Here is a 71,172-nt window from a genome sequence, read left to right as displayed (position 1 = left end):
AAATTGCGACCAGATAAAGCCTCACTGATAAAAGCTAACGGTCGACCCTATTGCATAAGCACTGCACCAATACCATGACGAGAAGCATCACATTCAATAGAAAAAGTTTGGAAAAGTTAGGTAATGCAAGAATAACATGGAAGTTTTGAGAGTGTCAAATGCAATTTCAACCTCACTGGTCTACACGAAGGAATCTTTCTTAAGCATATCTATCAAAGGGCCACAAATTTTTCCGTAATTCTGAACAAACTTGCGGTAATAGCTTGTTAGACCTAAAAAACCTCGCAAAGCCTTAATGGTAGTTGGCTTGGGCCATTCAACCATGCAACAAATTTTTTCAAGATCAACATCTACACCTTCTCCTGAAATAACATGCCCCAGATAATCCAATGAAGATCGTGCAAAAGAACATTTAGAAGATTTCACATAAAATTGATGTTGGCGTAAACAAGCTAGAACTATAGAGAGATGAGCAACCTGAGCATCCAAGGAACGACTGTAGATGAGTTTATCATCAAAAAATACAAGAACAAACTTGCGAAGGAAAAGCCGGAAAATCTCATTCATAAGACTTTGAAAAGTTGTTGGAGCATTTGAAAGTCCAAATGGCATAACCAAAAATTCATAATGACCATTATGAGTTCCAAAAGCGGTTTTAGGAACATCAGAACCGTCGACTAATATTTGATAGAAACCATTGTGAAGATCCAATTTAGTGAATATGGCTACACCATGTAGTTCATCTAATAGCTCATTAATTACCAAAATCGGATAGCGATCCTTTATTGTTATATCATTAAGAGTACGATAGTCAACACACATGCGCCAAGATCCATCTTTTTTCTGACAAGAACTGCTGGTGAATAGTAAGGACTAACACTTTTTTGAATAATGCCAGGTTCAAGCATCTCACCAACGATGCATTCAATCTCATTCTTTTGAAAGTAGGGATACTGATAAGGACGCAAGTGAAGGGGGCTACTACCAGAAAGCAATGGAATTTTGTGATCATGAGAAGGATGTGGTGGAAGACCACTGGGTGCATTGAAAACATCAGAATTTTCACTCAAAACTTCGGCAATAATAGGTGGAATTGGAGATGAAGACTCTTCATTTGAGACCGTCATAAGTTGTAAAAAAGCACCATACTTTTCTTGTAATAACAACTTCTTGATTTCACTAGAGTTGGTTAGAACATTAGAAGAGTTGTTACCTACCAATTGTACGTTATTTCCATCCAAAGAAAATTGCATGGTGAGTGCAGCAAAATCCCAAAGAATATCACCTAAAGAACGTAACCACTGAGCACCTAAAACCATGTCACAACCACTTACTGGAAGTAAGTAAAAATCAAAATGGAAATGATAGACTTGCAAAGTGAATGGAACATTTGAACAACGACCATGACTATTAAGGACTCCCGACCACCATCAGCAACTGTAACACGAAAAGGTAGCGTTGTAGTAACAACACAACCACAATGTTTAGCAAGACATGGGCTTAAAAAATTGAGTAGAGCCAGAATCCACGAAAATAGTGATAGGATGCTTTTTAAGAAAACCAGTAAGGCGCATAGTTTCTGGGCAACTGAACCTGTAAGAGCATGAAGGGAGATTTCAACACCAGTGGTAGCATCAAACTCGTTAGGGACAAATTCAACACCCTCGTCAACCAGAGAAATATCATAATCCAAAAGACAGACTTGAGATTTTCCACAATGATGTCTCGGTTTATATTGGTCATCGCAATTGAAGCAAAGACCCTTCAATATATGTTCAGTTTGTTCGGCAAATGATAGACGATGAATAGGAGCAGGACCAAGAATCGATGGAGTGGATCCAATGGCAGATGGAGCGAGAAGGATCATTAGAGGAACGAGTTAACTTGGGATGAAAAGTTTGGCATTTCATAGCAACTGTAACAACTTCAGCTTGATATTTTGCAAGTTCAAAAGCTTGTACAAGAGTAGCAGGTTTCCACATCTGAACACCAACTCGCAACTCATCACGTAATCCCGAAACAAAACAGCTAATCAAAAACTCTTCAGGTAATCCTCGTGTACGATTGGCTAAGCGTTCAAACTATAGTTGATAATATGTGACAGTCCCAATTTGCCGTAATTTAGAAAGAGCTCCCCCTGGATCGGAATCTTCTAAAGTACCAAAATGGATACACAAGGCCTTTGTAAATTGCGGCCATGTTAGCTCGCCTAATGTACGCTCTAGCAATTGATACCATGGAATAACATAACCAGTTAAATGCACGGAAGCTAGAGGCACAATTTGAGCATCTGGAATATGAGACACCTTTTTACACTACTCCACTCGAAAACCCATCCAGGAGGGTCCTCGCCCTTAAACAACGGAAAATCAAATGGAATAGGATGAGAGAAAACCATAGTACCTGGATTGTTCTAAGGAACAGCCACCGGTTGCGTAAGAGGAGGCGTTGATGGTGTTAATTGATCCAATCTTGCATTAAGACAACCTATTAAACCTGGAAGATTATTGATGTCAGTCTTTGTTTCCGATAAAGTTACACTAACTTCATCAATCCTTTGGGTAAGGAGTTGAACTTGTTCTTCAAGGGTTTTAACAGTCATGGTGGGTGCCAGGAAAGCCGCTCTGATACCAAATTATTAGGAACCTTAGCTATTGAGAAAGAATTTGGGGTTGAGACAGAAGATTAGAAGAATTTAGAGGTAAGAAGATGCATAAATTTCCTGTCTATTATTAAAGTTGCCTACGTTTATATAGTAGATGAACAAACCCTTGCCAATTCAGCTACAATTCTAAAACTAATACTTACTAAAATAAACTAACTAGACTTCAATTGAAATAGAAATATCTAACTTAATAATACTTCCTAAATAAGAACTAAGGATCCTAACACAGATAGAGAGCAACATGCTTAAATAGTATTATGCCATTAATGGTTGTACCCATTGTCACCAAATTTGGCGTTTTTTTGAAAAAAAAAACGCATTTAAAACCCGAGATATTGGCAAGGCGTCTTGTTCCAGTTTAAAACCTGGATTTTTTTTTTAAAAAAAATGCGTTTTAAACTTAAAAAACGTTTAAAACTCGAGATTTTGAAAATCTCCTATTTAAAATTTTAATCAAACATTTTTTAAAAAATAATAATCTAAAAGAAAATACGAGAAGAAAATTGGGGTTTGGAGTTTACCTTTTTGAAGAGTGGACGTTAGATTGACTTATTGAGACAGTTTTATTTTGCTTTGGACTATTAATAATTGGGAATTTTAAAATTATTAACTTATTTGTAGCACTTGATTATGTCATTATGGTTGGTAATTAATAGTATCTTATTTAGAGTCGTGTTTTGGTATTGAATCTAAAACTTATAGTATTTGGATGAGTAATGATAATTTGATACTTTCATTTATTTGAATTTTCTTTTATTTGTATTATTATTATTTTTATTTTATGTGTCTATTTTTTTTTTTACTCTTATAAAAAATCAAACTCCTTATCTATTATATTATTTATTATCGGTTTTTACCGTTTCTTTTACGTATTATACGTATTAAACCTATTTTACCGTTTTAAACCCATTTTTTATGCCCCACATTTTTTTACGATTTTTTTTCTGTTTTTTTTCCAAAACGTTCCGTTTAAAACACGCAAAAAACCATTGGAACCATGCAAAGTAGGTGATTGCTTGGTTCATGGAATCATTGATACGATGAAAGAACCACGCAAAGAACGTTTTGACGACAAATTTTGTGTGAATATGGCGTTTGGTGTACAACCGAAGTACCGTGGGCCTTTAATGGGCTTATAAGAAAAGAATATGGACCAACTTGCACCTTAATATAATAATGGACTTAAGAAAAAAAAATTCAAGACACTGGATGAAACTTCTGGTACAAGCTTTTGAAGGAACTGAAACGGTGAAACCAACAATGACTTGTCGTCTTGTCCTAACTCCAAACGAACAAACTCAGTCCTAACTCCTAAACCAATAAGGCAACCAAGTTTGGGTAGGATTCGGAAACAAGCGTCTATATATATATATAAGGTTTCTGTAACCAAACTATCTTTCAAGTGTCAAACCCTAAACCCCTCATATCAATCTCTTTTCGATCCAAACAATGAAAGAGTCGTCTCATTATAATAAGAAGCGTTTTAATACGAAGTTTAGTTCTTTCCGGTCCCAGAAACAAGATCAGCATATCATTGTTATGAGACATGGTGATCGTTTAGACTGTGCAGAACCACTTTGGGGATTAACAGCAGAACGACCATGGGATCCACCTTTGTCCGACGTAGGAAAAGCTAGAGCATTCTCCATAGGAAAACAGTTCAAGGACAATCTTTCAGTACCAATCCACAGAGTAATCGTATCGCCTTTCTTGCGTTGCGTACAAACGGCTTCACAGATTGTATCAGCACTATCTACTGTCGACGATAACCCAAACTCCATGCACATGGATAATGAGGTCAAGGTGACGATCGAGTATGGATTGTGTGAGGTTTATAATAGAAGAAACTTGCCTAGGGCTCCTAAGAAAGGGAAAGGAGTCGGATTTAATGTCTCGGAGCTTGAAGCTATGTTCCCAGATGGGACAGTGGAAAGAATGGAACCTATATACAAGAAGTTGCCACATTGGAAAGAGCGAACTGAGTCTGCAAAGCTTAGATATGCAAGGGTTATTCGGTCGTTAGCAAAGAGGTTTCCATTAGAAAACTTGCTGATCGTTTCGCATAAGATGGGGGTCAAGGAAGCTGTTTCTTCATTCATGAAAGACAAGTATGTTTACGAAGTAGGTTATTGTGGGTATTCACACTTAAAAAGGCGAATCTTTTATTGTCCTAGAAAGTATCTTATTACAGGAGTCTATGAGGTGACTACCAAAAGTGGGGAGTCTGGTATTAAATTTTGCCCGCTCATTGACAAGGCCCTATATGTATGATATATGATGTGTTCTTGTTTTTGTGCAGATAAATTGTATGATATGCTATGACGTCCCAAATTCTTTGGCAATTGGCATCCCATCCGACTGCTCTGGATTACAAAAGAATTGAAACAATTTCCTCGAGCTTGTAAAGTTGTAAATGCTAACAATTTTTCAAAGATTATTATATGGTTCTTACTTCTTAAGAAATTTTAATACAATTCTAATGGTTAGTTTCACATAATACACTGTTTTTTCCATTCAATGTTTATACTTTATACTGTTAAAAGTGCAGAATATATCAGTGAGCCATACCAACATATAGATGCTCTTTTCTGGCGTTGTTGACTTACTTGCGAGTGATGGAGACTCTTGTTCATTGCTGGAAAATTTGAGGTAACAACAAAAGGTGTGAAATCTGGTATGGTGTTTAATACTGCCTGTTGAGTGCCTGCTAAGTAACACGTTTGTGAGGCATAACATGGTGCATTCCATTTCCTCAGTTTGTACCACAGACTAGAAAATACTGCTCTTAACAATGGTGTTCATATAACTATATTGTAGACGGTATGCATTTGTGAATTGGGATGAAACATAGCTGTTGTTACTCAAAATTTAGCATACGTTTATTTTAGCCTGTCTCGTCATTGTGAATTGTATTAGTTTAGTGAATTAGGTTGGATAATCTAAGCCGTGTGAATTGACACTAGGGCGTGTCTTGTCTAGAAAATCACTTTCGCATATTTTGTGTGTAATTCACAATTAAGGTCAGAAAATGTGCCCATAATTTTAGTTTAAATCTCTGTAACCCCCTAAATGTATGCCACAAGTCATTTTGCATCCGCTATTAAGCTTGGGAGCCAGAGTATTCTGATATGTACTAGGTATGCATGCATGGTCTAATGATTACCCTCATATCCAACGTGTATGCAATTGCCATGTAGATCAGGATACAGTCCATCGAGGATGAATTACACACATGAATGATGGTTGTTGTTAGCATCAAACGTACCTCAGTACTTGTCTTAATTGGTACCGGACATTGGAAGCCAGGACTTGAGAAGAAAATGTGCGGAACTATTTTGTGAATTACGGGACGGGGAATTCCCTCTTATGTTCCATGCAAATAGGATAAAGGGTTATGAGTTGTTTGGTCTTATGAAATGTATTATTTTGGGAGCATATCAGTGTTGCTGGATGTTAGATAAGTTCATTTGTGTTGGCATGTGTGAAAATTTTGGTCGGTATTGAATTTGTGTAGACATTGATGGAGCCAAAGAAAATTCTCAAGCAAAGAGCGTCAGGTCGAAATGCAAATCACACTTGTCGCGCTAGTGAGGTTCGTACTCTGTAGGTCTTGTCCAAATCTATGTGACTCTATATGGATTTTTAATTGGGATGTTAATAAGGATGAAATTCAATTCTTGCTATAGCTAGAAAGGCTGGAATCAGATTTCCTCGACGTCGCTGGTGCAGACCTTGGGGTTATGTGACGTAGAAGTTCACCAGTGGAGGACTAACGTCTTTGAAGTTCAAAGTCCTGAGAGTAAAAATCTGTAAGTAAATACTGTTTATTAGTAGGTACTATCTTGTTTTGAAGTTTAGGACAAGGTAGGTGAAGATGTAAGTCCTTGTTTAAAGTTAAGCATCTCTATTGTAACTAATCAGATATAATATTGCAAAGGAGAAGGTCTTATACTCTTATCTGAAACTCTGGATATCTCTTATAGCTTGATGATGTCTGTGGTTTAATCAAGTGAATCTTGTGTCAGAATCTTTTACGAGCTCTTCAAATCATAGTTATGCTTTTAATAAATATGGCCATGCTTTTGATTCACATCAGATAGGGTTATTCTTCACGTAATTACTCTGCTTTTCACAGATCCATCGGTAGAAATTCATTTCACTTGACTTACTTGCTTGTTACTGAAACTAGCTATCACACAAAGAAAATCTGGTAGTAGTAGTCTCTGTTATCGTTATAGGAAAAATGTCTATTTTGCTTTGCACTGAGACATCATAACCATGACAATAAAACATCATAAACATTCGCCATTTGGCACTCTGGCCGGGTATATCATCAGGGCTCAAATGTGATTGTGAAGGTAATTCAGGTTTTGAATAGGTCTGGTAAGGCTCCAGATTTGGATAGGTCTTGTAAAGTCGAGGCTGAAGTGTTTACTTTGGGTTCTGGGAGTTGGAGAAGGGATAGAAAATGTCCCAGATACTACTCCAGATTTGATTTGATGTATCAATGAAGAGGGTTCATGAGATTATTCAGCTAAGTAACGGTGAGCTTTTGATGATTAATAGCAATCAAAATCTTGGTCATTATGACACTTGAAAAAATACTTCTAGGTCTATTACGATGATAACTATGGACAAATCACTCAGTGTTTTCGTCAACCATTTATCGAGTTGGGAGCTTCTTTTCACCCAAGAACATTGGCAACCACTAAAGAGGTAACTATATCTCCTTTTATTAGGTCAATTCTTGCATCTCTCTTATTTGATAATGACCTTTAAACTGTTGTAGTTCAATTGTTGCATCTCCCTTATTTGATAATGACTTTCACACTGTTGTAGTATACATTCATTTATGCGATTTTTTCTGAGAGAATACTTTATAGACTTTGATCCTATTTTGGTTGTTTTTCAGAAACGTCATTGAATTATTACTATCTTAGAAAGTTACATTACATTAAACCTCCATGATTATTGGTTAAATAGGAAGCCTTCAAAATTTATCTGTTTTTCCCCTCTTGTAAGATCCTATTTGGTTATGGTGGTGATGGTAATTTGGAAGACTGGGGAAGTGGTAGTTCCAATTTCATGTGCTTATTTTGTTGTCGTTGTCCATAGGCACACTGGCCGCTACAAATTACCATTTTACTCCTTTAGGCATAGGCCTCCATTCAAGAACCCCTTCAATTAGCAGAGGTACATGATGCACTATGATGATAATTGTTCCCCCAAGAACAGAACAGTTTAGATATATATACAATGAATGGTTGAGATACTATATCATACTTTTCCATCCTGCATATGTATACGAAACCAGTCATACAAAACGTACTGAATGATTTAATTACCCATTTTCTTTATTTTAGAGTCATATTCAGTCCTGCTGTGTGACTTATGCTAAAAGAATATGTACCATAGGTTACTTATTTGTTCTGTGTGACTTAATTGCCTTTCCATGTGACTTAATCCCCTTTCTCGTACTTGTTATTCTCAACCTACGGTGTGGTATTCTAAAATTATCTATGGTGTAGATAATTGCTGATGCAAAAGAGGGAGAGGGAGAAAAGGAGAGAACCAAAGTTACTCCTGTTAGGCTGAGAGTGGAATTAGTTAATTAGTAAATAGGGTAGCTTTAGAAATTTTCTGTGGATAAAAGTTGTTATAGTGTCAAAGGCGGATTCTGGGCCAAGATCTTAAGTTGCAAATTTATTTGTCATCCATATCGGTTAATTGTTTTGATTTTTCTAAATCTAATTAAAATACCCATAGTATCCAACCTTGCATATCGGTGGATTCTATTGTATTCCACAGGCACCACCATAACATGGTCATGTGCTGGCCTCCGTATTCATGGATGTTGATGTTGGTCAATCTCTCAGCCTGGAATATGAGACACCTTTAATCTAGTCCCTTAGATATATATCCTGCCGATGATGTTGCATTTAGAATTACAAACTGTAAGTCTGTACGTTGTTAAGATACAAAGTTCAAGTGACATAATTCAGAGAGTTTGCAAGTTATTTACCCACTAAATCTTGAGAGCCTTTTTGGTTTCTTTACAGTATTGGTCTTGCTACTTATGGTGACAGTTAAGTGCCTTTTGGTAAGATACTATTCTGTTGCACATTCCACAAGGCACAAGTTGCAATAACTTGGATGTTTATACGCTTCATTTGGTTCTTGTTTGGTGCAGGCATCAATGCAATAAAACTTCTGTAATATCGACAGCAAATTTTCAAGAAATTTGTGTTGGATGTGTATCCGTAGGTAACATATTGAAGTTTAAATTCCTCAAATGGTCTACTTCAACCTATTTTCAAGAACTCCATATTGGTTACATGGATACATATCGTTGTGGATGCGCCATATGGACATGTTGAAGGCAATATACCTCATTTTGGTAGTTCGTTCCTACTCCTGTCAGCTACAAATACACGTCCCCATGTCAATGTCACTTTGGAAACATATTTGCCTCCTTTTCCTCTCAAACTCAATGTTAACACTTTATAAGTTAGTTTTTCAGCTGTGGAGGTGCGTATTATTCCTGATCTTATTCTCTAATTTATACACATCGAAAGGTGTAGTTTGCAGACTTTTTTTTATTTGTATCCTAAAACTGTCACTAAAAGAGGCATATACCCGTAGGTTACATTGGCTAACCAATTAGCTTCTTATCTCGTTTATACTTAACAACTGCAGCTGTTTATCTAATTGATGCTTGTTTTATTTTTTTTAGCAGTAAGTGGAGCATTGGAGCTATTCTGATGAATGATGAATATGTTCTAGTTGCAGCATGGAAATAGATTCTGGCGTGGGGCAGTGAAGATGCTTGCTATGTATGTATGTTGATTGAACTGTGGTGTGAAGGTAGTCCGTATGTCTCTATTGGCAACCCACAGCATGAATCAATGAAGGCAGTCCGTTGTTGGAATGCATGATACAACTCTAGGTACTCCACCTTCAAGCAGTGAGTTCAACACCACAAATAAAGTCAATTTTTACAATTTGCAAACTGAGGTTCAAGCTAAAACTAGCTCTAGCAAATGTTCTGTGTGGGGGACCCAATTGGCTAATAAGCTAAAATTTCACGAAATTCTGTTGGAATTATTAAATTGAGAGTTAGTACTTGTTGTTAGATCTCAAATTAAGAGAGGCGGTTGGAATTAGTAATTTTAGATTTAGCTATTTTGGTTAAATTAGAGTTGTATGTTAATTAATTAGAAAGTTGTGTGATTAGCAAATATGAGTTGCTATTAGGAACCAAGTTGATATTTAGTAAGAAAAAAATTCCAGGGAAAGAGTAATAAAGTTATCAGTGTGAAACGCAACGCACAAAAAATTGAAGTAGTTATGCAATATCGGCCAAAATCTAATATGAACAAAATATAGCATCTTGAAATCTAAGAAGTTACCTAGAGCAGTACCTTTTAATAAAATATTCAACCATGGTCTTCCTATACTCCTTTGATATCCATATACGAGGTTTCTTTCCTCCAGAATCACTGGATTTAGCTGAGGCAAATGTTTGCCCCACCCATCGTACCTTTACAGCAAAGGGTCAACACTCAATCCTACCAAAAAAAGACATCTTCTAGCTAATCAACCCAAACAAGCACACATAAAGAACCTAACGTTGTAACTTATTAGCATTTATCAGGATTGGACTTCAATGTTGTTTAATTGGGTGTAAAGATTTTGATGTATATTTGTGTTTTTTTACTACTCCAATTGGGTTTAACAGATTATTATTCGTGTTAAGTTATAATCTAGAGTTTTTTTTTTTTTTTTTTTCAATTGGTTACGGGGTTAGGCAGACCCCAACCTATATTAACTTTGAAACCTTTGGTACATGGTGCCTCTTGCATCATCATCCATCATTTTTTATAGTTTAGCATCAAGAGGGTGATTGATATACATAAAAACTACATAATTGATATTACATAGTTTTGACAAGTAATCTGCTAGCTTGTTACATTATTCCCTGTATGTGTGATGTATACTGAATTTCTCCAGTCGGCTGATGAGGAGGGTAATGGATGCGAGAAGTGTAAAGCCCTGAATTATTATTAAGGGTAAATTAGTAAAAGACACTTGAACCTTAGGGGCGATTACGTACTTGGCTAGTCGGATATACAGTTAGTCTGACGTAACATAAATTTATTTAACACCGACTGGAAAAAACCAAGTTAGTTCAGGAAAACCTCTCGAAAAATTCTAAGGTTTCATATAACTGGCTACTTAGAATATTCAAAAATCGAAAAGAAGATAAATAATACGTGATAAAATAATTCGATACCGGGTAAATTCGTGTGCGCATAATTAAATACTTGCATAGTGAATAAGAGTCTGTCGCATGTAAACCGGAAACTTTAAAAACTGGACAAGTCATTCGACGACAGCGTCGTAATTTCGGTATCGCGTACGCAAACTTAGGCGTTGAATGTGAGAGCGGGGGATTCAAAACCTTGTTGGAGGCTAAATTACAAGGTAAGGGGTAAGACGGTCATTTAGCAAAGAAATTAGAAATCGCACAAAACCAAAAATCGCACAGAACCAAATCGCACCCAAATTTTTCCCCAATTTCGCAACCACTTAAACCCTAAGAGAGAGAGAGTCAATTCGCCCAAATTCAATCGATCCAAACCCAAAATTCAAACACCCAATCCCTAGAAACACTAAACTGAAGTGGGAGAATTCGAATCTCTTTGAAATTCCAACGTAGCGAAATCACAGCAAAAGGTGAGTTTAGTTTCGTTTCAAATAATTATTTAGACTCGATTTAGATAGCTTGGGATTGTATTGATGGAATTAATTGAATTGGGGGTGATGTACTTCGGCAGTAGCTCGTTTGGAGAAGATAGAGTGGATCGAAATTTGTGGGCAGAAGGCTAAGGAGCTATTCTACTGAGTTGGTAAGGATTACTGTATATTCAATCTATTTTAGAGAATTGATGTTAGTTCTAGGCTTTGTTAAGATCATGTTGAATTATGATTAAGGAGAAAGAACATGCACTTGATTTTGATTAATAGATTAAGGTGAAGTGAAGAGTGGAATTTGTTTGTAGTTAGAGTTGGGGGAAAATCGTAATCGTTAGTGGAATTGATAGATATGAGTAGTGTGGGCATAAAGGCCTGTAGAGACTGTCGAATAACGCTAGAAATGGCCTCAGTAGCCACCGCCGATGAGTTAGAAGAAAACATTTACTGAGACCAAATTCGTAGCGTTGAGATTCTTCTCGGCTTAAGTTAGATAAGAGTTCTCGTTAGTATAAATTCTAATGACCAACGTGTATATATGATGTTATAGGAGTAAATACGAGTGGATTCGGTTAAGTGGGCTCGATTCGGTTAAGTGGGCTTGAGGAGAACGGAGCTTGCTAAGGTAGGAATCTACATACCAATATCTACTCCGTTTATTTTCATGCATGATTTTAGTTGTTAAAAATGATAAGAGATAGTTTACGTATCAACCATGCATGTATATATGGTATTCATGTTTTGCATTGTATTTTTCCGCGATATAAACTAAATATACGGATAGCTTTCGTGTGAAATGGTTTTGTGAAATATGGGTAATTGGGATGGTTTTCTTTCGTTAAAAGATAAAATTTGGTTTTGGGAAGGGTTCTCGTCTCTTGTCTTAGTAAGGAGACAGAGAGATGGATTTTGTATGCGGGTAAGAATTACCCGGTTGTTTGTAACTATGTGTGAGGTTCTGGATTGTTCCACGGATGGTTCGTTGTTATTTACGATGATTCGCCGTTTGGGAATCATCGCTTGTCATTTACTATGACTAGCCCGTATGGGAGTCATCGGTTGTATTACTCGATTGTGGGAAATCTAGGAACCCACACATACTAAATCAACCGTTTTAAAAAGAAAACTAACTATGTAATTATAGTATTTTGAAATAACCGGTAATACGAATATATAATACTATTCGTATCACGAGGGGATTTGGAAAAGAACTAGTGAATTCCTATACAAAAGGAACTGTGTCGCATTTTCGGAGACGGCAGTTCGCTCTAGGATCCCAACTATGGTGTACACCTTTTGAGGTGGTGGGCCATCTTTAAAGGGATGCATCACAGGATGGAGTCCAGGAATTCTTTTTCTACATTTCTAGATAACCATATTTGTATGTGTCACGCTGTATGGTGCTTAGCTTGTGTGAGGTTACATGCTATCTCAATAAGGTTTAGACGCGAGGAGTGAGAGTTTAGTCCACTCCTGGATGTGTGTCAGGATCCTGAGCAGTCTGCAGTCGTCGAACGGTTGACCACCGTAAGTTAGGTGACAGCCCATATGGGGATCGTGGTCACAAGGCCCACCTGAGCCCTAAAAGCTTTGGGGATTGTGTGTGTACAAACACAACAACGGCATTTTAGCTCCCTGCCGGTAAAATCAGGAAAACAACGGTGTATGGTTCACACTGGAAAGTACTGAACCGAGATATGCCTGTGACTGGGGCTGAGTACCAATCGTACCCTCACCATTCTAATAGGATGCAGCGGCCACAATAGTTGTATGATGATTGTGAAAAACTATATTTTGAATATTAACGAAGCATGTCTAAATGATTTCTACTAGTTAGTGATGTATTATATAGTCACGATATTTAGATATTATTATGGAAACCCTGAATGTTTTAAATGTTTTCTATAAGTAGACTATTTATTGGTTATGTGTGTTTCTACTGGGCATAGTTGTTTTGCTCATCCTATATTAACATTTCAGCCGATCCAGTTGCAGAGGAGACTTTCCCTACCACCGAGGATGATGGTTATAAGGAGTTTGGTGGTTTCCCTTATGCTTGACGAGGGACAGAGTCGAGTGATTTTGGTTGTATAAAGAGAGACTAGTTTCTTTTGTTGTATATATAGAGAGTTAGGTCATTTTGATGTAATAATTGATGTATTTAGCAACGGTTCTCCTTGTTTTGTAGATATACAGTCATATCCCTGTAGTGTCTAAAGTTAAGAGTAGTATATATGGTTGTTGGATATATATATGGTTGGAAGGATGAATTATGCGATGTCCAGGTGTTATGACAGGTTTTTTGTATACGAAATGTCGATTAAACAAAGGAAATTCTGCCAAAATTTCGTTAGAATTGGGATAGCGATCGCCTCGAGATTCATTTTTGCGTCCTCGGGATGTGTGTTGGGTCTCGGGGCGTGACAGAACGTGGTATCAGAGCGTCTACTATTAGATCCGTCTGGGAGTTGTAGTGGGGGACTCGGTCGCGACGCGTTTCAGAAATTTTAGTTGGAACCCGATAAAACCCTAAGTAGTGTTTACGTTACGTTAAGCGTGAATACTAGCTTAGCAATGTCGAGACGTCGCACGGGTAGTTGTCTTGTCACAGCGGAGAGCGCGGACACGTGTCGGAAAATTTGACGAATCGGACACTATAAGGTCGGAGTGAATTTTCATTTGGAGGTGGAGGGCGCCGACCGCCGCCTCTGCAGAACGCACTCAAGCTCATCTCCCAAATCTTAGCAACCCCAAGCTTTACTACGGCGCGATCTAGCCTTACCACGAGCGACTGCGCCTCTTACATAATTTTGAAAACTCTCTCTCTCATTTATCAAACACTGAGTTGGCTCTTTGTATATGTGCAGAATAGTTACCATGGATCCGGAAAGTACTAATGGTGATGATACTACGGATCGCGGTCGGGAGGACCGAATGGATAGGCTTCTCGCTATGATGAACCAAATGGCTCAAGCACAAAATGAGATGAGAGCTGAGATTGAAAGTTTTAGGGCTAGTCGGAACGAGCCCTAACCTCTCCCAACATCCGTTGTTATTCCACCTGGCGTAACACCAGAGGTAGCATCCCCAACCGTAGTGAGAGTTGAGGAGTTCAGGCCACCAGTGCAAAGTCAATCAGGTTTTCTGCTTGCAAATTTCATCAGGTTTCGCCCACCTGAATTTGTGGGGTCTTCGAGGTTAAAGTAGCCAAGACCGGTTGTTAGACATGTCTAGTATCTTTGGACTCCATGATGTGTACTTGATGTGGAACGAAGTTACTTTGGCTGCCTTCATGCTTAGAGGTGAAGGCAAACACCGGGTGGATCGTGTTAAGGATGTGGAGACGTTCCGATGAGTTGGGCTAAATTTGAGGAACTCTTCCTTTTGAGGTATGTTCTTGGCGAGAGCTAAGAAGCCGAATGGAATTCCTCAAATTGGAACAAGGAAACATGACTCTGGGACAGTACGAAGAGAAATTCACTATTCTTTCACGATACGGGAAGGAGTTGATTTCCACAGAAAAAGCTAAGGCTAGGAAATTCATTGACGGGCTGAAACCGTATATGCAGAGCAAGATGTCGGTCCTTCAGATCGATTCTTATGCTGAGGCTGTGAGAAGGGCTCAAGGCATTGAAAGAGTTGATGATCAGTTATTGCTCCAGAGGCAAGAGGTTGGAAGGGTAAGACAGTCGACATTTCGAGGCGGGATATATGGGAAAGAGGCAGGTTTATCAAGGCAGTGGTTCCGGGTCGCAACAGATGTATAGGCCGGTCATCCAGCAGATATAACAGTGGAGGGCACCAGCTGTACATAGGGGTTTGAATGTGGTTAGGCCATCACAGAGTCTACCAATTGTGAGACCGACGGGTGGATCACAGATGGCACCGAGGGTACCTGCTCCTTCTCAGACCAGATCACCAGTGCAGAATTTGAGGCCTCAGGGTGAGAGAGCTAGATTGCAATCTGTAATACCACAGAGTACACAGTCAGGGAGAGAGAGTGTGGTTTGTTATAGTTGCGGTGAAGTTGGGCATATCAGGTGGTTTTGTCCCAAGTCCAATTCAGGGGTGGAACATAGACCACATGGCAAGGTGTACTATCTAGTGCCAGAGGAAGAAGTTGTGGGTCCTGCATCAGTCCAAGAGGAAGCCACGGTATATAATGTGATGGGGGCAGATATCAGCGCCACCGATCAAGTGGTTGAAGGTATGATATGTCTGTTTACACATAAGGTGCATGTCTTGTTTGATACGGGTGCTACTCATTCCTTCATTTCTAAAAATATGGTGGAGATTCTTGGTTTGGATGTAGTTAATACTGGGAGGAAGCTTATTTTATCTACTCCTCTAGGAAAGAAAACTATGTTCTTTGAAGTTTGTCACCATTGTGTGATAAAGATAGGTGATAGGGAGATGATAGTCGATCTAACGGTGATGGATCTAAAAGATTTCGATATCATAGTATGAATGGATTTGTTAGGAAAGTATCATGTCTATGTAGATTGTTTTGCAAAAACGGTGACTTTTAGAGTACCGGGGCAGCCTGAGGTTGTGTTTAAGGGGATTAGAAATACAGTATCTCGGGTTGTGAAGGCCAAGTCTGACTTCAAGTATGATAGATACGGATTGTTAGCTGGTCTTAGTCTCCAAGGGCCGAAGTTCGAATCTTCCGAGCTTGTTCCCGTGGTTCGTGAGTTTGCGGCAGTGTTCCCAGATGCATTGCCGGGATTGCCTCCCTGGCGTGAGATAGATTTTGTAATAGATCTACTACCGGGAACGTCGCCTATTTCGATGATTCCTTATCGAATGGCTCCTCTCGAAATGAGAGAACTCAAGTCCCAATTAGATGAATTGAAAAGATTGGGGTTTATAAGGGAAAGCCAGTCACCTTGGGGAGCACCGGTGTTATTTGTGAAGAAGAAAGATGGGTCTTTTCGGCTATGTGTGGATTATCGGAAGCTGAATAATGTGACTATCAAGAACAAATATCCGTTGCCTAGGATCAATGACTTATTTGATCAGTGGGTGCCAAGTATTTCTCGAAGATAGATCTCAGAACAGGCTACCATCAGATGAGAATTCGAGAAGAAGATATAAAGAAGACAGCTTTCCGAACACGGCTAGGCCATTTTGAGTTTTTGGTGTTACCATTTGGATTGACCAATGCTCCAGCTGCATTTATGGATCTCATGCACCGAGTGATGTGGAAATACTTAGATCAATTTGTTATCGTATTCATAGATGACATATTGATTTATTCCAAGACTAGGGCTGAACACAAGGAACACTTGAGGATTGTCTTACAAACACTAGTTGATCATCAGCTTTATGCCAAGTTTAATAAATGTGAGTTCTGGTTGAATGAAATGAAGTTCTTAGGGCATGTTGTATTGGAGAATGGAATAAAAGTTGATCATTCAAAGATAGAGGCAGTGAATAATTGGCCGAGACCGACGTCAGCGACGGAAATCAGAAGCTTCTTGGGATTGGCAGGTTATTACCGTCGTTTTGTAGAAGGATTCTCTAGCATAGCGTCGTCCTTAACTAAATTGACGCAAAAGGATGTGAAGTTTGAATGGACGGAGACATGTGAGAAAGCCTTCCTAGAGCTAAAAGCTCGATTGATAACCGCACCAGTTTTGACTATCCCAGATCCGGAGAAGAGTTATGTGATTTATACTGATGCCTCTAACACCGAGTTAGGATGTGTCTTAATGCAAGAAGGCCAAGTGATAGCGTATGCGTCAAAACAATTGAATGCCCATGAGAAGAATTATCCTACTCATGACTTGGAGTTAGCTGCGATTATTCATGCCTTAAAGATCTGGAGACATTATGTGTATGGTGAAAGATTTGAGATATTCTCTAATCACAAGAGTCTCAAGTACTTGTTTTCGCAGAAGGATTTGAATATGAGACAGAGGAGATGGGTTGAGTACATGGAGGACTATACGTTCTCATTGCAATACCATCCGGGTAAAGCAAATGTAGTTGCCGATGCATTGAGTAGGAAGCGAGAACATGTTTGTGCTCAGATGATGATGAAGGAGTGGCAATTCTTTGGAGTCTGCTGCTTCTTATGGTTTTGAAATCACGGGAAATGGAAGTGGAGATCCTCAGAAGTGCTGTTATTTAGCACAGATGACAGTGACGGTAGAAAACACCTTAGTCCAGGAGATTGTGAATGCCCAGAATACATCGAAGGATGGACCTAGGTACCGAGGTTATGTGGAGAATGTTGAGGATGTCGATTGGGAAAAACACAGAGACGAAAGTATCAAATTCAGAGGAATAATTTGGGTACCGTGTGATCACTCTCTGAGGAATGATATCTTGAGGGAAGCACATAGATCGAAGTATACCATTCATCCTGGCGGTACCAAAATGTACAGAGATTTGCATCGTCTGTTTTGGTGGCCGGGTATGAAGCGACACATTGCGGAATATGTTAAGAAGTGTGCCATATGCCAACAGGTGAAAGCTGAACACCATAGACCACCTGGTCTTCTTAAACCTCTGGAGATTCAGGAATGGAAGTGGGAGAATATAACCATGGATTTTGTATCCGAGTTACCGAGGACCAGTGAGGGAATGGATTCTATATGGGTCATTGTTGATAGGCTGACCAAATCTGCCCATTTCATACCTATTAAGACTACTTACTCTGCTGAAAAGCTAAGTAGAATCTACATGTCAGAGATATTGAGGTTGCATGGGGCACCATTATCGATAATTTCAGATAGAGGTACTCAATTTACTGGTTCATTTTGGAGAAGTCTTCAAAGGGAATTGGGAACCAAACTAAAATTCAGCACAGCATTTCATCCGCAAACCGATGGGCAATCGGAAAGAGTCATTCAAATCATAGAAGATATGCTTCGTGCTTGCGTCCTTGATTTTGGGGGTAGTTGGAAGACTCATTTAGCATTGGCTGAGTTTGCTTTCAATAATAGTTACCAATCTAGTATTGGTATGGCTCCATTTGAAGCCTTGTATGGCAGACCTTGCAGAACACCTCTCTGTTGGACTGAAATCGGAGATAGTATTATGTTGGGGCCAGAGATGGTTAGTGACACCACCGAGAAGATTAGAGTGATACGGAATCGGTTGCTCACAGCCCAGAGTCGTCAGAAAAGCTATGCGGATAGGCGTAGACGTCCCTTGGAATTTTATGAAGGTGACAGGGTATTTTTGAAAGTATCTCCGAAGAAGGGAATTCAGAGGTTTGGGATGAAAGGGAAACTTGCACCTAGATATGTGGGACCTTTTCCGATTATTCAGAAGATCTCGGAGTTGGCGTATAGGCTTGAGTTACCGGAAAGGCTATCACGTGTCCATAACGTGTTCCATATTTCGATGCTACGCAAGTATGAGCCTGATCCCCTACATGTTGTCGATTTGGAATCGTTGGAATTAGAAGAAGACATTACCTATCCGGAAGGGCCAGTTCAAATTCTAGATACGAGAGAGAAAAGATTGCGGTCAAAGATCATTCCGTGGGTAAAGGTCTTATGGAGAAATCACAACGTGGAGGAAGCAACATGGGAGAAAGAATCCGATATGAGGCAACAATATCCAGAATTGTTCAAGAACTAAGGTATGATTTAATTTCGAGGACGAAATTTTCTTTTAAGGAGGGTATGATGTAAAGCCCTGAATTATTATTAAGGGTAAATTAGTAAAAGACACTTGAACCTTAGGGGCGATTACGTACTTGGTCAGTCAGATAGACGGTTAGCTTGACGTAACGTAAATTTATTTAACACCGACCGGAAAAAACCAAGTTAGTTCAGGAAAACCTCTCGAAAAATTCTAAGGTTTCATATAACTAGCTACTTGGAATATTCAAAAATCGAAAAGAAGATAAATAATACGTGACAAAAAAATTCGATACCGGGTAAATTCGTGTGCGCATAATTAAATACTTGCATAGTCAATAAGAGTCTGTCGCCTGTAAACCGGAAACTTTAAAAACTGGACAAGTCATTCGACGACAACGTCGTAATTTAGGTATCGCGTACGCAAACTTAGGCGTTGTTCGCGAGAGCGGGGGATTCAAAACCTTGTTGGAGGCTAAATTACAAGGTAAGGGGTAAGACGGTCATTTAGCAAAGAAATTAGAAATCGCACAAAACCAAAAATTGCACAGAACCAAATCGCACCCAAATTTTTCCCCAATTTCGCAACCACTTAAACCCTAAGAGAGAGAGAGTCAATTCGCCCAAATTCAATCGATCCAAACCCAAAATTCAAACCCCCAATCCCTAGAAACACTAAACCGGGGGAGAATTCAATCTCCTTGAAATTCCAAATATGCCAAATAAATCACACAGCTGAAAGGTGAGTTTAGTTTCGTTTCAAATAATTATTTAGACTCGATTTAGATAGCTTGGGATTGTATTGATGGAATTAATTGAATTGGGGGTGATGTACTTTGGCAGTAGCTCGTTTGGAGAAGATAGAGTGGATCGAAATTTGTGGGCAGAAGGCTAAGGAGCTATTCTACTGAGTTGGTAAGGATTACTGTATATTCAATCTATTTTAGAGAATTGATGTTAGTTCTAGGCTTTGTTAAGATCATGCTGAATTATGATTAAGGAGAAAGAACACGCACTTGATTTTGATTAATAGATTAAGGTGAAGTGAAGAGTGGAATTTGTTTGTAGTTAGAGTTGGGGAAAATCGTAATCGTTAGTGGAATTGATAGATATGAGTAGTGTGGGCATAAAGGCCCTAGAGACTGTCGAGTAATTGATGCTAGAAATGGCCTGGCCACCGCTTGACAAGATAGTTAGAAGAAAACATTTACTGAGACCAAATTCGTAGCGTTGAGATTCTTCTCGGCTTAAGTTAGATAAGAGTTCTCGTTAGTATAAATTCTAATAACCAACGTGTATATATGATGCTATAGGAGTAAATACGAGTGGATTCGGTTAAGTGGGCTTGAAGAGAACGAAGCTTACTAAGGTAGGAATCTACATACCAATATCTACTCCGCTTATTTTCATGCATGATTTGAGTTGTTTAAAATGATAAGAGATAGTTTACGTATCAACCATGCATGTATATATGGTATTCATGTTTTGCATTGTATTTTTCCGCGATATAAACTAAATATACGGATAGCTTTCGTGTGAAATGGTTTTGTGAAATATAGGTAATTGGGATGGTTTTCTTTCGTTAAAAGATAAAATTTGGTTTTGGGAAGGGTTCTCGTCTCTTGTCTCAGTAAGGAGACAGAGAGATAGATTTTGTATGCGGGTAAGGATTACCCGGTTGTTTGTAACTATGTGTGAGGTTCTGGATTGTTCCACGGATGGTTCGTTGTTATTTACGATGATTCGCCGTTTGGGAATCATCAGTTGTCATTTACTATGACTGGCCCGTATGGGAGTCATCGGTTGTATTACTCGATTGTGGGAAATCCAGGAACCCACACATACTAAATCAACCATTTTAAAAAGAAAACTAACTATGTAATTATAGTATTTTGAAATAACCGGTAATACGAGTATATAGTATTATTCGTATCACTAGGGGATTTGGAAAAGAACTGGTGAATTCCTATACAGAAGGAACTGTTGTCGCATTTCTGGAGACGTCAGTTCGCTCTAGGATCCTTACTGTGGTGTACACCTTTCGAGGTGGTGGGCCATCTTTAAAGGGATGCATCACAGGATGGAGTCCGGGAATTCCTTTTCTACTTTTCTAGATAACCATGTTTGTATGTGTCACGCTGTATGGTGCTTAGCTTGTGTGAGGTTACATGCTACTGCGATGAGGTTTAGACGCGAGGAGTGAGAGTTTAGTCCACTCCTGGATGTGTGTCAGGATCCTGAGCAGTCTGCAGTCGTCGAACGGTTGACCACCGTTAGTTAGGTGACAGCCCGTATGGGGGTCGTGGTCACAAGGCCCACCTAAGCCCTAAAAGCTTTGGGGATTTTGTGTGTACGAATACAACAACGGCATTTCAGCTCCCTGCCGGTAAAATCAGGAAAACAACGGTGCATGGTTTACACTAGAAAGTACTTAACCGAGATATGCTTGTGACTGGGGCTGAGTACCAGTCGGACCCTCACCATTCTAATAGGATGCAGCGGCCACAATAGTTGTATGATGATTGTGAAAAACTATATTTTGAATATTAACGAAGCATGTCTAAATGATTTCTACTAGTTAGTGATGTATTATATAGTCACGATATTTTGATATTATTATGGAAACCCTGCATGTTTTAAATGTTTTCTATAAGTAGACTATTTATTGGTTATGTGCGTTTCTACTGGGCATAGTTGTTTTGCTCATCCTACATTAACATTTTAGCCGATCCAGTTGCAGAGGAGACTTTCCCTACCACCGAGGATGATGGTTATGGGGAGTTGGGTGGTTTCCCTTATGCTTGACGAGGGACAGAGTCGAGTGATTTTGGTTGTATAAAGAGAGACTAGTTTCTTTTGTTGTATATATAGAGAGTTAGGTCATTTTGATGTAATAATTGATGTATTTGGCAACGGTTCTCCTTGTTTTGTAGATATACAGTCATATCCCTGTAGTATCTAAAGTTAAGAGTAGTATATATGGTTGTTGGATATATATATGGTTGGAAGGATGAATTATGTGATGTCCAGGTTGTTATGACAGGTTTTTGACAGGTTTTTTGTATACGAAATTTCGATTAAACAAAGGAAACTCCACCGAAATTTCGTTAGAATCGGGATAGCGACCTCCTCGAGATTCATCTTCGCGTCCTCGGGATGTGTGTTGGGTCTCGGGGCGTGACAAGAAGGTTCAGGCAATACCACGGGATGGTTTCCTTACCTTGAATGATCTGCATTGTTCTGTACAAGTCAGTAGCTACTCTCACTTTCTTAAGGTTCATAAGAAGTGCACGCTCAAGTCCTTTTTCTACAGCCAATAGCTCCTGAAACATAACTGATCTATTGAGTGAGCTCCCTGTGTAAGCACCAAGAACAACTCTTTCTCTATTTCGTAGGACACTTCCATAACCACAACTGCTAGTAGTGACTAATCCATCTGGGTTCAACATAACTTCATCTTCTCCTCGTTTGATCTATGAGCATTCAATGAACGTTGAGGGGATGTAGTTACTTGCAGACCCATTATGTGCATAAACTCTCTTATACCAATACTATCAGTGGCGTCCTTGACTACAGATTGCAAATACAGCTTCATAGTCTTGACCATTATCCAGTGGAGTAATTGAGGCGTAGTACTCTGATTTCTAAACCTCCTAGTGTAGTACAACATGGAATTGGTCTAAATTCCCCTACTTTTGAAGCATTAGGTTTCTTAGGAATAAGACACAAGATGGTAGAATTGGTGCCTTTATGTATATGCTTTGTAGTGAACATGAATTTCACTGCTTTAATCACATCAGCACCAACAATAGCCCAATACTTCTTATAGAAGAAAGCATTAAAACCATCAACACCTGGAGCTCTGTTGTCTTCTATGGAAAACATAACATTTCTTATTTTAACTCCACTAATTTCCTTTGTGATTTCATCTGCAGTGACATAGTCTATCACATTTCTGACTTCTATCCCTTCTATTAAATCAGTCGTGCAATAAGCAGTTGAGGGAGATCCTAGCAACTCAATATAGAATCTAATAAAGGCCTCAGAAGCTAGTTGTTGTCCTTCAATCCTATTTTCCTGATCATTAGTAATTTGCCAGGTTGAACTTCGACCCTTCTTTTTCTCCTTTATAGAGTTGTAAAAGTATTCATTGCACCTGTCACCCATTAACATCCAATCACAATCAATTTTTTGTGCAAGGTCCATTGCTTCCATCTCAATGAGTAAGCTCAATTGTGCCCTAGCTCTCGTTTCTAAAGCACATAGTGTTGGATCCAGTGATTTATTTTGCAGTTGTAGTTGAACAAGATTGAGCTCAGTTCGTATTGCTTCTTTTTTCCTTTTGAAATCAGAGAAATGTACCTTTGCCCAACCCTTTAGTGAACCTTTTAAGATCTTTAGTTTCTTTGAAAGAATGAAGCTAGGATTACCTTGCAGAGGTGTGCTCCAACAGCTTAGAAGGATTGGTTCAAACTCTGGGTGTAAATACCATGAATTACAGTATCTAATAGGTGGTTTGCTTCTCTCAGCATCAAGGATGGATAGAAGAATGAGCGAGTGATTTGATGGGCCTTGGGTAAGAAACTCAGCTTGTGAGTTGAGAAACGAGGAAGTCTATTCACAGTTTATTAGGCATCTATCTATTTTGGACCATCTCCTAGAAGAAGCATCACTATAGTTTGTCCAAGTGTAGAAATAACCTATAACTTTAATATCATATAGACCAGTAGAGGCGAGGCACGCAACAAAGGGTTCAGTTCCTTTGGGGTGCACTGGTTCACAGCCTATTCTTTCAAAAGAGTATAAGGCATTATTGAAATCCCCTAACGCACACCATGGGGATTTAATGTTTCTGCTCAAAGAACAAAGATCATGCCACAAAAGGTCTCTGTCATCAGGTTCGTTGCTTGCATAAATCAAAGTCAATATGAGACTGCTAAGATTATAAAGGACAGAAACTTTACAGTGCATCAACTGTGAAGTTTCATGAAACTTTTCAATATTAACAACACTGCCATCCCAACCAACCCAAATTCTACCAGAGATGTTGCTTCTATAGTTATGTATAGATTTCCATGAAGACCAGCATAACTTGCTCAAAAAATCATATTTATCCTGCTTAACTTTAGTTTCAAGTAAGCACATGAGACTAATCTTATTAGCTTCTCTAAATAACCTAACTTCCTTTGCTTTTGTAGGGTTATTTAGACCTCTGATGTTCCACACACAAAAGTTCGTCATAACTAAATGAAGACATGTTAATGTTTACCCTTGCCCCGTCCATTGGGCTTCCCTCTGACAATCCACTCAATGCTAGGTGGAGTGTCCTTCCCCTTTTGGCTCTATGAGACCTACTTCTTCTTGTAATGAGCTATTGGAGGTGAATTCTTCTTGTTGTTTTTGCTTTTCGGGGGTTGTGTTGGTTTCAAAGTAGCATCCGTTGTGTTACTAATGCTAGTTTTTTGGATTTGATCCCCAAAAATCTCTGCTTCTCCTTCTGAGATGTCATCCTCCACATCATTGCCTTCTTCAACTAAAAGTTGGTACATACCATATTCTCTACAGAAAGGTATCTGGTTTAGAGAAACTATGCAAAGTAAAAGAGTTGTACATGGGAAGCTGGGAGTGAGACTGAGTGGAATACTTGAACAGTGTTGAGTAATTCACTTGGAGTTGTAGGAGGCAACAAGGGCTGGGAACGAAAAATCACTCTCATAAAACTAGAATTACTACATAGGAGTGGGGAAGTGAGCGTAGCAAGGGCAGGAGATGAGATGAGGAGGGAGATGAAGAGAAGGATGGAGAACAAAGAGAGTGAAAGGATGAAGATGAAAAGAGAAGCATAAGAAGAGAGAAACTATAGAGGTGCAGACATATAACAACCAAGAGTCATTTTACACCTTCTCCAAAAAACAATACCCAAAAGCATGTCTGAAAATTGCTTTATAACCAATTTGAACAAAATAAAAGGACCACATTACTCTCCAAAATAAAAGACGCAAGAATCAAATATTTCAAATTTCTTAGCAAATTAGAACAAAACAACAATTGAAATAATAAGAAACTATAACAAGATGGCAACTAAACAAATTTGAAATACTGCAAATATTTCTTGCAATGCAAACTTCCCATCTTGCCGCTAGTTCCCATATGCAGTATTTTCTTTGTCCTCTAGATGAAAAGTTCTGTTTGTAAAACTCTGATATGTATCTGATGAACAATAGGTATCTACCGTGTCTGGAGATTGCTCTGCTTTCCACACTGTGTGCTCTTGAGTGTATATAGAGCTATAGACTTAAGACAATCTTTTAACTTTGGAAAAAAAAAATGCATGAATGGATAACAAACTATACATGAAATCAAACATTGGTGCACGTATAAATTTTTTTTTGAGCAAATTTGGGTAACAAAGTGTGACTAGTTTTTGCAACGTTAACTTCTGTTTCACTTCCGTCCATTTTTTTCTCACGTGTCATGCTATTTTATTTTTTTCCACTAATTATTTTCTATGTGGCTATGTAAAAGTTGCCATGTGGTATGCCGATATATTGAATTCTGCAAATTCGACATATATCGATTATTCGGCAGATATCATCGTAGTAACCTTGATCTCTCCAAAATCTGCTCTTTCATCAGTGATTCACCAGCCACTAGATCTAGGAATCCCCCCTTATTCTCAAACCTGGTGGCTCGATTGAAGACCAGAGCACTCCTGTAAGCTCATCTTGCACACCAATTTTGGGGGATCTCATGTCCTGCATCTACCAATAACATTTCTTCCTTAAGCATAAAACTTTAGATTGTAAGGCATTTCCACTACATAAGAAACAACTTGAATTAGATATGGGAAGTGATCGACTCAAATAGATGCTCATCATAAGCTTCTTCTTCGAACCCTCCTCTTCTTATTGATAAGAAGCATCCAATAGCGCAAGTTGAAAGAGTTAAGGTACTAAGCTGTTGTTGGGGGTAGAGTATAAGTGATTTGCTGTTTCTGGCTCGAGAATAAGATCTTTATGAAGGATTTGACTTTATACCAATCATTATATTATATCATAACAGAATTGGGTTCGAGAAAATAAGAAGAAATTCTTGATTTCACTACTGAGTTCGAGAAAAATCGTGAATCGATTGAGTTCACTCAAAAAATATTGGGTAGACCTCGTAGAAGATCTATGGGTAGTGCAATCTCGAGGAAGAGAAGTGAATATGTGACCATTGGTTGTTTGTATTTTGTGTAGGCATACCATGTGCAAGTTTTAGATAGCGACATAAGAATATAATTAGAGAAAAAACAAAATAGCATGCCACATGTGAAAAAAAATTGACGGAAGTGAAACAGAAGCCAACGTTGCAAAACGTGGTATACTTCATTACCCAAATTTGCTCAAAAAAAAATTTATACACCAATATTTGATTTCGTGATATAATTCATTACCCATTCATGCATTTTTTTTTCTTTAACTTTGCAATTTTCTTTTTTGTCTCTCTTACTTTTTCTTCTCTGACTAGTGATAGATAATTGATCTCTTGTTACAAGGTCTGTAATTTCACTTTATGCTGAGTGTTAGAAATGATCCACACTCATAGTAAAGTTCCATGACAATATAATCTATATAGTTATTATTGATTGTATTTGGAAGTGAGTCAAGTGACCCCTCTCTTCAATCATCTTAGATGGATCGGAGGTGATATTTCATGATTAATCCAGATATAGCTGCTACCCGGGTCTTGTTGTCTCGTCTCCAGTATATCAAAGTTTGTACACTTCCAATAAGGAGGAATTTTTTACTTAGATTAGATATATAGGATAGAAGTCATGGTTCAGGGATTCAAAGCTAATTGCCAAGGATTCTCAATGCAAAATCTACGGCCGGCTATTCTCACCTGAATTCATTTTCTCCTAATTCTATCTAGGTTGTGTATTACAGAATCACTATATATATTATACATACGATTCAATTGTTTTGAATGAGAAATTATCCCTAACGCATTGATCTTAACACGAAAGTGTTGCCTTGTTTGTTAACATTAAGATGAGCTGCAGAAGATTTCACAAACTCACGTACATATGCACCAGAAATATATACAGTTCACTTTATACTATATACTGTCCCAAATTTTCTCGTCATTAATTATATGCTCCAACGGTAAAACCAGGAACGGAGCCAGGATTCTAAGCCAGGGGGTGCGAGATTATATGCACACTCCACCCACCCAAAAAAAATGTATGCAATTTTTATTTTTGTCATAAGGTCTAAACAATATAGATCAACAAAATTATGCATTTATTTCAATTCACAAAATTAGAGTGCGTTAACTACTAAGAATTTAATATGGATTGATGAAATTAACTACTTAAGCACTTAAGCCATTAATATATATATATATATAATCTAGTCCACAAGTCTACAACAATTCAACAAATTGTTAACTTTCTATAATGTTATAAGTCTATATAACCCTACTAGCTATCATGTGGAGAAAACTATAAAAGAATAATATTGAAAGTAAAAAATGACATTGTTTTTTTTTAAGTGAAAATTTTATTGGTAATGATAACGGGTTTTACAAATAATTAGGACAAGTGTGCAACAAGCTTCGCCACAAGTCATTTCTGAATTTGTTTTTTGTTTTTTATTTTTTTTTAGGTTGAGGTCTGACGCTTGTCTAAGAGTTGAGAGTGAAAGATAGGACAGAGAGCTTACGGGTTTGTTATGGGTGATTAGAATTATACAAACTAACCGGTTGGGCTTTGAGTCTTTGGCTATTTGTTTTAGTCTCATCAACCCATCAAACATTCAAAGATACATTTGTCCCTCTTCAATAGTTTTGGACTCAAAATAAATGATAAATGGTAATTTTGTAATGGCAAAAAGATAAGTAAAAGAAAACGTTGGTTTATTGAAATATTTTTTATTAGTTTTTTTTTTCATACTATTTTTTTTTTGTTGATTATATTCTCACATTTGAGGGTGTAATATTGCGAAGTTTTATAGTTTGAAGATTTTTCTAAGCAATTAATTATGTGGTAGTGGAGTTTTTCTAATCTGAGGGGGTGCGACTGCCACATGCCCCCCTCCCCCTCCTATATTTTTCTATGGGTAAAACATATTTTAGTTTGGACCAGTGTTATCAAACCGGCCCAGCCCGATGGTTTGACTCGGTGAACCAGTGACCAAATCAGGTTGGGTCACATAGTAGATCATTTAAGCAATTAACCCAGTAGAAACCCAATTAACTCATCCGGTTTTTATGCAAACCGTTCAAACCTAAACGGTTTAGACCGAACTACCTTGAAACTAAATTGACTCTATGACCACTCAGGCACTGCCTTGAAAATAAATAGCCCGACCCATTCATTGAACCAATGATTTACTGGTTGAACCGACCCAGTGACCCAGTCATTTGCTGCGTTAGTATTCGGGCTAGGTTTTATAACATTGCTTTGGACTACCTTGGCGACCGAGGCTTATTTGAAATTCAACTCGGTTTCCTTAATTTGAAGTCAATCAATATTTGGAACCCTTGTTAGCAATTCGCCGAATTATTTGCGAATAATTCGTGAATTGAATTTTTGAATGACAAAATGTATAATACTTCTGAATGTTTGAAAAATTCAGAAAAATTCGTGATTTTTTGCCTTGAAACGTATAATAAGGATTTTGGCGAATTTTTCAAAAAATCGGCTCCAAAAAAACAAAAACAAAAAATAAATAAAAATTCAGTTGCGCTTTTGTTATTTTTTATATACTTGATGTCCTCACTCTTACTTTAAATCCCAACTCTTACATTTTTAGTGATAAATTAATCCAAAAGTTTTGTTTTTATATTTTGTGGGCAATATTTAAATTGTCATGTCATGGTCACATGGTGTGTGTATTTTAAAATTTGAACAGTAATTTCAATCCAAGAACAAATAAATTAAACATAATATCCGCAATTTTTTATTTCGTTTTTACCTAAATGTAGACCATTCAATTTTGGTTTTTTTAATCAATATTTTTTTTTTTTTTTTTTTTTTTTTTTTTTTTTTTTTTTTTAGCTAAATTGTTTAAACATTTAAAAACCCTATGTTTGTTATGTTATAAACCTCAAGCCGAATGACAACTATTATTAATATTTACTAACATAATATCAAACTCAAAGTCCAAATTTTTTAATTTCGAATTTTTTGTTCTTCTTTGTACTCAAACTAAATGTTTAAAACATATATTAATTAAACTAAATATCATAAATTATTTCATAATAGATTCAAACAAATATAATATTACATTTCTTCTAATTTAAAAGTGATTTAAAAACAAGTTTTTCTCATTTTTCCGACAAAGGTTGTTTTGGTTTTTTATATTATATTTTTTGCTTTAATGACCCTACCGTTTTTTTTAATCAGAATAATTTCCACGTACTTTTTTAAAATATTACTTTCAAATGTCTGGATGTATTTTGAAATGGTTTTTGGAGAGAAATCTTTTTTTTGGGCTTGGAGTGGATAATAAAAAATTTTATTTTTTTTTTTTTTTTTTTTTTTTTTAGGGTGAAATTCCCCACCCCTACGGCGTATCCCGTGCTAACAATGTTTGGAACCTTTCTATTTACAAACACCGCTTTTTTATATATAAAACAAAAACAAAAATATATTTCGTTCTTTTAAGCAAACATATGGCTTCTTCTTCTACTACTTCTACTTCTACTTCCACATCGTCTCGAATAATGGGAACTCACATAAGCTTTCAACTACAAGAAGCGTATTATACTTTTAACATGTGGGAACCAGAAGAACAACAACCCCATGATCACAAACACAAGAAAGCACGAAAAGGTCCAGAAGTTCAGTTCTGCTTTGAGTTTAATGTTGAAAGCAAGTGCCACTACGTGCTTCAAAAGTTAAATGGGGAGCAAGTGTTCTTGAGCCCGGAGCAATTACCAACGGTAACCAAGACGTTCACCGTTGATCCACGTTTATTCAAATATCGCAACCAGTTGCATGGCAGCATTGCTTACATGTTGTCTGTACTGAATATAGACAAAGATATAATACAGCGCACCACGATTGAAAAAATAGCTTCTGATGCTTGTAGAATTGCTAATTCACTTTCTAGTAAGGGCCGTCCGATGTTATCGATGCATGTGGAGATTATAGCTGATGGAGTTTATTTATGTGATCAACGTGAATTATTGATGACTCGTCTTTTGAGAGAATCAATGGTTGAGAGTGAATCAAGAGGGTTTGGTATGGTTCCTGCTTGTAAAACTGCTATTAATGAATTAAACAAGGTTAGATTTGACGGCGGTGATTCGATGATCAGCAAGTGTACTATTTGTTTTGATGAATTCGAAGTTGGGTCGGAAGTTACGAAGTTGCCCTGTAAGCATGTTTTTCATGGAAAGTGTATTTCTCCGTGGTTGCATACTAGTCACTTGTGTCCGATTTGCAGATTCAAGATGCCTGTTGAAGTTAACTGACTGAATGTCAGTATTATTGTGGAGATGCCTGTTGAAGCTTTGAATCTTGATTTAAGTGATTTTATTTTTTTTCCGATCACTACGTATGTAATGATAACAATGTATATAGAAAACTGTTGACTACATGAATGATATATAGAAAACTTTCTTGATTTTCTGTGACATTATTTTTAGTAATTATGCTCTGTATGGTAAAAAAAAACAGCGGTGTGGTTCTTGTGTTTCACAAAAAGCATATTTCCCCAAAGTTTAAAATTGGAAAATTGGGGGATGTTGTTTGAGTACTCATGTTGTTTTCTTTTCTGGTTAGAGGGTATGACTGTATGAGTCAGTAAGTTGCTGCAGTAGTACATTAGAACATGTATATAATACTCGTAAATGTAATAGTTTTCTCGCATCATACTTTTTAGTACAGAGCCCCAGTAGATACATTCAGTACAGTGATATCCCTAATTCTACAATTCATACTCACGAAGTCCTCGTCTGATAAAATTGGTTTGAGCTGCTACACAGCCTGCATGTGGGGAGGGAAAAGAGAAACAAAAAATGATTAACCTGTAAAAGATGACTGCTCTGGTAGATTATTTTGCAATACATCATTCATTATTCAAGAAGAAGAAGAAAGAAGAGGAAGAATGTTACATCATTCTTTCAATCGATCTAATTCTTTCTCCCACTTGAGTCCAAACATCTGACGACCAAAAGGCACAATAAGATTATAGCGAAAAACCTGCAATAGATACAAACTCATTTTATAACTTGAAGGAAATTTTAAAACTAATAAGTGACAATATTGACAGCAAATTTAAGATGGTTGGCAATGAGACATATTGTTTGTCTTATATATACACATACAAAACAAGAGAATGATATAGAGTTCCAAAAATCATGATCAGTTGCCTGGTTTAGATGTGTAATTTTTACCAGAAACATTTCAGCTCATCAGTTTTGCCTGACTTTCGCTTTTCCGTCATCCTCTGTGTTCCTAAACTAACACCACCACCTCCACTACCATGATCCTCTGTCAGAGTAGCCACGGCAGCCAGCACTGTAACCTTTTTTTTACTATTATTATTGAGAATCAGCATTTTATTGAGGATGATCAAAAGTTTAAGAAGAAATGGTGAAGCAGAGGTCACCAGAGTCTACAGAGGGAACATTAAGACCAATACAAACCAATTCAACTTACGATATGCCACAAAATACCAGAAATAACTTTTCAAGTTAGTCTCTGAACAAGTACTTCCAGTTCACGATGATATCTTGAACTCTGTAATTTCTATTAGTAATAATTGCACCTCCCACCTAGAGCTATAATGCCCACCACCAGTCTATCGGCATTGACAGTCTTGTTCCTGAATACCAAATTGTTCCTGCAACACCATATACTCCAAAGTGTAGCATACAGCAAAGTCTCCGATATTCTCAATCCCACACCACCACGGTAAGTCTGTAACTATCACTTAAAATCATCATCCCGTGCATCACCAAAAAGGAAGCTTTTCATGAATCTAGAAACAATTATTCTAGGACTTTAATTTGGACTAGTGGTTAGGGAACATGAGGTCAACCAGATACATATACGTTTTATGAACCAACAAAGTAGATGGCTGTCTTGCAAAAGGAAACATCAGGTGAAGAAGTGACTTGTTTTCTATATTTTACCTATTATATAGATGAAGGCCCATGTTGTATAGATGCTATTCAAATTAGGTGCCATATGTAGACACCATATTAGTTGATGCAATGAAACTATGTTTAGCAGTAGATGACCACTCCAGAACTCAGTCTGCTCAGTCCAAACATATAAATTTGGCAGGCTGAAGTTGTATATGGCACTTGTTTTAGTTGTTTCTAATTTTTTCCAAGTCACTAGATACATCATATGATTCATATGTTACATGTCAAACACAATTTACCAAGACAATAACTCACCTTATCGTTGATGACATGGATATGTTGCTTCAAAGCTTCAGAAGCTTCAATCCATTTGGAGTAATTTCCATCCAATCTATTTGCCTCTGCTTTCTTTAGGGACAGACGCCATTCTGTAATATTGCTCCGTATCTCCTTGTTCAGTTCAACCCACTCTGGTGCACATTTATTTCTCGAGAGAATTTTATACAATGTATCTTCTGCAGGATCTGCATGGGGATTAATATCAAGGTTAAGGGGTTTCCCTTTTCCTGGTAAATTCTCGAATTGCCCTTCTTCCATGGAATGCCATATTCTTTGTTCAACAACATTGATAATGTCAGTTTCTGACCTGTCAAAATGAAGAGTCACTACCACTAACAAGCCGAGGCATATACAGAGCAGGATGAATTTATCAATGCTATGTCCTAGCTCTCATATGCAAGCCATGCAAAAGCCATTTAGAAACATATTTAACCCCAGAATTCATATATTCTCCAGTTTCTATGAAGTGATTGAGTATAAGGAAATGAGTATATATCAAACAACATAAACAATAAGGAAATTCGAGGCTCCTCTGCATCACTAGATCCCAAAAACACTGGCTTTATCTTCCAGTATGGTTTCACTAATAAAATGCCCTATTTCCAGGGGGTGCATTTCCTAGCAACGAGGTCTCCCACAGGCTACGGGGTGCTATTGTCTGATGATCATGCCTAAGCTGTCGAGTCTTCGAATTAATGCCTTCTCAGGGCATGGGAGGACCTATCATACACATGGACCACCAGAGTCTGAATAAGAACTCTGAGGCCCCACACAATTGTGACTTCATACGGCTCCTCCATGGCCACAAATGAATCCAAGGACTGGTTCAATATTATCTCGATTAATAAGGATTTCAGATTAATTAGCAACAATAAAAATGATAAGAAACAGACAATTTGCATGGGCTCACGGGAAAATTTATTCAGGATGCTCTACTACTTGAGTATCCCCTATATTCTCGATGAAGATTACTCCTTCAGAGAGCGGAGAAGGATGCTCTACTACTTGTTAAAAGTTGATTGTTAAAGAAACTCCTTGTATGTTTGGTACGCGAAATACTTATGGAATAATTTAAACAAAAAAAAAATATAAGATAAAATATGTTGAAACCAAGAAATCTGTCAGAGGAAGGTTTCTTGATTTCAAAAAGAGGATAACACTTAAACTCTACCAAATTTCCAATATCTCTATATTTATTAAAACATGTTGCAGACCAAAGAGAGAAACCAATTATTTTAGAATTGTTATCTTTGTGGCAAGCTGGAACAGCAAAAATTTACCCTCTATCTAAAATCTTGACATGCTCATGAGGATAGCAAGAGTTAAATGTCTCTACATACTTTACCAAGACAAATGATGGTGGTAAAAACAGCCCTTCTCTTCTTGAGCATTTATAAATATAAGTAAACAATGACATCCACAAACATAATACCTGACGGCGTTACGTTGACCACGAAGTTCAGGAGGGAGTTTACGATCATTAACAGCGTCAATAACGGAAGACAAACGATCAGCAAGCTTATCGGGTCGAGCATGTGACGAAGAAGAAGAATAAGCCCATCTGGAGGTCCGACCCAAATACCCGATTAGGTAGTGAGTTGAAAAAATAGGCGATGGCGCTGCGATAAATTTCGCCGCCATGCCTGTATGTAAGGGGTTTCTACGTGTCAGGTTGTAGACTTTGTAAGTTTCAAGGATGGGTTGGGTTGGGTTGGCCCATTTATTAGACTTATGTGTTCGATCAAAATTCGTCCAAAACAGAAATGGACTGTATATCGATTCTCCCTAAGTCTCAACATAGAATATAATTATATAAACAGGTGGCCGGATTCATGGGACATTTTTAAAGCAAATCCTCGTCGTTTAGCAAAACAAAGTTGTAGTAAGTTTTCGACGAATTAAGGTATGGTATAAAAACCAACTTGCATCCTTCCAAACAGAATCAACATGGCATAGTAAGTCACGGTGCAAAACAATGTGTTATACATATATTAAACGCAACCGATTACATTTAGTAAGCGAAATTATTAAGTTGGACGTCTAATATGGATCAACGACTATCAAGACATTTGCTTCCATTGCTCCTACTCTTTGTGAGATGTGTGTCGTCGGAATATTGGCCTGTTCCAAGGCTTGGTTTGTCAATGAAAACAGCGGAGATCAGTGATGTATAACCTGAAGCATCACCGGACTGGGAAATTCGTTTCTACACACAAACACTTGATCATTTTAATTATGCACCAGAAAGCTATGGAACCTTTCAGCAAAGGTATATCATAAACTCTAAATATTGGGGTGGAGCAAATACTAGCTCTCCTATATTTGTCTACACAGGCGATGAGGAGAGTATTAAAGATGCTGCATCTTACTGTGGGTTCATGCCAGAAAACGCACCACATTTCAAAGCTCTCCTAGTGTACATAGAGGTATGGTGTTTGAGTGCTTAATTAGTTGCCTGAGAATTAGTCAGGTGTATGTACTTCGAAACATGTAGGCCAAGACCACCAAGTGAAAGAGTCATCATAGAGCTCCGTGCGCGTCCAGTTGCTCATATGTCTCTTCTAGATGAACCCAGTCACATCTACAAGTAGGCTGGGCAGCAGGAAGCAAAATGGTCGTGTACATGAGGGACTCATCACTTTGTGGAATAAAGAGACGGAACCAGGATTCCTGGGGGTGCAAGAGTATATACAACTCAGTAATTGAACTAGGGGTGCGGTAATAGAACCTTTGTAAAAATCTTCGGGTTGCGAATCCTTTTGGTTTGGTTATTCTTCTGGCAAATTACTAATACATTATGTTACTTTTCCAAATCTTTGGGGGTGTATCACACCTCCCTGGATCCATCTATGGGTGGATGTGGATAAACCGGCGCCCCTTCACCTAAAAATTATGCATCCAGTGTATTTTACGATTGAATAAAAGGCAGCTTATAATATAAGCAACTGTGATTATTCTAGTAGCATGCTTCCATCTTATGCATGTATTGAGTGTCCAAATCATCTCTTATATAGTTATATTGGTTCAATGACATTCAAGGTCAAAATTGCGAGGTTCAACTCAATCAAAGTTAGGTTGTCTAGTTTTTTAATTTCAAAGGTTTATGCCGTCAAATTTTGCGCAGTTCTTCAATCTTTTATACAGTGATAGAGATGTCAAAGTAACAACGTTTTTGGTTGTGATATTCTTTAGAAGAGTAGTTAACGGGCTAATAAATATTTGATTCGCTGCTAATACTTCCGTACAGGTTTGACACATTTGTGTACTTGAGTTTGAGATCTCCACTACAGCCTCTTATCCTATTTTCATAGGTGTAGTGATAAATGAGTCAAATGCCTGCTCGTTTTGCAGCCTCCATAGACGATTTCAAATTTGAGGAATGCTAAAATAGATTTCCACTTTGGAGGATGTTTTAGAGCAAGGGGCGGTATGGTGTTCTGCCGCCCAGTTATTACTGTGCATTTTTACTCAATCTCCTTTTTGGCATTTCAAATCCTAGTCTTAACTTTCAAATTTTAAGGTTTTGTTGGGATAGTTTTAAATATTGTTATTTATGCTAGGAGATACATATGGTGGTTAGCTTGTTAGGTTAAAGGGATTGAGTGTGTAGAAAAAGAAGAAGAAATGATGGAAGCACAAGAAGAAGATAGGGTTTAGAGTATATATATTACTCTAACCTACAATACATATATTTATACTAGAGATAGAATAACCAAAATAGCAACAAGTAAGTGTGAGACCGACACTACATATTTCAACAAATACTAAGCATATTATGCATAGTTTCAATGCTTACAGTATAACACCCCGTGTTTTATTCTTTTTCATAATAATAATAATAATAGATAATAGATAAATAAAATAGGATAAGTGTTAGTGGAAATAAGAGAAGTGGGTTTATGGGATAAACCTTCTTCCCTATTTCGGGGGTTTTGTTTTTTTTTAACAGAAAGAAAACAGAATAGGGTTGGTCAAAAAAAAACACAGCGAGAGTTTTATAGAGAGGAGAGAAAAAAAGGGGGAGATTTTACTGAAAGAAAAAAATGAAGGTTTTTCTGGTAGCTGGTTGATAGTCGGAGCGCACTAAAGGTGAGTAGCTATTTTGTTTTTATTAAACCTACAGTTGTTTTACGTGTATACAGAGATATTTATTTCAGTCCAATGTTTCCATTTTATTTATGCGTTTTCTCTATTTTTTATTCAAGGCCACGTCGTGTTGTTAAAACTCGCGGAAACTCAAATTGGAGAATTGAAATCGTTTGGAGCATTCGAACTCGGAGCTTTATTAATGGAGGCGAGCCCGAGTCGCCCCGTAGATTAGTTGAACTTGAATCTTGTTGTTGTGATTGTTGTTGTTTTGATTGACGGCGATTTGTTGGTGTCGTGAGATGGGGATGTTAAAGCTCAGGAGGAGCAGATATAATAAGCCAAACAAACCAAATTAAGCCATGATTTTTGATTGTTGGAATGATTTGTTTTGTTGGTTTTGTTGTAAGGTTAGGGCAGTAGCTTTGATTGTTGATTTGTTGGTGGTTGTTTGGGTCTTTGGAGAGGGTGTGGTTGAAGATTTGAACAAGCTTTAATGGAGGTCGAAATTCCCGGATCTAGTTTTGGTTGAAGGATTTGAATTTAAGAATTGAGGTTCTTGCTTTGGTTAATGTTATAGGGGTTTTGAAGGGAGCATTTTCGATTAGGTGGGGAGGGTCGGCGAGTGGTCGATCCGGTGGTGGTGGACGGTGGTGGAGAGAGTTGATGGCACCGAGGGGAGACGACCCTTGGTTTGGGGTTTGAGGTTGGGCGAACCAACCACTCATAGTGTGGTTTGGATCAAACCATGAGTCTTGTTAGATGGCCGGTGGTGGCGAGAGTGGCTGGAGGAAGAAGAAGATGAACAGTAAATCTCGATTTGGGCTTGGGCCCAATCGTGGGTGGGCTTATGGGTTTTAGTTTAGATTTTCAAATTTGGATTTTTGTATTAGACTTTGGGCTTTTGGGTTTTTGGAGTTAGATAAGTTTAGACTATTTGACTGCTGTTGACCCTTGACCGGTTGACTGATGACCAGTCAAACCTTTGACCAGGATTGACTTTGACCACTTGACCCAAAAGTTGACTTTTACCTCGGATTATAATTCGGTCCATTAGGATAGGCCTAGGACTATTTGCATGCTTGGCTTTAGGCTAAGACCTTTATGTATACGTGTGTATGTGTATTAACTACTATGTGATGTTTCAGTTTTTATGATATGCAACGTTATGACACTTAGACATCGGTATATTAATAACGCGTAAACCAACAATACATGAAACAAGATACTCCTACGTTCTCTGAAATAATATATGCAATAAGGTTCAATAATGCGTAAACCAAATTTACCACCTCTTTCAGAACTCTCCACGCCTCAAGTTTTGGAATTTAGTTTTATGACTGTTGATGTCATATGTTAGGTGGGCATTTATTGAATGTGTTATAAATGGCCCATTAGCGTTATATATGGGTATTCATTGAATGTGTTATGAATGACCCGGGTATTCATTGAATGTGCCATGAATGACCAGATTCTTTGGACTGCCCTAGAGAGGAACTAAAATATTCACCTTGCGGGTTAGTTATATTATTTGATTATGCAAGTGTTTGGGTTTACTTTTGAATACCTAATATAATATCTACGTAGGTTATATAGAAATTCTAACTTTCTTTTGCAGGAGGGTAAGACTTAATAACATTTTGTGCAGGGACGCGGTCCTACCCTTATCCAAAAGTGGATATCAGTAGGTTTTAATTCACTTACCTAGTTATAATAACGAGTTATGATAATGAGTTAATAGAATGGAAGTCTTGCTTGGGAAACTATGCCGGTTGAAATGACGGAACTACCTGTCTTCAAAACTGAAAAAGATTAAGTTATGGGAAATATAAAGTGATTGTTTGGATAATTAAAGTATAATAATGGTTTTATGTGGTTAGTCTACTCATACCAGCAAATTCTATTTTGCTGACCCATGTTTGCTTTGTTTTGGCAACGTGGGTGTGTTCTTGGGAACATAGGTGGAAGGCAGTGGAACCGCGGCATGTGATTTGGATTCTTGTCTGGAGCAGTTCGGGAGGTTATTTTATTAGGTCTGATCTTTTGAAAGTATGTAATAACGTAGTTTTCTTTTCATATGACATGAAAATACGATGTTGAAGACCTGTTATTCTTAGAGTGGTTTGATGTTTTATTAGGACGGAAGATAGATTTTTTATAAAGTAATAAAGAGAATTTTGGAGATTATTTTTGTTGTTAAGATTCTTTTATGATATGGGTTTTCGGTTTTGGCATGTGTAGTATCCACCCCGTCATAGTCTGGATTTTTAGACAATTGAATATAGTGATGTTTGAGATATTTATATTTCAAATATTCATTTTTTTTAATTGTTTAGAAATTTGGGCTGTGACATACAGATTCACAAAATCAAAAATCAAAGTATATGGGATTGCATTGGGAAAAAATTGGATGTATATAGTGCATACCATTTTCATTTTCATGATTCTGTTTCCTGCATTGTCATGCTGTGCTGTTATAGCATCGCTTTTACGGAGCTTCAATTTCTTTCAAAGAAGCATTGGGAAACACTAGCCTTCTTGGTTACTTCAGCTCCACACAAGCTTTGGCAGATTATGCAGAGTTAATTATTGACCTGAAGAGGAATTTATCAGCAGAGAATTCCCCGGTGATCGTTGTTGGAGGATCCTATGGTGGAAGTAAGCGAACTTGTTCTCTTTTGTCTGTATATAAGGAAATTGCATTACTGAATAAAAATAAACAGTTAACGACCTAAAAATGCAAGGATCTTTGGAGAGCCAAAAATGCATGAGTGGAGTAATTAAGGAAGCAAACGTTGGAGCTTATACGGTAAGGCAGGGGTTACGCTTAAAAAATATAGAGTGGGAAAAATCACGAGGCAGATAAACCATACAAAATAACAAATACTACCAAGTAAAAAGCAAACAACATTGACATAAATTGAATCCAACTTCATTACGTAAAACTAGAGAATAAGGTAGAGCCGTATTTGCCGTGTTGAAATTGTTGCCAGTTTGATTTTCGTACCCTGCTACTGATGCTGCTTCACCGTATACATGAAATTTTTGCTCCTAGAAGCTGGCCAAGTATTAAGTATATATGAGCAAAAATAAAACTTGCAGGTCATGACCCGGATCATAACCAAGGCGTGTTTGCACTGGCCAAAACAAGAGCATGTCAAATTGCTGTAACAACATACTCATGCCTGTCCAGCACGTAATGTGCGTGTCAGAAACATCCCATTGAACATGATTTTCCACGCACAAGAGCATAGCTAGTCAGCTCAAAACAAGAACATGCATAACACCAATGTAAAGGCGGGTTTTAGCTAAAAACAAGAACATGCATAACACCAATGTAAAGGCGTGTTTCAGCTTCCTTTACATACACAGTTGAATGGGAACTAGAAAGGGTTATTATTGGGACCGAGTTCGGCTTAGGAGCGAACTGCCTACGTATCTTGTTCTCGATTCTGATGGGAGAGAAGAATCAGGTCTGGCGTAGTTCATAGGAGGGGTATTTATAGATGTTGAGAGTGAATCTTCGCCCACCACGTGTAAAGTGTATCACAAACGTGGGGTCTAGATTTAAGGAGGCGTGTGAGTACTGTCTTTATAGGTCTGCTGTGATGATGTGGATTATTAGTCTGGGCAAGTAGCTTGTGGTAGTGGTCAGTAGCTGGTGGCAGTGATTTGTGCATGTGCATCTCTGTTCATGATTACTTCTAGAAAATAAGCTGAGTCACGTTATAGCCTAGTTCACATGCTGGCGCGAACTGTTCTGGAACATTCTCTTAGCTTGGGAACGCGATCTAATTCTACAGGTCGGTGTGGTATTTCCATCATACTGAGTACGCGCCTGATATTCTTGAAAGAGGATATCACTCCCTTACACAATCCCCTCTCAGTAGGGTGTGCCGGTCATGGAAGCGGCTTGCTGAGAGAAAATGGTAGCGCGTGCGGAGCATGTTAGAGTTGGAAATACCTGACTAGTTAAGGAGAACGACCTGTGTTATCCCGCGGAGTGGCGTAGATGTTCGACACGTGTTAAATCCGCGTGAGAGGATCGAAAGGCGATTCGTAAAAAAAAACGTGCCACCCCATTTTTTCGGGATTTGAAAAGACAGGACAGCTTGTTGGAAGCCATGTGCGGTTAGGGCTAGGGTATAATCATGATGCCTTGGAAACTGGAGGGGCGGTTGTTCAAAGATTACGCTTGCGATTTTTGAAACATCACTTTGCTGCTTCGCCTTGTAGAAAATAAGTCAGTACCGCAACAGCGTTCAGGTTAGTTTTCTGCCATTGTTGAACTCTTGCTTCTTGCTTCGTGCTTAATCTTTGCTCTAGAGTTGTTAGAACGTTTGCTTAGTTACTAGTGGCTAGAATCGTTAGGGCGAAAGAGAGATGTCTGACTCAGATGATACGCGATCTTATGAGGTCCGCAAAGTTTCTCTTGGTTGGGCTGATGAGGAGGAAGAGAAAGATGAGTCGGTGTGTGGGGTGAGTGAGGCTGGTGATGAAGATGAAGCAGTTGAGGAGGCGGAAGTGGGGAAGATGAGGCTCGATCTGCATCGTGGGTCTTTGAAGCACTTCACTGTCAATCGCAGGGAGGGTCGGCGTCGGTGGTACCGCTAAAAGGCGTGGACAGACACACTTTGAGGGCATTCCCCTATTAAAGGAAAAAATATGGGATAACCGTAAGCGGTCTGGAGATCCATGAGCCTGCACAGAATGCTCTGGTCTTTAGCAATAGGTATACCCCACCGAACTATGGGGTTATCGTCTGTGAGGGGCAGCTGAGCGCGCATATGACGATACCATTCTCTAAGCTGGTTTGTGAATTCTTGAACCGCTATGGCAAAGCACCTATTCAGTTTGTGGGTAACACGTGGTGGTTGTTCAAGGTGTTTGACTTGCTAAACGCCAATGGTGAATACCGGATAGAGGTCGCTGATATTATTGAACATTACTCCCTAAAACGATCTCGGTCGCTTAACTTTAGCTTGCAAACCCGAGCTAAGCTGTCGAGCATTTTGGATGGTGTGAGTAATGAGTCTTGGGATAAAAGACCATTTCTGCTTGTGGGAAACTACTATGCGAGCGGGTTCAGTGTGGAAAATAAAATATGCGACTTTACTGGTGGGTACCAGTACGCTCTTTAAGAATATTGATCTTGCGTTAGTTGAGCTGTACTGATATTACTATTTTGTTGTCTTTGCAGATATCTCCATAGAAATGGAGACGAGCCGAAAGGTGATTGAGAAGTTCGCTAGGTTGACTCGAGTTGAGAAACAAGCGAAGCTTCCGGAAGTCGCACATTTCTTTAAGGAACGAGGCGGACCTGCGATTAGGGAGAAAAGGGAGGTGCAAAAGAGCAGGGCGCGAGGTAAGGTGAGCGGGAGAACGTCGAGGAACCTTGTGATGGAAAAGTGTCAGAGTGATCTGGTGACTAGGGAAGATAAGAACCGCGGTCGTACTGGGGTGAAGTGACCCGCCGGAGGTGCTGGTACGTCTGGATCGGGAGTTGGGCAGGGTCAAAAGGACTCTCCATTCGATTTGGAGGACTCTCTCTTTGAAATCCCTGAACCTCGCTTGTCGACGAGGAAGGGTAACGACCCAGAGTCTCGACCTTCCAAGGTTGCGAGGGTAGCTGAGACTACACTAGGGGGTGGTGAAGGGCGAACTGGGGGCAGGGCAGCTCGTAGCTCGAGAGCGAGACCGATGCCCGACTTCATCGTTCTGGGTGAGGACACCCCAGAGGTCACTCCGACCAGGGTTGTTGGAGATACTTCTGGCAAGATGAAGGGGAAGGTTGGTATGAGAGAGACTGGTAAGGGGCACTCTAGTGCTGGGAAAGATGAGCTGGAATGCAACCTGATGTATATAGATGAAGTGACTGGGAAGAAGCGCTATGTGAGGAGGTCGGACTGCAGCTACAAGTCCACACCCATAGCTGCTTGTTTGCTGGAGAGTATAATGGCCGACCGGTGATAGAAAAAAAGACACGGATCGCGATGGAGCTGGAGTCGAATCTAAGGGGGATGGATAAGGCGATGTGCCTGGTGAGTAACTTTTGCGTTAAAACTTGGCTGTTTTATTGTGTTATATGTTGTTGTTTGATGTTAACGTGATATCCTGTGCGAGTTGTCGCAGTTGATCGCTAGGTACCAGAAGCTGAAGACGACCGCTTAGTTCGCTGAGCTGGAGAAGACAGAGGTCGAGTCGCTGAGGGACGAGCTTTCGAATCTTCGAGCTGTGCAATAGTCTGAGAAGAAAGAACTAGACGCTTTGAAGCCCCAACTCACTGCCTTGATGCTGGAGAAGACATCTGCCGTGAATGAGTCGATCGAGCTGAAGCATGAGGTAGAGGCGTTGAAGGGCCAGCTGGTCGCAGCGAAAGCCTATGCGGAACGATGTAAAACTTCCACATTGCATGCGAAAGAGGCCTATCTCGCCATCCGTGCTAAGGTGGAACCTGGAAGAAAATGTGACGACCTGCGGGGGGGAGGAAGCGAGAGCCGGAGAACGCGGGGGCGAGCTACTCAAAGATGCTAGCACTGTTCCTGCAATCGTGCTTCCCCCTATTACTGGTGTGGTGAATGATCAACTTTAAGGTTCTGGCGAGCTGAATGTGGCCATTACCGAGGCAGTTGTGGCATCTTCTAGTGATTTGAGCTCTGCCCAAGTGTTGAATGTCCTCCTTGCAGAAAACTTTGATGATGTTGTTTGAAAAAGTTGTTAGTGTTTGTGGTTATAACTGGCCTTTGGTAGTAAACAATAGAGCTGGTTTCCTGGATTGACCGGGGCAGCTCGCTTTTCTTCTTTGCCTGTGATTATGATGACTAGTGGCTAACTGAGTTGGATTTCCTAAGTATTCTCAGCAGCTCGGTTAGTCTGCAAACTGAGGCTTCCCTGAGGTCGTCAGTTCGCTCCTTTTCATGAATGTGAAATATGTTGTTTTGCTTAATATAAGTAGTATTGTGTATGATATGAATGTTTGCATTCTGCAAGTATGTGTATGCTGTTGCGACTTGTCGTATAGAGGGTACGGTCTCGATGACCTATGACTTTGCTGGTCTGTCGTGCTTGTTATTCAATTTAAACAGTGTAGGTCGCACATGTCTTGAGGACGCAAGGGGCGTTCTCTACCCGGGAGCTACCTGAGTTACAATGTATGCGTGCGTGGCACGTGTAAGAATATGGGTGGTCGGGAGACATGACATGATGGCTGCCAGGTGGCCTGCCATTTTGGCGTCTCGATGCCATCATGACCAGTCTTGGGAAGATACGTTACTTTACCATAAGTAGTAGTGTTCTTGGAAGAGCAAAGACATTTGCTCTTCCTTTGCTTTTCTTCTTGCTACCGCGTCTCTTCTCTCGACTGTGTTGCGTCGTTTACTTCGTCGGTTTACTCAGGTACGTTTGGCTTCTCTGTTTGACTGTCCCTCCCTTTTGTTTTGTTGAAAAGGAACCTGAGGTTTGTTTATTTAACCTGCGTCCTGCGTAGGTTTATTTATGGCCAGGTGCCGCAAATATGTCAAGGGAGAAGGGAGTTTGAGAGAGAGCTCCCCTCTGATAATGGAAGAAATGGAGTTCCACCCGCTTGTTCATGGAGATCGTGGCAAAAGAAAAGTTGTAGCGTCAGGGGCCAAGAGCAACAAGCGACCCAGGAGTTCAGGTCGCGCGACGGGTGGCATTGTCTTCAGGTCGCCTCGGCAAAGTCGACGACAATTAATCGCTCTTGAGGAGGAGCTAGCGACACAGGGGCAAAGGTCATCACGTCGCTGGTGAGAGTTTGCCTCCTCATATCGGGGATGTGGGGAGCGAATTCTACTATATGGGGAGAACGGGGAAGAAGCGTGCGGTGAAAGGCTCTAACTGCAACTTCCACTCGGCGCCCATAGCGACCAGTCTGCTAAAGGGGATCATGCTGGACGACAACAAAGCTGAGATTGAGGATGAAGATATGGACACGCTCCTGGGCACCATGGACATGGCTAATTGTTTGGTGAGTGTTTACTTGTTAGGCTTGTCACTCTATTTCGTAAGGGATCGTAACCTTGAACTTGTCCTTGTAGTTTCTGGCGGGGTATGACAAACTGAAGAATGCTGTGTAGCACCCTGCTGATACTGATGTCAACTCCCGAGTCGAGATGGGATGTCTGCGAGCTGCGTGGGGAGTTGACAAGATGAAGCTGGACGTCATGACAGATAAGTACCGTGCGGCTGAGGATGAGAACGCTAAGCTTGTTGCAGCGATGACTGATCTGCAAGGAAAGTTAGCGGAAGTCACTGAGTACGCCAAGCAATGTCAGGGGGTCGCACACAAAGCTCAAGATGTGTATACCACGGCCTGTGCTCAGTATGCCGAACTGGATGAGAAATACTTCCAGTTGAAGAAGGCACAAGGAAACCAGGGTACTGGATATGCGCATTGTGCTGAGATCGGCAAGGCACCCTCCGTCAACCAGTGCTGCCCCAGAGGATAAACATGTTGTGGTTGCTCCTTGATGGTGATTTCTCATCTTGTTTTTGAAAAATGTTTAAGTTGGATAACTGTTTTGTGTGTTCTCTTCTCTATGAGAGTTAAACAACAGAGCTGTGTTTTCAGGCTTGCCTAAACAATTCGCCTTAGTTGATACTGAGAACAGGTTTCCACGAAGTGGCAGTTCATTAATTTTGCTCCCATTATTCAAAAAACCGATCTGGATTTTCTGGGTAGACCCAGCAGATCGGTGGATTGGAACTGGCTTCCTGGCATTGGCCGGGTAATTCGATTGGTGAATGTATATGTAATTCCATGTTTTGCTTGCCTACTTGTAGTTATTATTTTGTGTATGGCGCTTGTGGTACGCCTCTGAGATTTAGTTTAAGAAAGTGTTATGCTTGTGAAGTATTGCTCAGGAGAACGACCTCCCTGAGCTGATCTTAGAGGTATAGGTCCCCAACTAGTGAGAATTAGGGAGGCCATGAGCTGGTAAGCTCTTGAGAGCATTCTGCTTGCGAAGAGCGTATTAAGCTTCTGGAGGCGTGTTGCTCGCTGAGAGCGTTTGTAACCCCTGAGGGTGTTCTGCTCACTGAGAGCGTTCTCACGGAGTTCACCCTAGAAGTATAGGTCCTCAACTGAGCGAGGTTTGGAGAGTCTATGAGCCTGTAGGCTCCTGAAAGCGTTCTGCTCGCGAAGAGCGTATTTGACCTCTAAAGGCGTGTTACTCACTGAGAGCGTTTGTAGCCCCTGAGGGCGTTCTGCTCACTGAGAGCGTTCTCACGGAGTTGATCCTAGAAGTATAGGTCCTCAACTGAGCGAGGTTTGGAGAGATTATGAGCCTGTAAGCTCCTGAGAGCGTTCTGCTCGCGAAAAGCGTATTTGACCTCTGAAGGCGTGTTGCTCGCTGAGAGCGTTTGTAGGCCCTGAGGGCGTTCTGCTCACTGAGAGCGCTCTCACGGAGTTGATCCTAGAAGGATTTAAATAGAGTGGTTGACAATACGAATGTAACTAAACTATCTGAATTGACAAAGATTAAAAACATGATTGTGTACAAGACTGAATTTTTATTAATAAAATCTCTTTAACAAGTAAGTGTTCCAGGGTCGTGGTAGTGGTTTCCCTTCTTGTGTCTTGATCCAGTAATCCCCATTGCCAACAACTCGGTCCACTATGTACGGTCCTTCCCATGTTGCTGTTAGTTTAGAGTCATCCTGTGTCTTTTTCAGAACTAGATCACCAAGTTGGAAGGATCTAGGATGTACTCGTTTGTTGTAGGACCTCTTTAGAATCTATTGATACGATGCCACTCTGATAGTTGCCAGGTCGCGGCGTTCCTCCAACAAATCAACCTCTCGGGCTAAGACCGAGTCATTATGTCCTGACAAGCTCGGATCTAGTTGTTGTGATTGTCAGTTCGGTGGGAATAACAGCTTCTGTGCCATAACATAAGGAGAAAGGTGATTCGCCTGTGCTGGAGCGAGTTGTGGTGCGATGAGCCTACAGAATATTCTCTAGCAGGTTTGGCCATTGGCTCTTGTTCTTTTCTATCTTTTTCTTTAAGTTTTCTAATATGGCATTATTGCTGGCCTCTACTTGACCATTGCTTTGAGCGTACTGTGGAGTGGAGAATGCGTGAACTGTCTTCCACTTGGCCAAAAATTCTTTGACCGTTTTGCCTTTGAACTGGGAACCATTGTCCATCACCAAGGTATATGGCAGACCAAATCTGGTGATAATGTGAGTCCAAATGAAATTTCTAACATGTGACTCCTTGACATGTACCAAAGGAACTGCTTCGATCCACTTAGTGAAGTAATCAGTTGCAGCTAAAACAAAGCGGAACCCTGTGCTTTTCTGTGGGATGAATGGTCCCATGATGTCCATTCCCCACATATGGAATGACCAGGGACTTGCGATGCTGATCAACTCGCGAGCCGGTTGGATGATGTTGTGGCCAAAGGTTTGGCATTTGATGCATTTGAGAACATATGTTTTGGCGTCGATCTGCATGCGAGACCAAAAGTATCCTTGAGAGATTGCTTTGTGGGCCAAAGAATGACCTCCAACATGATTACCGCATTCTTTTCATGAATCTCGGCCAAAATCAATTGACCTTGAGTTGGACTTATGCACCCCAAGTGAGGTCCTCCATCATATTTTCTAAACAACTTGTTATTCATAACACAATAGCGACGTGCTTGATATGGTATCTGCCTGGCCTTGCTCTGTTCTACTAGGAGTGTTCCCCTCTGAATGTACTCTATGATGGGCTACATCCATGTTTGGCTTATCTGATCCTCAGAGAATGGGCATAGGTCACTGACTTCTAAGACGTGCTCTACTTGGTAGGTAGGTCGGTCAACTACTTCAATGAGGAGTTGTCTCGGGTGCGGTTCGGTGTTTGAGTAGCCAAGTAGGCTAAACTGTCTACGTGGCGGTTCTCGTCGCGCAAAAAGTGGTGCATGGTGGCCCTTTTGAAAGATAGAAGTAACTGATTAACAACTTTAAGGTATTTAGAAAGGTTACCTTCGTGGGTAGTGTACTCTTTAGCAATCTGGCAAACGATCAGTTGCGAGTCACTAAAGACTTGAAGCTCTTGTACACCCAGCTGTAGCGTCATTCTAAGCCCCATAATTACTGCCTCGTACTCCGCTTCATTGTTGGAGGTCGCAAAGTCGATGTGAACTGATTTCTCCATTACTACTCCGGCGGGCGATACTAACACGACGCCAACGCCACTTCCGCCAGGGTTGCTGGAACCATCTACAAAGAGGGACCAAACAGTCTTGTCGTTGTGCTTGGGGGGTAGGATGTTTGTCTCTGGCTCCCAATGTAGATCGTCCATAGGGAAGTCGGCAAGGAAATCAACCACGACTTGTCCCTTCTGCGAGGTGCGTGGGACGAACTCGTTGTGATGTTCGCCGAGCTCTTCAGTCCAAACCGCCATGCGAGTTGTCTTGTTTTTCTTGTGAAGTATTTTCTTCAACGGGAGGTCGGTGAGTACTTTGATTGGGTGTGCTTGGAAATATGGCCTGAATTTCCTTGCATAGTATAATAGTGCTAAAACTGCTCTTTCGATGTAAGAGTAGTTCTTTTCGGCTGGAGTTAGTGTCTTAATCGTAAAGTAGATTGGTTTCTCTGAGTTGTTGATTGTTTGCCTTGAATAGAACCGAACTAATAGAAAAATCTGATATTGCTAGATAAAGCCCCAGCGTTTCGCCGTCTGTTGGTTTCCATGAGAACTGCTCGCCTTTTTTGAGGAGTTGTAAGAACAGTCGGCACTTGTCTGATGCCCTGGATATGAATCGGTTGAGTGCAGCAACCATGCCTGATAGCTTCTGTATCTGTTTCTTTGTCTGCGGGTCGGGCATATCCAAGAACGCGTGGATTTGATCTGGGTTAGCTTCGATCCCATGCTGTGAGAACTGATAGCCCAGAAATTTGCCGGAGGATGCTCCGAAATGGCATTTTTCTGGGTTCAGCTTCATGCGAGTTCGGCGTAACCTGGAGAACGCTTGCTCGAGGTGAATGAGGTGGTCACCTACTTTTTTGCTCTTGATGACCATGTCATCAATATATACTTCCATGGTATCGCCTAACATGTCCTGGAACATGTCAGTTATCATTCGTTGATACGTCGCTCCAGCGTTCTTGAGGCCGGATGGGAGAACGTTGTAGCAGTAAATCCCCTGTTCTGTAATGAAGGACGTTTTCTCTTGATCTTCTTCTGCAAGTGGTATTTGGTTGTACCCACTATAGGCATCCATGAAGGAGAGGAGCTCGTGGCCGCAGGTCTGGTCCACAAGTCGGTCGATCCTTAGTAACGGGAAGTTGTCTTTGGGTGTTTCTTGGTTGACATTGGTGAAGTCAACGCAAAGGTGAACCGTGCCATTCTTTTTTGGAACAGCCACTATGTTAGCGATCCAATCTGGGTAGTCGACCTTTCGGATGAACCCGACTTGCTTGAGTTTATCGACCTCAATATTGATTGCTTTTTGAAATCGTAGTGATAGTCTCCTAGGTCGCTGTCGAACTGGTTTGGCACTAGGGTTGACATTCAACTTATGGCAGGCAACACTAGGATCTATACCTGGCACGTCAATATACGACCAAGCGAAAATATCTTTATTCATGGACAAAAAGTTTACAAGCTGGACTTTGAGTGTGGGGTCGAGGTTAGCCCCTACATAGACGAACTTAGGGTTGTCTTCCGTTCCTAGATTCACTCGCTGCCTCTCTTCAGCTGGTGCCATAGCTTGTGTTGGGAGAGCGTCCTTTGAGGGGTTGAGCTCTGTGGATGCGTTGTTGGTCTGATGAGTGATTGGAGTTGCTGCAGGAGTTGGAGCGTTTTCTATGGTTATGACCACAGAGTCTGGGATGACTTCTGTGGTTATGACAACAGAGGCTGGAGTATGCTGCAGAAGCTATTTTGGCAATATGGGATCTGGTGGGGCGACCTCTGGGGTCTGAACAGGTGGAGCACTGATTACGGGAGCGATCTCTGGTGTCTTGACTAATGAATTAGTGGCTGCCTTGGCGACTTTCGGGGTCTGTACAGATGGATAGGCCTTCTTGTTAGAGCCTCATGCGCTCTGAGTTGGTGCGTTGCCTCTGACTTCGGCAACCAAGTCTTTGGCCATAGTGTAGCTGGTGGGCTCATCTCTTATGCTGATTGGGGCCTCAGCGGTCTTGTTCGCTGAGAGGATTTGATTACAGTGATAGGCTTCGAGCTGGTTGCTATGAAGCTCCATCATGCCCCGGGGGCCTGGAAAACGAAGGACTTGATGCAGTGTAGACTGTACGGCCTACATTTAATGAATCCAATGCCGTCCTAGGATGGCGTTGTAGGACAACTTGATGTCCAAGACGCTGAAACGCGTATTGAAGATGACTTTATCCTCTCTTAATCCCACTGAAACTGGGAGTATAATGTCACCGATTGGGTCAGCTCTGGAGCCATTGAACCCATAAAGAGGAGCAATAGGATCTATGAAGACTGACTTGGGTAGATTCATCTCCTGAATTGTGTGGTAGAACAAAATGTCGCATGAGCTATGCCAGGGTCTATCAGGACGCGCTTAACTATCTAGTCACTGATCCTGACGTGGACGACAAGCGCATCGTTGTGAGGGGTGAGGTCAGCCTCTGTGAAGGTGATATCCCCTGAATGGCGACCCGAATGTCGCGGGGCGTGTGCTGCTTGTGAAGAAAAATGATAGACTTCTTGAAGAGCCCCGACACGCCTTCGTTTCTCTCTGGAAGAAGTAACATAATCATCTAGGGAAAGTGATCATATGGATAGTTCTGCCGTTGTCACGAATTGACGAGTGCGGGCGGTGATCATGACGAGAATGGTCGATGGGGCGTCCTCTCTGCGATAGCGAGCTTGGATGCTTTGGTGTTCCCGGCGGGGTGGAAATCTGCTATGCACTCGGCCAGCCATAAGCTTGTGGCACAAGTCGCCGTCAGCAATGTTGGTGTATTGTTTTATATGTCTTGCTTCAATGAGATCTTGGAGATAATGTTTGAGCCCCCAGCAAGCGTCGGTCTCGTGACATTTTGCTTTGTGGAATGCACAGTAGGGCTTGTCGGTCGGTCTGCGGGTTGTCATACGTTAGGCTGGAAGTATGAGGCTCGCTTGATCTTTTCCAGTATGTAGCTGGGAGAGCGTGTCAGGACAACGAACTTTCTGTTGTTATCCAAACGGTTGCTTGATTTGGGTGCTTGCGACCTGGACCGTTTTTTGGCAGGTGGAGTGTCGTCAGAGATCACCGTGACTTCTTGGTCATCTGATAGACCGTGGTGCCACAAACCTTCTTGCTGCTTAATACATTTGTCGACCCGAGCATACAGCTCTGACAGGGTTTCTGGACGCGACCTCATCAGCGACCTGGAGAGGTCTGTGTTACGCACCCGACAGGCGTTGGAGAATGCCAGTGTGGCAAAAGACTCTTTGAGACCACTCTCCATGCATAGCAGTTCGGCTTTGAACTGACCTAGGAACTGGCGAATGGTTTCATCCTCTCCAAATAATAACTGGAAGAGTGAATCCAGATCTGCTTTTTTACGTCTATTGTGCACGTACTGACTGGCAAACAAATCAATGAGCTACTCGAAAGTCTTGATCGAATCTGACTCGAGTGAAAAGAACCAATCAAGTGGGCCATCTTTGAGGCTGGCGGGAAGGAGCCGACAGTGAAGATGGTCAAACTCCGGGGAGCTATAAAGGGCCAGGCTTTGAATGTAGCGGGCTACATGTTGGCCGGGGCATGTGCTGTCATCATACATTAGAAAACGTGGCTGGACAAAATCTTGAGGAGAGGGTTTACTGAGTACCTCTGTGGTGAACGAGGAAGCGCGATATGTCTTGAGCATTTTCTAAACGATCTGGGATGCGTCTTTGCGTACTGCGCTCTGGTCGATCCGTTGCGACAACTCATTAATCTGCTAATTAACTCCGTTGATGCCGTTCTCAACGACGTTACCAGTTAGGCTGTTGTTGAGCGTCAACTTGTGCACGAAGAGCAACATTTTCTTGCCTCATTGGTTAAGCCTAGTTGGTTTGCGAGGCCTTGAACTTGAGCTTTGAGGCTTGTCATGCTTCATGGGCTTGAGATATTTGGTTTTTTTGGTTTGTGTGAAGATGGTGTCTCAAGTAATCGAGACCACAGACGGCGCCAATATAAAGGCGTGTTTCAACTTTCCTTTACATACACAATTGAATGGGAATTGGAAAGGGTTATTATATATTGGGACCGAGTTCGGCTTAGGAGCGAACTGCCTACGTATCTTACTCTCAATTCTGAGGAGAGAGAAGAATCAGGTCTGGCGTAGTTCATAGGAGGGGTATTTATAGATGTTGAGAGTGAATCTTCGCCCACCACGTGTAAAGTGTATCACAAACGTGGGGTCTAGATTTAAAGAGGCGTGTGAGTACTGTCTTTATAGGTCTGCTGTGATGAATTGGATTATTAGTCTGGGCAAGTAGCTTGCGGCAGTGGTCAGTAGCTGGTGGCAGTGATTTGTACATGTGTATCTTTGTTCATGATTGCTTCTAGAAGATAAATTGAGTCACGTTATAGCCTGGTTTGCATGCTGGCGCGAACTGTTCTGGAACGTTCTCTTAGCTTGGGGACGCGATCTGATTCTATAGATCGGTGTGGTATTTCCATCATGCGAATACGCGCCTGATATTCTTGAAGGAGGATATCACTCCCTTACAACCAACATGGTTTACAAATCGAGAGATACTGCCCTGAATACATGAAAACAATGTGAAGGCTACTCTTTCCAAAATAAACTATAGTAGTGGACTAGTGGATCACTAGAATTGTTCCATTGAAATGGTTTCTTTCGTAATTTTGGCTTTACTTCTGTAGCTTTGGGCTTACGTCCAATCTCACTATTAATATTCAAATAACATGCATCAAACTAATGTTCACCTACTTTTACATTTAGTGCTGGCATCGTGGTTTCGACTAAAATATCCACATATTGCCTTGGGTGCACTGGCTTCATCGGCTCCAATTCTTTATTTTGAAGACGTACATAACGCCGCAAAATGGATATCATGTTGTTGTCACGAAAGATTATAGAGTAAGTCAGTGAATGATTCTTTGTTATTATTTGAACTAACTTATAATCTTGATATATATGGCTTTCATTTGGTGATGCAGGAAGCCAGTGAGAGCTGTTACAACACGATAAGAGATGCTGTATGGTTTGAAATAGATAGAGTTGGTGCTGAACCTGGAGGTCTTACATTCCTAACCCAAAAATTCAACTTTTGCCAGTTAATACTCCTTACGTCATCCATCTTAATATCCTTGTTCTCTATTCACAAATGTTATTTGAAATGCTCAGTTCAATTATTTGCTCTTTTATGTTTTTTGTTCAAGACCATTATTATCTACTGAAGAGCTGAAGGGCGCTATAGAAATTGTCTTTTCCGCTTTAGCTCAATACGATGCTCCTCCAGATTATCCTGTTAATAAGGTTTGTGATGCCATTGATGGATTACCTGAAGGGTCAGATACTCTTAGTAGAATATCTGCTGGATATAGTGCAGGAGTTAGTTTACTTGATGGGGATGGACCATGTAATAACGTTTTTGCTAACAACCCACCTAAGAACTTTGGATGGACCTGGCAGGTAGGATCATTTCTATATACTTAATTATATATAAACATGCATACTGAAGTTCTGAGTCATCCTTTATATCCCTTAGAAGTATGATTCTGATTCAATTTTGAATGGTTTTGAAGACATGTACTGAAATGGTAATGCCCATTGGCTAGCTACCACAAAAATGAAACGATGTTCGATGAAAGGCCGTTTGATTTGAACAACTTTACAAAAGAATGCCAAGAAATGTATGGTATCACCCCAAGACCTCACTGGATCACAACTGAATTTGGTGGTCATGTAAGTTCGATCATCATTAGCTTTTGATTATATACTTAATTACTTTATGCAATTCTAACCCATCTAACGCCTCAGTATTTATTATGTTTCAGAATATAACTTCAGTACTTAAAAATTTCGCTAGCAACATCATATTTTCCAATGGACTCAGAGACCCCTACAGCGCCGGAGGGTAGTAAACAGAATGAGACCTGTAACACTTTTGCTATAATAGTATGTATCTATTAAGTTGTAAAATTAACTTTTGGAATTGCTATTTTCTTATGTGATTGCAGAGTGTTACAGAACATATCGGACAGTGTCGTAGCTCTATCTACTGCTCAAGGTACATTTTAAGGCTATTGAATTCTATTATTGTACGGACGATTAAAAAAGGTATTGAACTTTACAAGTTTTGACAATATAGGGACTAATTTTTTTTTTTGGTCAATTTGGAGACCAAACTTTTTAATTTTTGCAATGTGGGGACATGTGTAATGATATCTAAATTTCTCACACACATCTAAAATTTCCATAGTCATGAGGTTGTAGCATGGTCATTTCACATGTTAGCACGTTGTATAACAATGTATGTAACTTGTGAATTATGAAACACTTTCCATGAAATTTAGTCATGGTTGTAGCAAAAAGTTTGGTCCCCAAATTGACCGAAAAAATTTTAGTCCCCAGGTTGTAAATTTCGATACCTTTTTTATGTTAGCATTGTAAGCAAAATAACAATGTATGTAACTTGGTCTCACAGAGAAAGAAAGAGGTTGAAATCATCGAAGGTTGGATCCTAGAGTACAATGACAAGCTCAATAAAAACATCAGCAAGACTTGATGGGATTATGTTCATCGACATATCAATCAGATTGAACTCAAGCGTACTTAGTTTTTTGAATGTGGAACTGCTCATCTGGGTGATAAACGTACATATACTTTGAATTTGGATTGCCTTGTTATATTGTCAACTAGTTAATGCCCGTGCCAGATGGCACTCAAGACACAGTGCATTTAAATACCACTCCTGCTGACCATCTCCATAGGGGTATATAGCATGCATTACTCATTTCCAGTAGTTTTATAGTTCATAACCATGCCATCGTACAAAGTGGGCTTATGACAAAAAAATTTTAGTTAACCCCATATTATCAAAACTTATAAATTTAACCAACCATCACCTTTTTTATTGTATCGCCGCCTTTAAGAATAAAGAAAGATTATGGGGCGCTATTGTAAGCAAAATTTTGATGGGTAAAGCATGTGGTTTTAGGTTAGCATTGCGTCGATATACTTATTGCAAATGCAAGTGATCCCGACTGGTTGGTCTCACAGAGAAAGAAAGAGGTTGAAATCGTCGAAGGTTGGATCCTAGAGTACAATGACAAGCTCAATAAAAACATCAGCAAGACTTGATGGGATTATGTTCATCGACATATCAATCAGATTGAACTCAAGCGTACTTAGTTTTTTGAATGTGGAACTGCTCATCTGGGTGATAAACGTACATATACTTTGAATTTGGATTGCCTTGTTATATTGTCAATAACATAGATGTGAAATAAAAGGAAACCTTAATTAAGAATGGCTTGTACATAGCATAGCTATCAAGAATTAAGTTTGCTGGGCGTATATATATGAAACATGCAAGCTGACTCTTCTTCTCAGGCTTGGAGTTTTTCTGGTATACAATGGGATGGATCTACTGATCTAGAAGAAATGTTGATTACTTATTTTATTTCTCCCGATTCCAGTAGAGAATAGAGATATCTATTTTACGTCCTTTATGTATGTTTACTTTTACCGAATTTACTGAAAAAAGTATGTTATATGTCCTTGAAGTGCACTGTGGATTTTTTGGAAAACCAGCAGCGCAAGTTTAGATTTGGTTCACCAAAATTCAAACTAGTCTTGCCTTAGCAGTTAATCCTCTATATACATGCAGATGAACTAGCCTAGTTGTGATTTCTGAATACGGCAGTAAGATGAGTATTGTACATCACTTGGAAACATGCCCCATAGGGAAATAGGAAGATATCCACTATCCAGAGGTGTATTGTGAATGATTCACAATCAATATCAGGAACGCAATTCCCTGAACAGCCAAGAAGGTCCAAGATTGCTTAGTCTAATGGGTTCGGGAGTGGATCATCAATTAACAATACAAATCCAAAAAAGAAAAAAGAAAGCAAAAAAAAAAATTTGTATTCTTATTTCTGAACTTGCCACAAAAAACGTGCGCCTTGACTTACTTTCTTTAGTTAATCAATTAACTTCTGAATTAGTAGATCAAATTAAGTTAGTTGAATTGCACAAAATCGTAGAATGATATTTTTTACTGTTCAATAGTATAGCCCATGTACCAATATATTATTCCCAATAAACATGTATTGTACATCGATTTTCCCCAACTCCCCAAGCATTCAACATGGAACATTCTCCTCAGTCTTCAGAGAATCGGTGGCAAAACAATCAGCTTTGCATCGTAAGCCACAACACATAACAATGTGTAATATACAGACGGGATCGCAACTCCTTCAAAGCTTAATTAAGTTGAACTGATGAACTCATTGATATGGATCGAAGATTATCAATTCAACTGCTTCCATTGCTCCTCCTCTTTCTAATATGTATCTCATCAGAATATTGGCAGGTACCAACCAAGGCTCAGTGTGTTCATGAAAATCGCTGAGATCAGCCCTTCAAAACTTGAATCCTCACCGGATTCAGAAATATACCTGTATACACTAATACACTGACACTCCATCAATTATGCCACCTTCCAGCAAAGATACAATATAAATTCTAAATACAGGCCAAGGGAAAAAGACTAGCTCTCCTATATTTGTCTGTACTGAGGCTGCGGAGAGTATAGAGTTACTCTTGTTTGTGCAAGCTATGCTTAGATGAGAAGAGGTCGTTGAAGGCTATTTGCAACGACATTGAAGGCTATTTGCACATCCGAGACTCCTTGGCCCAACAACGGTTTTCTTCCTTTAATTTCACTGTTCGAGGCCATCAAATTGCAAAACATTTTCGTTCAAACAAGGAGTCGTCTTCATATTTGTACAAGTACCCTATTGAAATTAAAGTAGCTGCACATCATAAATACACCTTCGACAAACTCAATCATTCAATTTGAAGGAGACTAGCTATTGCCATATCAGACAAGGAGACCATCTCTCCCCAGTCCGGTTTGCCCTTAACGAGGCTACAAGATAAGATTAGGTGGCTAGTCTTCTTATATGAAAAGCTAAAAAGAAAAATAAATGACAATTTGGAGATGAGATAGTTTAAGCATGACCATTTATAGCCAACAGGAGTTTTTGAAAAAAAATGAAGAGTTCGTAAGGTATTCCCACAATCCCACAAACAAGGGATCCTAATACAAGACGGACAATAGGGACCACGTTTGTAAACATTTGGTTAAGGATAAATTAATTCCAGGGAAACTCAGAGGGACAACTAGAGATTTGGCAATGAAGTTGGAATTTGGAATAGCGTAAATAGAGACGATGGAGGAAATATTTTAACAAGAACGACTTGATGATCAATTACCATCGGATAAGTCTGCAAGGACAAGAATGCCTCTGGAAGGAAATGGAGGTACTAAGGGACTCCTCGACAGGTAAGCAGCACTGACTCAACAACTGAATCTAAGTAGAGCCAGTAACAGAGAAGTTGCAATGCCCTAGTATGCTAATAGTGAAGTAAAATTTCCAAGGTGAGTACCCTGAAATAGCTTCATTTGGTGTCCATCAAAAAGAAACCCACTGGACCCTCCCCTAATGAGGGGAAATGGTAGAATTGATTTATAACCAACACAGGAGTCTTTTGGCAAAGAAAGGACACCTTTCCACTCAAAGATCTATCAACTCATCTCAGTTATGGAGTATGGACCGATGCAAGACTATTCACTAGAACAAGTCAATAATAATAGAACTATGAAGTCAAACATGTAGAGGCTTGAGCATGAACCAAAAAAATAACCTAAATATTCCACAACTCACAGACAACCCATATACATGCAGAACAGTTCCCAAGCAGGTAAAGACACAGGCAAACATAGTAGAAACTAGAAACACAAGCAAGAAACTATTCAGTCTAGGTTTCTTATCATTCCCTAGACATTATGGCAACATTCGATCACAAATTTTGTTCAGAAAAGCGGCAGCCATCAAAGATTCGCATGCGGGTTATTCATACTATTTTTCAAAATTAAAAGAGCAGCGTAGTCATAAGTTTAACGTTTCAAGAAAACACAATGCCTAACCAAAACTATTCACACGCACTAATCCATTTATCTCCAACTAATTAAGCCCTTTCGAAGATTTTTCATACAATGCACACCAACCTTGTATATTTCAAGAGAAAATGATAAACAGAGAGCCAGCCATATCATATTAACACCAAAATAATACAAAAGGTCTTGGCCCAAGGACTGCCAGAAATGAGTTGAAAATGACCAGGACTTCATATATGAACAATCCCCAAAACAGAAGCAAAATTAAAATGATCATAACGGAAACACTCAGTTCAGCAGTAAAACATAACATCTTTGACATTATCCTTGATCTTGGGAAGAGAACGTATTTCTGCTCGTTGTCCCCTTGTAGCAGATGCCCCAGTCCCACTATCAGACACATCCCCTTCAATATAGTAGCGGGCACGGAAAGCAGCCAAATGCGCATAATACGCAGGAGGAACTGCAAAACAGAAACACTTCAGTCATCAATGACAGGGAGGAAGAAATTGTGAGAAATACAACAGGAAATTGGATGCAAATAAAGACTTACCAACAGACACAGATCGTGTGCACCTTGCATACCTAAAACAAATGGGTGAAAAGAGCATAGTGAGCACATCTTGAGAAAAGAAGAGAAAAACACATTAGTCTTGAGCATTTAGAGATCACAGAGCAGAAGGTATTACGTATAGCATAAGTTGTTTGTAAGCATCTGCATGGTATCTGAGTTGAAATTATTCTCATCCCACAGAACATGATAGTGAGTAGGTCGGCTGGTACCCTGTGGACATTATGGAACCATAGTTAAAACAGACATCCAAAAAAATACTTGTATGACTTGCACAGCAATTACCTGGATACCAGCATGACTGCACAGGTAAAAATCAAACTCGGAAGGATGACATATAATTGAATCAACTACAGTGCCTGATTAAGAAATGACATGTTTCAAACAACAATTCTCATATGACATTAAATCACTTGATAATTGATTGGAAAAGAGCACGTACCAGGAAGAATATTTCCACTCCTGTCTGTCATATTTTTATTATCATGATCAGCAGGAAAAAGACGTGTATGGTGTCTTTTCTGCACAACTACAAACGTTACAGGAGGAAGATACCCCTCTTCCAGAGAAGCACAAGCCTGGATAAGAAACAGTGATTCATATTAGAAACTAATTTTACTAGAACAATCTTTAGATAATAAATTGAAGGTTCACGACCTTGCGAATCGCATCCAACTCATTGAGTAGGACCTGGCTGAACTGTCCTTCACTAACACCATCTCTGCAAATTTGAAAAAATATATATTATTGTACAAATATATTCATCTTCCAACGCATAATAAGAAACACTGCTCCTAAATAAAGGTCATCACCTATAAAATATAATTCGATGTGGTTTGAACCCAGTTGACTTCCTAAATGAAATCAGCAGCTCCCTGTACAACAAAGTTACCAGAGAATAAGAAAACACTCTAGGAACAAAACTTTGGCTCCACTTCTGAGGAATACTCAAGGAACAATTACTCACTCACCGAATCATCCCTGCATGAGAGACACCCTTCTGAGGATCTTCAACCAATGAGTAAAGATCTTGGATCAATTCTTGGCGATGGTGTTGTGCCGAGACCAGACCTCTGTATTTGGATATCTCTGGCCAGTCCATGGAAGCAACCACCTACAATAGATACATTTTAAATATGGAATGATGTAGGTAACACATCAGCAAGTACAGGAAGAAAAGAGTAACTTACAGCCGCAATAGAAGGGCTAGAATCTTCCCCAGGACTGGGGTGAGTAACATCAGCACCAAAAATTATTGTTGGTTTCTCAGAAACAATTGGCATTCTTCTGGAGAGCGCATCCAAGAGAACTGTGTTCCTTCCACCAGCCTACACCAGATTGTTAACCGTTAGACCAACACACTATTACACAGAAATCTAGTGTAAATATACCAGCTGAATTGAATAGAACGAACCTTAACATTAATCTTAAGAGCCACATTTTCAAGATACTGCTTGTTACATTTCATTGCCTGCTTAGGCTGACAACACTGGGAGACTATACCCAACTCTGTCTCACAAACTCTTTTAATTTTACCTGTCCGAGAGTATGAAAACCACGAACATTAATAATAGACATGAGATTGTATCAATATACTAAGCTCTTACTCACCATATGAACCAGTGAAATCTGGCAATATAATGATCAAAAGTTGCAGATTCCCCTGCTGTCCTGAACTTGCAATTTTTGACTCTGACAGGGTGTGAGCCTCAACAAGAGTCCTCTCAATTTGATCAGACCGTGCGGAGCGCATTGGTAGTAAAGGTGCTGGGTTGATATTCTGACAAAACAATCACAAGAGTTGATGCAATTCATACAAATATGTAATTGTATAAGCAGATGTTGGAAAGAAGGATATACCATTCCTTTATTGTTACACATGGAAACAAGATCATAGAAGAAACGCCAAGCTGCATCCTGGTTCAACCGTGAAAAATTAATACACATCCAATGACGTATAGTACCTCCATTAACCATTTTCTGCAAATAAAAAGTTCAAATATCAAACAGGATACAAATGAGAACATAGACACTAGAAGAGCTAAAAGAATTGATTCAGCAAGGTAAAAACACCAACTTCAATAATGCCCTCTCGCCCTACGACGTGTGTATCCCACCAAATCTTATAAATCAAAATTATTGCCATGTAAAGCAAGCAGTGAAAAGCAATATGTATATAACAAAAACGATGTCACTTGTGCATTGAACACAAAATCACACAAACACATTCTTTTCCATGTGTTGACCATATTAAAAGTTAGACGGCACAATTTCCATGCATTCTCTTCTATCTCTTCCCAACCATGGGTAGTGCAGAAGATTCAAGTCATCTAATAAACCAATTAACATGGGATAATATTAGAAAACAAAAACAGATTGGCCTAGCTATTGCTTCATGCTCATCCAATGAGTCAAGCTATTTAAACATCTAATGGAATATAGATATTATCATGATATAATAATTCCCCGTAAAGTTGAGCATAATTTTAAATACTATCAATGGTTACTGATGATGAAAATGTAAAGCTCATAGATTTGGAGTAACATGAAGAATGTGATAAATAGTAACAAATAGTTCAACTATGACAACACCTCCTAAAGCTCAGCAGAAGTCACAAAAATCACATATATAATAGACACTTAACTGCGTTAATCATATTCCACTGACCCACACGAGGCTGCATCCTGACATCTCGACCAGTATCATGGTACTTCAACTGAAAAAACAAAAAAAAAATTACATACTACTTGACCATAAATCAGAAGTAACAAGAATGTCCTAGAGCATAGTTACCATTGGCGCAGGTAACACCCTCGCATTCTGAATTACTGCCAACTGGGGAATCACTTCAATGCCAAATTCTTTAGCAAATTTGTCATTTTTATAATCATTATGCAAAGCCATCTGCATCCAAACACTCGTCAGAATTAGAAGCGCTAATGCAAAAGGGAAACAGAGGAATACAGAATCATGTATACGACATGTAGGGAACAAAAAGATTGATTATATCTTAGTGTGGTGCATACTGTTTGGATATTGTCCTCCCTTTGCTTGGGACGCTGACAAGATGCTCTTAACATGGCAGTCACCTGCTTCTCATTCAACTTTTTAGAATATCTCTGCCCCTCGACAATCTTGCAAACCTAGAATTGAAATAAAATAATACATGAACCTTGATACAAGTGCAAGCATAGAAAACATAAAGGACTAGTAAAAAAGAAAGAACCTCCATAGGCAAGTATGCAGGCTTTGAATCACTTCCTGCTTGAAGGGCTGGCCAATGACCATACCGCAGCTTGACATGATACTTATCAAGGAAGTACTGAGCCACAGACATTCTTTGCCCACCCTCATCAACAGTAAACCTATATAGGCAGCAAAATCACAGCATAATCATAGGAAAAATATCTTATACTGGATATATGGAAGTCAGAAACAGGGTAAGTTAAAGACTTACATCAACTGTTCAATGGGTTGTGTGGTTATCCCTGAAATCTTGTTGCGCCTTCCTTCTTTCCTGTGGGTCAACTCAACACGAAGTCCTTTCACAGCCTTCTTGACCTGACATACAAATGCAAAATAAACACCCAGACTGACAAAATACAATCAAGTCAACAACATAGTACTGCTTCAACAAAGAAAAAGACAACCATACCTTAATACGATCAGAGTCACTTAAAGGCCGTGATGGATCCCTTAAGTTAAGAAGTCTCTGGACATAATCAACAACAGGAATGGCTTCATAGAACGATGTTGCAGCCACATCTACACAATGAAGATGATGATGATGAAGTTAAAACATCAAAACCTATAAATTTCTTCCCTCCTACATACTATACTATTGGCACTAACAATAATAGTTACTACTCAAATAAGATGGACCACAAACTGTTTTTAACTTTCAACCACATTAAAAAACGAAAATGACATACACACTTTTGTATTCCTACCAATATTAAGAGACATTCCCATCTGGGTAGGGCGGAGACTCTGATAATATCCCCGCCAACACTCCAACCCATCTCCAACCTCAGTCTTTGGGCCCAACTTGAGTGAAAAGAACGACCGCCCTACAACAGTATAACTGTGGGAAAATAACCTAATTAGTTGAGAAAAAAAATATGAAAAGACATATTTCAACTAAACAAGCAAAAATCAGCTCCAAACTACAAAAGGGATAAACATTTTACTTGTTCGAAGGTGATTCTCTCAAGACTATATCCAGCACTTGAATGGTCTCTTGCGGTGCCTCCCTCTGTTTTCCAGTTAAAAACTGCTGCAAGTGGTGCAAGTCAGTTCTAGAAGCAAATTTGATGGACACCTTAAACTCCCGTTCTCTCCTGCAATCCAACCAAACACAAAAAAAGGACCCCAAGGAATCAAAATCAGTATATAGTCCATACACAATATAAAACGATTGAAGGAAGAAGCAAATGTATTTTCAGAAACAAACCTTGATGAAGTAGATCCTTTTACTTCCTTGTCAATCAACTTTATAACAAAGTCTTTCGAGTTGAATGGCAATGCTCCAGCAGTAAATAGACCCTTCCGACCATCATATACGGGTTGCTTGCCACCCAAGTGTGATGTACCAAATTCTGATACCAGCTGCTTCATCACAGCTCTGTTTACACCTCTAGATATGACTTCAGGATTGATTGATACCTACACGATAAACAAACAATAGCAAAAACAAAAGTAAGAGAAACCCCAACTCAAACAGCCACAGTAGTATACTTCATACATCATCTAACAAGTATAAACAACTCAGTTGATTATTGGCAACAGGGAGAAAACATTTCACAACCAAGAATTACATGAATTACACATTAAAACATCTTGAGAAAAACTATCTCTAAGAGAAACACCACATTCCACATTCTCAATGTACTAGACAAATTTCAAAAGCGAACAAACAGAACATTTCCAAATGATTATTGATAAACAAGCGAATATAACAGGCCAACAGTACATATATGAATGATGGTAATGTTCATACAAAGCAGAGAGGTCACAAAATCAAACATATAACAGCCATGTTACAAGTATGAACAACGACACACTTCACACACATGATTTACAGATAATATATTACATAAACAGAACATACATATTATTAAAAACAAATCCATGGCAGTAAATCAAGTTTTGCAAGTGGGTAAAACAAGACAACCATCTTTTACATTTTAAAACATGGAAAAGTAACAATAGTACATGAGAAACAAACAAGCCGGTACATTTTTCTTTTTACTAAAAGTAGAAAGAAAAACAACTCATCATCACAAACTAGTACTGTTTATAAACACAAGAAGACTAGTAGTGAAAGTCTGGACCTCGAAGAGATGATTTCATGAGAGTTTCTATTAATAGTAAAAAAACGTAAACTAGAACACAAACAACATGGTTCAAAAACTTGACCAGAAACACAAACCCCAACGAAGTTCACAGTATAACCAACTCATCACTATAAAAACACCAGATCTACAACATCCTAACCACAAAAACTCGTACTCACATCGTAATGATGAAGATCAGTCTCTTTCAACTTAACAAGAAAGTGATTCGCCTTAACAACGCACTTCATTCCAACTGTTCCTGCTCCAGGTCTAGCAGGAAACTTAAGACCTTTTTGTGAAACCGGTGGAGAAACAGGTACTACTAGTTTCTTTTCCATCTCACTACTCAACACATCACCAGAAGTAGAACTCGATCCTGCTTCACTACCACGTGGAACTCTTCCTCTTCCTCTTCCTCTTCCACCGCGTTGAGACATTTCAGATGAGAAAAAAGTTAAAAAGATAAAAAAGAGGGGAGAGCAAAAGAAAAAAGGAGAGAAAGTGAAGAGTGAAGAAATGAGGTGAAGGAAGCGGGTATAAATAGAGGAAACTGATGAGTTGGTGTGGTGAGATAATGGGAAGGAGAACATGGGCGGGAATGCAGGTGTAATGTTTTCTATACCGAAACTGTCCTTGGCCTTTCGTTTCATGTACCCATTTTGTTGAGTCTGGGTTTTGTATTTTAGTGGGGGGAGAGATTGGGGTAAATGGGTCGGTTTCTTTTCTTTTCCAGTTGTTCTTTGTACGACACTACTTTTTCGTGAGGTGTGCGTAGTACGCTCACTCTAGTTATAGTCTAGTACTCTATATATATACTCTACTATCCACGTCACCACGTCCATCGGCCCATGTATTACTCGATTTTTGTTCGTGTTTGTACAAAATTTCTAAACCGATGCAGTTCTCGATATTGATTTGCAAACACCTTTCTAGTGATTACCGAACCATGGTGGGATATACCAACAATTTGTTTCTAGGACCATTGTGGAATTTTGGGAATTACCACTTGAAGGTACTTAATTTGGATTGGAAAAACAAAATTTGTGACATTTACCGGCTTACTCGTTTTGGAGAGTATATTTAAAATGAATAATTTGTAAATTTGTAAATGGGGGTAGAGAAAAAAGATTGCTTGTATAAATTAATTTCCAAAAAGTTGAGCTCCATTTTTGGTTATCAATTATGTTTTAGAAATGATTCTGTAAAGACTGGTGAGAAAAAATCATGCTCGTATAGATCAATTTCCAAAATGTTCAACTCCGTTTTTGGTTATCAATTAAGTTTTAGAGAGTATATTATGAATACTTCTATAAAGGCCGGTGAGAAAAATCATACTCGTATGGATCAATTTTTACAAAGTTGAGCTCCATTTTTGGTTATAGAGTAAATGACGTAAACTATATTATTGACAGTATTGCTAAATAAAAAAACACAATTCTTTGACAATAGAAAATCAAATAAACTAGTTTGGACTACAAAAGTATTTTTCAAATAAATAAATAGAATCACAAAAAACATTGCCCAGTTTGAATATGTTAAATTGACGTGTAGCTTACCGAAATTGAATATCCTATATAGTTATCATATGATGTATAGTTATCAAGTTCAAGTAAATTTACTAACAATTAAAATGCATAGTAAATTTTTAGCTGCTTTGTGAAGCATACAATTTGTTTATAAAAATCTTTTAAGCGCATCGATTAACTAAATTTCAAGAAACACAATAGCATACAATGTGAAATCATAAATCAACATTACCGACTCTTTGTTTAACACTTGTGAAAATATATTGCTCTAGTGTTAAGAAAAAATGTTAATATTCAAAACAACCATTTTTTTTTTCTTAAAGGGGTGGTTGTTTTTCTATGGAAGTGGTTGCAGGGTGTAGCTCTACATACCTTTTGAGGGATCAAACCGCCGTTCATAGTTCTTCATGATAGAGTGGATGTATAGAAATGATTCAAGCCATTCCAATGAGGAACACAACTTGGGCCTCTTCTACCTTTGGTTATAACTATCGTTCTCTAGAAACCCTAGATTTTTCCTAATACAAAATACCATTTAAATTGACTAAACGTAGAAATAGATTATACGGCCAATAGAAAATAAAACATATTGCATGAGATACTCGACATCCACATAATGCAATCCAATGCACAATCCGAGAAAATAAACAAATGGAGAAATTTGATCATTTCGACTAGTCTATCTTCTACAGTGCATAACTTATAATACAAATATCGAAAAAGTAATTAAACTTAATTTCTTTAATAGTATGCTCGCACTACTAACTTCTTGGTGTAGGCGGACCAAATGCGGACTCTAATAATGTCCAAGTGGCCTCTAAAACAACACCATTACTATTGTCCTTGACAAATCTATAACATGAATATTCTATTCTAGCTAGCTTACAAGTAGTAAACCATGGTTATGAATTTATAAATGTGACTACTTACCAGACCCCGAGCATCCATATCCACATAGAAACAAAATTTTGATCAAAATCAGTTTATTACGTGGTGATTCATGATTTAAAACTTCACATTTCATTAAGTGTATGAAGCGCAGGAAATTCAGCTGGAACAATTCACCTTTTGAAACATATAACTCACACCCTAGATATTCGTATGCAATAATAAAACAAAATTCATTAGAAAATAGACATGGAGCACTAATTATTTTGTGTGGGTCGTTGAACCCGAAGTTGACTATAATTTTGTTAAAAGGCAGCTAACAAATCAATCCAGTGCAACCGTTTCAAGTTTATGTATGTGCAATACATTTCACTTATGACAATGAAATTAAGCTTCACCTCAATAAGGTAGAGACTAGGTTAATTCATAGAAAATTAAAATATCACGCACACTTTAAGAACTAAACCACCTACAACTAATATATTAGGTAAGGTAGAGACTAGGTTAATTCATAGAGAAATATCACACACACTTTAAAAACTAAACCACCTACAACTAATATATTAGGTATATAATTGAAGTTCCTACTAGCAAGTACAAGGTTTGTTTTGTATTACGCAAAGTGTGTTTTCATGAAAATAATTATACTATCATGTTGCTTTTTTATGGTTTATGAATTCATTTTGTATTACGCAAAGTGTGTTTCATGAAAATAATTATACTATCATGTTGCTCTTTTATGGTTTATGAATTCATTCAACTAAGTTCCCAAACATTTTATACATGTGTAAGAGATGCCAACATGCCAAGTACATACCACATGCTATTGAGAATTTTTTTGGTCCACATTGCTCAAAGGCACGACACATGTCCATTAAAAAGTCGCGAACAAAAGAAAAACAAAAAAGACACAATAGAATTGAACTATTAGCTTTTTAAGGTTTATTCTCTTTTCAAGAGCATAACTCCTCACCATTCCCTTTTTTTCTTTCTTTTCCAGCAAGAAAGTAATAAAAACTATTCCTAAACTTTATAAGTTAATATTATAGGATTGCCAATAAATGGTTAAAACTAGAGTAGGAGGTCTTTGTCCCCATGTACTTGGCAGCCATGCAATGAAAGGGTGTTTCATGCAAGAGACAATAACCAACACTTAATACCTCCACTGATCCAACATCTCCCTCAACTCATAATACCTCCACTGATCTTCTCGCACTTCCAGAGTCCGCGGCCTTATAATTATTCGCGGACTATACCGTTATGTTGCCCCAGCCCGGGACACACCAGTCGTCTTAGTAGTCATATATTAGGCTGATACATATATCATATAACCAAAATAGGTAAAAGTAAGTGCAGGTGTTTCTAGTGGAGCAATGCTTCGTTTTGAGTTTCGAGAAGTCGGTATGTCAGTATGTGGCACAAAGTTTCGATAGCGACTACTCATGCTTAAACCTTTGCCAATTCCGAAACTTCACTCTGAATTGCAATTTCCTTTTACATTCGTTTTTTTTTTTTGAGAAGTTATTTTTTTTGTTTTGGAAGTTGTAACAATGGTCATTCAAGCCTTCAAGGGTCCTAAAGCACATGGATATTAGAATTTCTATTTCAAAAATTCACATTATATAATGAAATTTCTGTAATTTCATTGCCAAGTTCGTGATTTGGGTTCACAGTCTTCACACGATAAAAAGCTCTGGAAAATGTAAAAGCACCATGATGGTGGACAAATTGGATAAATTTTGAGCTCTTGTCAGCATCTAATGGTTACACATAACTTGGCCATTTTGATTTTGTTTGTGTTGGACTGTTGGTAACTCGGTGTACGCACAAGCCCAAAAGGATAATGACGAATTTGGGTGCAGTTAATGAAACACTAACATCAGAAATTCAGAATGTTCAGATTGGTAAGGCTGCTCTTGGACCAATGGTTCTCATTTTGAACGAGCTCACCCCATGAGTCCTCATATTTACCCATTGTGCACAAACAAATCATCACAACTATCGAGATTGGTAATCATACACCAAAACTGTGGAACAAATTTGCTGCCATCCAAGAGAACTCAGGTGAACAAGCAACCTATGGATACTGGATAGTTATCTACTTCTTTTAACTTCTTGCCGGTTCTAAACCACCAAATGTTTCGATATACGAGTGTCATAATTTTTTCGAACTTCGAAGTTCGAACACGCCCATATTTCGGATATATCTAATTTGTTTTGTCTTTCTCTTATTCTTTTTGAACTTTCCCGACCAAACTATGCAAAGTTATCACTTACCAAACATCCAATATGAGGGGGAAATCATGCAGTAACTAACAGTCCATCACGTGTTCAACAATCAAATAAATCAACACATAAGATCAAATATAAATTTCTGATCCTACTTGTTTACTTTTAGCAGTTGATTTGAAGCACATTTTAACGAAGTATTTAAATAAAATATCAGATTAGTTGCGACAAACTAAAATAAGATATCACATTGAGGTGTGGAGAAGACGAGAAGTATCTCTGCCTCATGGCTTAATCTTGCCGGAGTGTTTACTTTTGGAAGGGTGTTCTGCCTCATGGCTTAATCTTGCCGGAGTGTTTACTTTTGGAAGGGTGTTCGGAGTTCGGACTTGGGATTAGGCTAAAAATGTTAGTTACTTAATTAGCTTTCAATTGAACATCATGTCACGCCCACCCAATTTGAATTATATCCATCTTATTTAGGGTTCTAATGTTCACTAAATGGAAAAATAGATTGATTATTGACTAACGTATAACCATTTGATCATACACTCGGAGAATTGTTTGGGGTAGAATGGGGATTGAAGCAAAATTAATTTATTGTCCACGGCTTTTATATGTTATACAAGTATGTGAACCGTGCTACACACTGGTGTTTTTTCAAGTCTTTAAACCTATCGCTCTAACATCTTTTGGATAGTTCAATTTTTTGAATTATAATTCTAATCTAAAAAATAATATAAAAACATTAGGAAGGGTTGAATATAATTTTAATAACGTGAAGGAGGTTTTCTAAATTATTTTAAATAATATGAAGTTAATTCTAATTTCAATAAAGTGAGGGAGTTTTTTGTAAATTGTTTAAAAAGAAGGGAGTTTATTAGAATAATTAAGGGAGGTGGTTCTAAAATCTTAAAATAGAGAGATTAGAAATACACTGTTCGGTTGAGAAGTGTGCCTTCTAAAAACCCCGCTATATGTTATATACAAGTATGCAAACCGTGCTACGCATCGAGGGTTTTTTTTCCTGAAATCTTGAAACCCGTCATTCGAGATCGATAATTAGCATGGTTTTTTTGGATTCTAATTGTAATTACATAGGGGAGGCACATCTAATTTAATATAAGAGATAATTATATTATTTAAGTGATATTAGGGAGTTTTTTTTTCTAAATTATTAATAAAAAAGAGATTGTTTTAAATTTAGAGAGAAAATTGGAAAATAATTATATAATTTAAGTTACATTAGGGGGGTTCTTCTAAATTATTAATAAAAGGAGGTTTCTAATTTTTGTGAGCGAGGTGTTTATAAATTGAGCAAATAGAGAGATATTAATTTGCCTACTCGATAGTGGATAGAGGGTTACTCAAAACCCGGCTATCATATAGTGTAGAGATAAGATGCCAAACTAGTTTTTAGTCCATGGCTTACGCATGGCTGTGTGCATGACCTGTTAAAAATAAAACCCACATAGTGCTACTGTGGTACAAACATGCTTACATTGACAAACTCATGCAATAGCCAATAAATAGGTTATAGATCATTCCAACAAAAAAAAAAGGTTATAGATCACAACATATATCAAAAATTCTGGAGATGGCATGCACTATGCCTTAAAGTGGTTCGTAAAATTGATATATACCGGTTGGCCACTTGGCCTTGAGAATTCAAGGATCAGGATCAGAATTTAAGTTGGCATATAGATTTTGAATTGTGCCACCGTCAACATCCTTGTTTGAGGCAGGAAACTAACCATTTGGGCAAAACCACATACTAAAATTCAAAATTGGAAGACCAAACTGCATCTGGCCCTTCAGTAACTAATCACCCCACCAAAACTAGGCATGATTGTTTGGGTTTTCACCGTTGGTACAGTGCCCGCACTATTAAGGGAACTATCTTCATGTTCATAAGATGTATTGAGGACTTGAGGTGCATTTGAATATTTGATCATCGTGTAGTCTTGCTAATGGCTGCAAATCACTGACCATTTGGTTAACATTTTGCTGTCGATGGCCTGAAATAGTATGCATTGGAGGGACAACTCAAGAAGAGGTATGCTGCATAGGCAGTTTGGTCTGAAGCTATTTCTAGACTACTAACTTTGTTTGCCAAATGTGTATGAACAGATAACCACGAATAATAAAACTGATACGGTAATGAATTAATGATACACCAAAATGGCAACAAAATAAAGATTCGGCGATTGAAGCAAGCAGGCTGCTTCGTGGTAGGACTGTTGGACTCTTTGCGACCCAAAAGTTTCTTCAGGTCATGCGATCAGGATATGATACAACTGCATTGTGATAGCTACCTTCATAATCCTCCCCTCTTTTTATACCCTTTGTCAAGTGTCAAACTGTCAAACTGTCAATACAATACATATGTCGTTTCACCCGGAATGCGGCAACACAATTTCACATGCTACACAAGCTCAATTTTTTCTTTCAATTCTACTTTCTATCGTTTTTTTTCTTTGGAACATTTTAATTTACAATGCCAATACATTTTTTTTTTCCGATAACTTGATTCATATTAAAACTTAAAGCCATAGCGTAACATAGTTAATCTCCAACTAAGGCTGGAAATGGAGTGGGTTCGGGTCGGATTTTCACTTAAAACTCTTTACTATATTTGGATCTTTCCGGAATCGGGTTGGATTTCGGATATCCATATCCATTAAAAATACACAAAAAAATACACTATTTTAATGATTTTCATATATAAATATAAGATATAAATTAATTTTTAGGCATCAAAATATAAATCTGGTTAAAATGATTTGGGTTTTCGGATATTTGGGTCGGATTCTAGTCACAAACATAGAAACCATATCCGTTAAAATGGATTCGGATATGGTCGGATTCGGATTGCATCCCGTACCATTTCCAACCCTATCTCCAACATACAATTTGGAAGATCTTTCATAGGTAGCTGGTGTATAATCCACCTAGCCAGCTGATGAGCATAGTGCTG

General features: G+C 39.0%; 6 protein-coding genes across 7 annotated transcripts; 3 read left to right on the top strand and 3 right to left on the bottom strand.

Moving 5' to 3' along the window:
• The first annotated feature begins 4,114 nt into the window (after positions 1–4,114).
• Positions 4,115–5,048, top strand: LOC147482565 (uncharacterized). Its single transcript, XM_086579346.1, has 2 exons — positions 4,115–4,867; positions 4,965–5,048. Exons 1-2 carry the CDS (start codon positions 4,115–4,117, stop codon positions 5,046–5,048), a joined length of 837 nt encoding a protein of 278 aa, XP_086435472.1.
• Positions 5,049–21,720: 16,672 nt separating this feature from the next.
• On the bottom strand, positions 21,721–24,566 carry LOC147482564 (uncharacterized). Its single transcript, XM_086579345.1, has 5 exons — positions 24,373–24,566; positions 23,718–24,229; positions 22,654–23,492; positions 22,238–22,490; positions 21,721–21,725 (listed from the first exon to the last, which is right to left on the bottom strand). Exons 1-5 carry the CDS (start codon positions 24,564–24,566, stop codon positions 21,721–21,723), a joined length of 1,803 nt encoding a protein of 600 aa, XP_086435471.1.
• Positions 24,567–29,679: 5,113 nt separating this feature from the next.
• On the top strand, positions 29,680–30,483 carry LOC147482563 (uncharacterized). The gene has a single exon (XM_086579344.1). It carries the CDS (start codon positions 29,680–29,682, stop codon positions 30,481–30,483), a length of 804 nt encoding a protein of 267 aa, XP_086435470.1.
• Positions 30,484–30,831: 348 nt separating this feature from the next.
• Positions 30,832–34,251, bottom strand: LOC147482562 (uncharacterized). The gene is made up of 4 exons (XM_086575540.1): positions 33,875–34,251; positions 32,419–32,749; positions 31,126–31,213; positions 30,832–30,997 (listed from the first exon to the last, which is right to left on the bottom strand). The coding sequence occupies exons 1-3, from the start codon at positions 34,081–34,083 to the stop codon at positions 31,127–31,129; spliced, it is 627 nt and encodes a 208-aa protein (XP_086431666.1). The 5' UTR covers positions 34,084–34,251; the 3' UTR covers positions 30,832–30,997; position 31,126.
• A 236-nt stretch (positions 34,252–34,487) lies between these two features.
• LOC147482561 (uncharacterized) lies at positions 34,488–55,121 on the top strand. Its single transcript, XM_086579343.1, has 10 exons — positions 34,488–34,542; positions 34,624–34,868; positions 39,009–39,186; positions 52,454–52,591; positions 52,672–52,787; positions 52,894–53,146; positions 53,260–53,419; positions 53,512–53,591; positions 53,695–53,744; positions 54,675–55,121. Exons 1-4 carry the CDS (start codon positions 34,488–34,490, stop codon positions 52,588–52,590), a joined length of 615 nt encoding a protein of 204 aa, XP_086435469.1. The 3' UTR covers position 52,591; positions 52,672–52,787; positions 52,894–53,146; positions 53,260–53,419; positions 53,512–53,591; positions 53,695–53,744; positions 54,675–55,121.
• A 2,611-nt stretch (positions 55,122–57,732) lies between these two features.
• Positions 57,733–64,182, bottom strand: LOC147482560 (protein argonaute MEL1-like). Of its 2 annotated transcripts, none has more exons than XM_086576454.1 (22): positions 63,732–64,182; positions 62,670–62,881; positions 62,407–62,556; positions 62,167–62,300; positions 61,872–61,981; positions 61,674–61,777; positions 61,443–61,581; positions 61,243–61,359; positions 61,010–61,120; positions 60,861–60,932; positions 60,076–60,195; positions 59,827–59,995; positions 59,630–59,751; positions 59,406–59,543; positions 59,187–59,329; positions 59,028–59,090; positions 58,873–58,936; positions 58,658–58,793; positions 58,501–58,574; positions 58,334–58,428; positions 58,198–58,229; positions 57,733–58,107 (listed from the first exon to the last, which is right to left on the bottom strand). In XM_086576454.1, exons 1-22 carry the CDS (start codon positions 64,140–64,142, stop codon positions 57,938–57,940), a joined length of 2,886 nt encoding a protein of 961 aa, XP_086432580.1. In that variant the 5' UTR covers positions 64,143–64,182; the 3' UTR covers positions 57,733–57,937. The 2 variants fall into 2 exon arrangements, with proteins under 2 accessions (XP_086432580.1, XP_086432579.1); XM_086576453.1 differs by having other exon boundaries at positions 61,010–61,127; positions 61,244–61,359; positions 63,732–64,111.
• Between the last annotated feature and the right edge of the window lie 6,990 nt (positions 64,183–71,172).

This window comes from Coptis chinensis, chromosome 8 (genome assembly GCF_015680905.1).
Source record: "Coptis chinensis isolate HL-2020 chromosome 8, ASM1568090v1, whole genome shotgun sequence".
NCBI classification, from domain to species: Eukaryota; Viridiplantae; Streptophyta; class Magnoliopsida; order Ranunculales; family Ranunculaceae; genus Coptis; species Coptis chinensis.
This window is presented reverse-complemented; position numbering and strand designations above follow the sequence as displayed.

Excerpts from the sequence above, each read along its gene's own strand:
- LOC147482565 (XM_086579346.1), top strand. The coding sequence starts at position 4,115 with ATGAAAGAGTCGTCTCATTATAATAAGAAGCGTTTTAATACGAAGTTT. Across the intron at positions 4,868-4,964 it reads TTATTACAGGAGTCTATGAG|ATAAATTGTATGATATGCTA; the intron begins GTGACTACCAAA and ends GTTTTTGTGCAG.
- LOC147482564 (XM_086579345.1), bottom strand. The coding sequence starts at position 24,566 with ATGTACCAACTTTTAGTTGAAGAAGGCAATGATGTGGAGGATGACATC. Across the intron at positions 24,230-24,372 it reads ATAGCTCATTACAAGAAGAA|AGGTCTAAATAACCCTACAA; the intron begins GTAGGTCTCATA and ends GTGGAACATCAG. Across the intron at positions 22,491-22,653 it reads TAGGAGGTTTAGAAATCAGA|ATCAAACGAGGAGAAGATGA; the intron begins GTACTACGCCTC and ends GAATGCTCATAG.
- LOC147482563 (XM_086579344.1), top strand. The coding sequence starts at position 29,680 with ATGGCTTCTTCTTCTACTACTTCTACTTCTACTTCCACATCGTCTCGA.
- LOC147482562 (XM_086575540.1), bottom strand. The coding sequence starts at position 34,083 with ATGGCGGCGAAATTTATCGCAGCGCCATCGCCTATTTTTTCAACTCAC. Across the intron at positions 32,750-33,874 it reads GGTCAACGTAACGCCGTCAG|GTCAGAAACTGACATTATCA; the intron begins GTATTATGTTTG and ends TCATTTTGACAG. Across the intron at positions 31,214-32,418 it reads TCCATGTCATCAACGATAAG|GTTTTTCGCTATAATCTTAT; the intron begins GTGAGTTATTGT and ends TATCTATTGCAG.
- LOC147482561 (XM_086579343.1), top strand. The coding sequence starts at position 34,488 with ATGGATCAACGACTATCAAGACATTTGCTTCCATTGCTCCTACTCTTT. Across the intron at positions 34,543-34,623 it reads GCTCCTACTCTTTGTGAGAT|CATCACCGGACTGGGAAATT; the intron begins GTGTGTCGTCGG and ends TATAACCTGAAG. Across the intron at positions 39,187-52,453 it reads TGGAGGATCCTATGGTGGAA|TGCTGGCATCGTGGTTTCGA; the intron begins GTAAGCGAACTT and ends TTTTACATTTAG.
- LOC147482560 (XM_086576454.1), bottom strand. The coding sequence starts at position 64,142 with ATGTTCTCCTTCCCATTATCTCACCACACCAACTCATCAGTTTCCTCT. Across the intron at positions 59,091-59,186 it reads TCTCATGCAGGGATGATTCG|GGAGCTGCTGATTTCATTTA; the intron begins GTGAGTGAGTAA and ends TTTGTTGTACAG. Across the intron at positions 58,230-58,333 it reads ACAAACAACTTATGCTATAC|GTATGCAAGGTGCACACGAT; the intron begins GTAATACCTTCT and ends CATTTGTTTTAG.